This window comes from Meleagris gallopavo, chromosome 5 (genome assembly GCF_905368555.1).
Source record: "Meleagris gallopavo chromosome 5, MGAL_WU_HG_1.1, whole genome shotgun sequence".
In the NCBI taxonomy this organism is placed as follows: domain Eukaryota; kingdom Metazoa; phylum Chordata; class Aves; order Galliformes; family Phasianidae; genus Meleagris; species Meleagris gallopavo.
Genome location: NC_139408.1, coordinates 21,876,995 through 21,949,083, shown reverse-complemented (window position 1 = coordinate 21,949,083; position 72,089 = coordinate 21,876,995). Strand labels below are relative to the sequence as shown.

The 72,089-nt window shown below is 38.9% G+C and overlaps 2 protein-coding genes across 4 annotated transcripts; one reads left to right on the top strand and one right to left on the bottom strand.

Moving 5' to 3' along the window:
- Nucleotides 1-25,864: 25,864 nt before the first annotated feature.
- Nucleotides 25,865-37,725, bottom strand: ASTL (astacin like metalloendopeptidase). Its single transcript, XM_085226109.1, has 13 exons — nt 37,561-37,725; nt 37,302-37,326; nt 34,321-34,340; nt 33,606-33,630; nt 32,594-32,665; nt 31,658-31,792; nt 30,927-31,044; nt 29,977-30,155; nt 29,773-29,857; nt 29,117-29,244; nt 27,987-28,102; nt 27,335-27,560; nt 25,865-26,211 (listed from the first exon to the last, which is right to left on the bottom strand). Exons 1-13 carry the CDS (start codon nt 37,627-37,629, stop codon nt 26,177-26,179), a joined length of 1,233 nt encoding a protein of 410 aa, XP_085082235.1. The 5' UTR covers nt 37,630-37,725; the 3' UTR covers nt 25,865-26,176.
- Nucleotides 37,726-54,235: 16,510 nt separating this feature from the next.
- Nucleotides 54,236-69,757, top strand: SYT13 (synaptotagmin 13). Of its 3 annotated transcripts, none has more exons than XM_085224631.1 (7): nt 54,236-54,435; nt 54,613-54,804; nt 59,621-59,843; nt 62,133-62,267; nt 62,364-62,674; nt 66,124-66,253; nt 66,528-69,757. In XM_085224631.1, the coding sequence occupies exons 1-7, from the start codon at nt 54,313-54,315 to the stop codon at nt 66,830-66,832; spliced, it is 1,419 nt and encodes a 472-aa protein (XP_085080757.1). In that variant the 5' UTR covers nt 54,236-54,312; the 3' UTR covers nt 66,833-69,757. The 3 variants fall into 3 exon arrangements, with proteins under 3 accessions (XP_085080757.1, XP_085080756.1, XP_010709687.1); XM_085224630.1 differs by having other exon boundaries at nt 54,237-54,435; nt 62,127-62,267; XM_010711385.4 differs by having other exon boundaries at nt 54,294-54,804; nt 62,127-62,267.
- Nucleotides 69,758-72,089: the final 2,332 nt, after the last annotated feature.

The following is a 72,089-nucleotide window of genomic DNA, read 5'->3' as shown; positions in this document are numbered from 1 at the left end:
TCTCAGGAACACAGCCTGTTCATTATGTTCAGCTTCTGTGTTTGTCTATGTGTCTGTTCCCTTTTTCAAAAAAACTATACCTCCAGCTTGAGAAGCACTGATCTAAAATCCTTCCGCCATGACACCACAGTGCACCTGAACACAGGAAAGTTGGTCTACTTTAACTTCTGTCACACATACGAGGAAAAAGGTCTGGAGACTAGCAAGGAGTTAAGTCCATAAATGAAGTACATTTGTGCTTGGCCTCTGGCAACTGAGTTCAAATCACACTTTCAGATACATCAGAGAAAACGTCAGCAGGTGGGTCTAAGTCCCATATGTCTATTTCCATTTGCAAGTTAGATCTACTCTAGACCAGTAATGTTTTTATTTCAAAGAACAAAGTTGATTCAGGAGATTACATTTGTCTTTACTGAACTGTTATCCTACTGTGGTCTTCTAGCATGTCTAGAATCCTAGGATTTTACTTCTCTATTTCTAGCAGAGGGACTCTGTCTGCTGTCCGTGCTGTATGTTACTTGTAAACAAAGTTACATCTCTGCAAAACAGAAATGCTTTTCTGTAATTCTACCTGTTTACTATTTACACTACTTTTTTTTTTATTGAGAACTACAATTTAAGGATACCATCCTACCAGTCTTCCCCCATTTAGTACAAATGCAGTTAACTTTAGTCATGGGTAAATGAATAGCTACAGTTTCATGCAGTTCCAAAGTTCTTTGGATTCTTTTACAATGAAAGCTTCTCATGGGGGGTATAAATGCTGCTTGATAACAACCTCAAATTGCGTAGAAACAACAGATGAAGAGAGATACTCCATATTTTGTTGGCTCACACTCCCCCAGTGTTTCACCTAATTACATAATTATTCTCTCACCAATAAAAGCTTTGCACAAAGAGTAACAATGGGATTATATAAAAGAGACAATTGCTAACAACTGCCATTTCATTGCTGCCCATTTGATAAAGTGCCAATTACATATCTATTTGTTAATGCATTAAGACAAAGTGTAATCATATATTTACTACTTTTATCACTTCAAATGTAACCTGCAGCAGCTTGAAGTAGACCTTCTGTGCTCTACACCCATGCTGAGTTACCTGAAGATTCTAGTGAATAGGAAATTAAAGTACTAGAACTAGCCCCCAGAACTGACATAAAATATTCACTTGGAACACTTCAATCTCAACCATCCAGAAATGTTCAGTGAAAGGAGATGCTAGGTGACAGCACAATTTCAGATTATATACCAGTAAGCAACACAATGCAGTATTTTTGCCATGTATCTTCCTTTCATGAAATAGAGGAGGAAGACTGCTTTATACAGGGTACCATTCTTCCTATTTGACAAGTGCGCAAAGGATTCTATGCCATTACTTTGAGTAGTAACGAGTAGATGAGGATGATAGCACTATCAGAGAAGCACAGATTTATAAATTGGCATATTGTGACTTTGTCCAGCAAAATTCCAGGTAGAGGAGTTTGTCCTGAATGCATGGGGACTTTAGATGGAGATACTCACACTATTGCACATGATGACAGCCTAAGTTTCCCTTATGAATGGATTATGCATATCTCTTTATATCTGAGCTCTTAGAAATTATTACTCCTCCTACCATCCAGATAAATAAGTGATCCTAAGTTAAACAAAACAGAATTCTAATACTGCTTTCTTATTTCTGCTGTTCCTCACATGCTTGCACACTGGAATCTGCTATATATCCAAGGGACATTAGCATGTTTAAAATTGTGGTTGCTGTCTGAGTTTACACTTATGTCCCTCAGCAGTTGCCAGGTTGAAGAGAAGTCTTTTTCTAAGAAACTGCAAAGTGTTGCTACAGAAAGGGAAGAGAAAATAAAGACTTCCATTCAGTCTTTATAGATTACAGCAGCCAGGCTGAAACTCTTGATTTCAGTACAACATAACAGAACGTCATTGGCAAAACTCTCCTCAAAAAAATACAAAATAAAAGTTGGTGGTTAGAAAGGGAGTAGAGAGACAGAGAGTCTCTCTATTTCTGTTTTGCAGAGATGTAACTTTGTTTACAAGTAACATACAGCACGTACAGCAGACAGAGTCCCTCTGCTAGAAATAGAGAAATAAAATCCTAGGATTCTAGACGTGCTAGAAAACCACAGTAGGATAACAGTTCAGTAAAGTGGTGGTTAGAAAGGGAATAGAGAGATTTCGCTGTCCATGAAAACTAAATGACATTTTATTGCATGAAAAACAAAGTAATAAAAAAGTAGTGGTGTACTAAGCAATCGTGACATAGCTAAGGTTTCTTTGAGACCTTTATGATAGCACCTTTTTTTTTTTTTAAGCAATTGCTTTTTTTAAGCAATGATCCTTTAAGACAATCTGGAGCTCAGTAGGTTAACATCATCTCGTTTCCACCTTACATTCAGCTCCTCTTATTCTCTTCTTCATTCTACTGATGTAGTGTTCGTTCTACTATTCTTTATACTGTTCTAATTAACAAGTTCTAAAAAAATCTAGACCAAACATGTTTCTATATATTTTACTTTCTCAATATTTTCCTCTTTTTTTTTTTCTTTTTAAAATTTACATTTCCATCCCTCTACTTTTCTTTCTTCCAAGTATTTGACACAGGAAAATTCAAGTAATTAAAGCAACATTTGGGGCTTAACAAAGGTAAGAAAGGAGAACTGGGATTAATGAACAAAGATAGATTTTCAGTTGAACATCAACAAGAATTGCAAAATTTATTGGATTGTGAAATATTTCCCTACTGAAAGGGACAGAGTCTTCACTTTAAATCATTCTTACCATACACTAGGGAACAAAGTAGCACCAACATCTGAAGGCCAAGTTTTCAATAGCCTTGGTCTTCTCTACCCATAGTCCACATAGAAATACCATCAGATTTCATCCACATTGACATTTTGTTACATTCAGTTCTTCCATGTTTTGGAAGCACAGAATTAGCCAGAGAAATAAAACTTACAGTACGTTTAGCAGAATTTGAGTTTGTCCAAGTTTCAGAGGTTTAGATCTGTTATGAATAAGTGAGTTCAAGAAAAGGTGCCACTCTGTTCATTTTCATCACTGCAAATTTTTACTCCCCATGACAAAAGAAATATAGTCAGTTGTTTCCCTGTTAAAATTCTCCTCAACATTTTGCCTAAGATTTCTACTGAGAATAATTTCAACATTATTAATATCTTCTGTGTCTATGAAATCCAGTAATAATCAGAAAGAATAATCACTACCATTTCATTCAGAGGCTGAACAAACCTCTGTGAGCAATGTGCTCTTAATACTTACTGGACATGATTAATCATCTGTTGGTTTCCCTGCAGTCATTATAGCTAAGATCAAAAGCAACAAACATAAGAATAGCAGCATTAACAACACAGTCTCGAGTTAACATTTAAGGGAGAATGTGTTTCTAAAAATCAAGTGACTGACAGATTATTTTTTAAAGTAAAGATCTGCTGTAGATAAAAAGATGTTACAGTTCTACTCATGTGCTGCTTAGGATTTTCAAATCGCAAAGTAATTTGTGGAAGTAGATCATTTATTTACTAAAGCCTATAAAGGAGACATCAAATATAAATATGTAACAATTTCCTTAAGAATAAACCATGCCAAATCCTTGCAAATCTCTGTTCTTCACAGTTATTTCTCAAGGTCTAAATGTGCTTAAGTACAGTGGAGCTGCAGAAGGTAGTCAATAGACTGCATACTTTAATCTACTGAAGTCATTGAATTTACCTCTCAAAATCTGCTAGCAAGTCTTTACTTGTTGCAATAACAGATAATGATGTCTGTCCACTTCAGTAATACTCAAGAATGCAAAATATAAGGAGAGATAAAAACGCAAAGTTAGTTCTTTTTATCGTGTCTTTAACTTGGTAAAAAAAAAAAAGTTGCCTAATAGTTTGTCATGTTTGGTTGTTTCGTAAATGAACAATCTTCCTTCATTCAAGGATGCATGACTTGTTCTGCTATGTTTCTTCAATGTAACAGGAAATTTCTTGGGACGTGTGAGTAGCTGTCACTCAATAACGGACTGTAAGATATTAAAAGGAAAATACCCAAATAAACAGAACAAGAATGTCTTACAGAATACTTACTTGTGGTCACTGCTACTGTAAATTGAAGATACTCTCAACATAACTAAGTTAGCTGGAGCATGCTAACAGTCTAATTCTGATATCATACATCTAAGAGGAGGCTATAAAGAAATAACAGATGCCTGGTAAGTATTTGAGCAATAAAACCAATCTGAACCCTAGGTTTCCATAAGCACTCTAGAAGAAGAGTTGCAGCTATTAAGCCTGTTCACACTTACCAAGTCACTATATTATATGTAGTTTTAGAAGAGTACAGATGTACAAACACGTTCTGTTCTGCTAAGAGTAACATGCGACTTCAGAAAACTTAGATCAACTAAAATCATTGTGAAAAAGGTCCATTTCACCATCACTGAGTGCCAATAAAATATTGTGTAAAATCTTGCCAAGTTTTCAAGCCCATCAGCTGTCTGGTCAAGGTGCAACAGGACTTGTCCAATGCATAGTTTGAATGACAGTACATGCTTAATTGCTTCTTTAACTGCTTGTCACTATGTCTTAAGGCTGAAAGTACCCAACAACTTTAACATTAAATAAAAAAGAAGAAGATAAGGAAAAAATACATGTAACAGTAATTTACTAATCAGACCAGGTATTTATGCGCTGTAAAGAAACTTGTGTGGTGTGTGGGTCTACAAAGCATATGTGACAAAAGTCTGGAAATCAACAGCTGCAAAGAAACTGGAATTCAGCTGTGGGAGAATTCACAAATATTTATATCTCTGCAATAACATCAAATATTTAGTTAAAAGTGAATATATAATATTGTTTTTTGTATTAATCAAAATGCTTTTCTTCAATTTTTTAACAAATTAGTTGTCTTTGTAACATGGTTCTGATTTTAAAATTACATTTTATATATCAGTCACTCTAATCTAATTTTACAAAAAAATGTTTATGTTTTAACTTTATAGTGACCCTTCTCATTAGAATTATAACTATGATATTAATATAACCATAAGTTGGCATTTCACAATTTGTGAACTAATTTTGAGTATCTGATATTTTGCTTTTCCATTTTTAATTACTTTTGTTGCCTTTACCTGTCTAATTTTTCATTCTTCTTTGTTAAAAAATATTCTTCTACAGGCAGATTCTTGGTCATTCAATAATTCCTAACTCAAAAGAAATGAAGTGAATGGTGGAAATTAACATTGACCATCAAGGTAATTCTACTGTATTTTTTTCCCCACTTAAAAAATGAAAGGCAAAGAGATAAGGAAGAAAAATATTCACAGGGTAAAGAAGATGAAATTTGTTAGAATGAATAAAAATCATGAATAGAATTAATGGAAAAAAAATTAATAGTGAGGAATCTCAAAGTGTTTATTCCCTTTTTCTCTTGTCCTGTTCCTTTGCATTTTTTTCCCCCTTCTACAATCGTGCTCTCTTTTGCCTGTTTTTTTTACTGTTACTTTCCATCAGCTAACTGAGGAAAGAGTGCTGTAAAAATAAAATAAATCACGTCATACATTGTCTGTATTATGTAACGCATATGCACTGATAAATCAAATTTTCATATCCAACTTGAACTGTCATGTTTTCTAATATATGAGGACTTGACTTTGAAACTGTAAGGTTATTTTAAAATGACTTCTTAAAAATTAATGCTAAAGAGTCAGAAAGATAGATGTATTTTATATATATAAATGTATATGTATATATATGTAAATATATATGTAAACCACTCATCAAAATAAGTAACAAGAGATTCATAGTTTTTGGAGCCAATTTGCAGGTCCGGAAAGAGAACACTGTGCCACTCTGCAACATGTTTACACCCAAAACGTTACGCTTCTGAAGACCAGGACTGAAAGCCTCCATTCCACTGAATACACATTTGGAATCTGACTTGGGCTACTCAAATACATCAAGAGCAATATCCATCCTATGAACCCTAGCATTTGATATTTCAATTCAGATCAGAAATTTTGGGAACAGACATCAATATTTAGATGGTGTCATTTTGATCTTAAAGTTTGAGAAACTGCTATATAAGCATTTAAAAACAATGAGGAAATTAATGTCTGTGCAAGTTCATAATACATTCCTCCTTTGATTGTTCTTAGCTCTTTAGGAAAATGCAACTGCCTACTAAGGAGCATTTCAGATTCTGTTTGCTCTACATAAACCCCTACAATGGCAGAACAAGGAACTGGTGCTCTGGATTATTTCATTGCTAACGAAGGCACTTCAGGTTTCTCAGCCAACATTCTGAATGGTCACTCAGACACACAAAAGCTGTTGAAAGCCAGTTTGCTATCTAACAGTCAATAGCTGAAATAAGGTCACTGACTTAGAAATAAGACACTTATTACATCCAAGAAACAGAAGTACGCCTTCCTGATCAGTCTTTTATGCCTAGTCCATCATTTTCCTGCAATTTTTGTTACCTCTTTTGGAAGCAAAATACTGGAGAAGACAGTCTTAGATGTTAACATAGTTATGTTGCATGTAATTTTCTCCAGTGATACAGTCATAGCCCTGAATCCCTATACAATTTCATCACAAAAACTTTCTGGTAACACAGTGATGCCATGATAATCTTTACACTAAAACTTTTAGAGTCCATTGTAATATTTCATGATTATCTCAGACCTGCCTCATTTGTGGTAGATCCCCAACTAGTGTGTTAGAAATAATATCTTTCAAATACTCTGTAAGAGAAAATCCAGCTCAAAAACATTTTACTTGGTAAAATAAACCAATTGAAAGTGTAATAAATCCATGAGTTCATAGAAGATATCTGGAGTTTTAAATTATGTGAAACAGACTGCTAATTGCTCAAGTGAGAATTGTTGAAATAGTGTCACATTCTTTTTTAGATACTTGAGAGCATGGCAATCATTGTTCCAATGGCTGAAGTTGTACAAACCTACTGAGTATTAGTTTTTACAGATTCTGCTACCTGATACATTTCACACTCAGTGTACAACTCATATGGAAGGACTACTTATATCAGCAGAATAAGATATGAGATCAATGGTGTGAACAGCATCAATAGGAGCGTTTAAATCTTAACTTCTTCCCTAAAGCATAGCTAAAGGGGAATTAATGAATTTTAAAAAGGAGTTAATTTTTCCTAACTAATCTTTATTCTTTGGCATAACCCATTTAACACTACTACGGAGCAGCTACCTCCGAGAAAACTCATGTTCACACTGCTGCTCCAAAGAGTGAGCAAAGACAGTTTTGGCTAAGAGGTGCAGCAGATTCCACTGAGATTACAAACAAACACACAGCATGTATTAAGTGAGTTTTCAAAGAGCTGCAACATTTTAGCAAAGGAGAAGGTTTGGTTATTAAAACACTGTATTGTACAGTACTCTAAATTTCTTTTCCAACATTCAATTATCTTTGGATGACAAGTTAAGACTACATAGATAAGTTTGGTGGATTACCAAGTATCTCATCAGTAAATAGTTGCTGTACAGACAATGTTGTATATGCCCACACCCACTCTTCTTAGATTAAAGAGATAGCTTTTGAAAAATCAGGAGAACTTGGTGAAATTCAGGCAAATAGCAACCTGTCTCTCATTTCAAAACTGGAGTGCATGCTTCCAGCATTTCTGTGTTAGTCTCTTTTGTGATAGGATGTAACCAGGATTTGAGAGCTTTATGTGAAAACCACAGCCAGCAGTAGAATAAATGCTTAAATATTTTAATCCTTCAAATACTGCATTGATTTCTTGTCTGTGAATTTCAGTAGAGCAACAATATCCAACAGAATTTTTTTTGATAGGAATATATCAAAAACAGTGAGCATACCCAAGATGCTGAAAATACATGAACCATGAGAGACTTCTATCTAATTGTTCTTTGATTATCTTGATTAGGAATTGAGCTAGAACATACTCCTTCAGGGCTTTTATGCCCAAATTCCTATCCACAGAAACCAGGATGCTGACAGAGTCCTGATTACACCAAAGATTCTGATTGTCTTCACCAACCTCATCTGAGGCTTCTGTTCATGCAAACTCTGCCATTGGCCTGGGAGCTGCATTTAAGCTCTGGAGTTAGTCTTGGCCCCTTCCTAAGCAGCTTTGCAGGTGTGCTGTACCTTGTGGTTTAGATTTCTGCCTTGACACTACAGACTTGAGATCAGTGGGCTATTAGCTGACCACATATACCATACTCTTCTTGATTGTGCATGGAGCCTGTGCTCTGCCTTCCTTATAGTCACTGGGAGTTCCTGGCTTGCTTTTCCTTCTGGAGCAGATTGTTCTTACTGCTCTCTGGCAAACTGAATCTCACACCAAAACAGACTTGGGCTGTACCTTTGATAGGAAGAAACTTCATTCTTCCCCCCTTCGGTGCTTGGTCTCTTTGCTGCAATAAGGTCAATTTCATGCTAATAGCCAACTGTAAACTGATGAATTTAACACTGAACACTGCAACAACCTCAGCTGTAAACAGATCTTATGGCTCCTGCCTTTTCTCACTGCAGCTAAGTTTTTTTCAATTTATTCTGCTGGTTTAGATTTGGTCTTATTATTTATATGGACAACTTTATTCCATTATGCCAGGTCAGACCAGGTAGCACAAAATATAAAGGCATCATAAGATACAGAGCTGGTGCAAGCACCCTTGTGTTCTCTAGCCAAACCAAGATCAAATTTATGTTGCTAGATAGCTTGGCAGTCTCATACAGACCAAGCATTAACAAACAACTTCAGATTTTATGCTGCCACAAAAATGTTATATTTCCACCCTTTGTAATTCAATTGCAAAAGATGATGCAGCCACACCTCGTGTCAAAGTGATGTGTCAACATGAAGACTACCTGTAGTTAAATCCATTCTTTATCAAGTAGGAATATCTCTTCCTCAACTGTGAGGTATTCAAACTTCACATTTACAATTTCTATAGAACTAGTTGTATTATTGATGATTGAAAATTTTGCAGCACAATTAAAATACAAGAATTGTTCACAAGATGCATTTATCATCCATATAAATATGAAGTATACTTGTTAATCAAATTCTTTATTTGATTATGGAAATCTGTCCTTAAATTTAGTTTACTTGTGTCCAGAAACATGTGAATGTATATAAATGAACTCTGCAGTTATTGAGTCTTCTGTTCTAAAATTTGTACCTGATATTTTTCAGTATTGAAATAAAAATATTAGCAGGAAAAACGAGATCTTACAGGAATACCTTCAACCTTTAAATTATGAGAATGGAATATTCCCTCAAAAAAAAAAAACAGGAATTTTTTAAATTAAAATGGACAGTGAACAAGAAAAACAGTGGAAATGTAGGATGCTTCATTAATTAAGGAAGAAATGGTTCATTAGCTAAGTCTCACTTTTCCCTGGTTTCTATGATAAAGTTTGTACATCATAGTGAACAAGTTCTGGAGACAGAATATCTTCATAAATAACCATTGGAGGCCATCCCCCAGAAACTGGAGACACTGCATTCTCTTTTGGAGTTTATAGTTTTGTCTTTGTTCTTCTGACTATCCTTGTATCTTCAGTGATTCCTCTCAGCAAGGTTTCCTACTGTACAGAATAGCCTTAAAGCAGGTTATTCTGTGACTTCTTTGAATGTTGAGTAGGGAAGACCAATACCTTTCTCCAGCTTGTTCTTTTCTTTTCACAGTCTGTTCTCTCTTTCTCCTGCTCTCAGCGTTCAGATTTTGAGATCTGAAACATCTTTGTAACAGGACCACAAGTGTTTCACCAAAACATACTGAACTACCTGCTGAGCCAAGAATAACATAGCTGACTTTTTCTTATGTTTCACTAAAAACTGTTACTAAAGCCCACCATGTACCATAGGAAAGCCAGTAGAAACATGACAAAACTATAATAATAACAGAATCCTTTTAAGAAGATAGCTAAACAAAAAATGTCACAGAAAACCTGCATGAGGCTAAATTACTTCCAATCACAAGCCGTTCCTATGAAATCACATTTCTAACTCCTGGGCAATATGCTGGACATTTTTATGTAGGTCACTTCAAATGTGACACCACCTATTTAATTCCACAGAAATAACAAAGAACACAAAAAATGCTATTTGATGGAACAAATTCACAGCTACAATTCCTATTTTTCAACACAATCCCCACCACTAGCTGTGCATTTTCACTGCTGATGAAAATTTTTCTGCATGTACAGTTCCATGCTTCTCTTCATACGGTCTTTCATGTCAGACACCATTTTGTCAGACTGCCCCCTGCTGCCATTTGTCATACAGCACCGAAATGTAACAGCACTGTTGAGAAGGTTTAACCCCTACTCCCGTATCACGAACATCTGCCTCTGACATTGTAAGCCAACATCGTAAAATAGAGGGCACTACTTTCAAAGCAGCCCTCATAAATGGTAGAATATTCAGTCAAGTTGCCAAATAAATGTCCTTCAATGAGCAAGAAGTACAAAACAGCTGTATAAGAATAATCAACAATGATTGTAATGTTTTCAAGAATAACCTTGGCACCATTAAAGAACAACAAAGTCAATAAATATAATTCTTTAAAGAGACTTAAAAACAAATCCTTCCTTTGTACTCCCACCTTCCGTCTATCCCCTTTCAGAACTTGCTGACCAGTTCAGTAGCAGAAGTTCCTCCTCTTGTTCCTATTCCATTAGGACAAATTTATTTTAATCAAACTGTTCAAAGTCTACCTGGAATTGTGATGTTTTGAAATTAAAGACCAAAAAGTAATCCCGATACAACACAGGTCAGGTAGGACAATGGAAGTTCAGATCTCAGGGGTTAGCTAAGAAATATTTATTTGGAAGAGTTTTGGGAATACTAGAAGCTGACAGACAGTGAAAACAAACTGATGCTATTCAAGATTTTAAGATTGAAAAGGTTGTGCGGAATCTTTTTCCCCCCATTTGAAGATGTGAGCAGTGCAGAAATGGGTAACAGAACAATTGAGAAGAATGTATCTTCTAGACATAAAGCCTCCTCATGAACCAGAGGTGTTGTTGAAAGAGTTGATTATTCTGTTTATGCTTGTTTCCATCTTATCTACAAACACTTTTTCCATGCTTCTGAACCTCTGCTGTTTTCTTACGAGGTCAGTAAGGATTATTTTCCACAGAACCACAGAAAAATTGGGGTTGGAAGAGAACTATGGAGATTGTTTAGTCCAATCCTCCTGCACGAGAGAAGTCAGCTGAACCAGACTGTCCAAGACTGTATCTAGTTGAGTTCTGAACATCTCCAAAGATGGAGATGCTACAAAAATTTCAATGTCCAATGCCTTTCAGTTTATGGTCATTGACTCGTTGTCTGGGCACCACTAAGAATCTATCTTCATCCTTTTTATACCCTCCCATCAGGAGCTTATACAAGCTGATAGGATGCTCATTAAGCATTCTCTTTTCCAGCCTGAATAATACCAGAGCAATTTAATATTTAAGTACCTAGGTTGCTGACAGGGGAGGGATAGCAGTATGAACTTGGACAGTAACTCCTCAGTCTGTTTGCTGGAAAGATTTAATGGACCAACAGACAAGAATTATTGTACGAAAAGAAAAAAATAGGAAAATAGCATGAAGGGTTTACCTAGTGTATCTGGACAATGGAAAGTCTCAAAAGTCTCTGCCATCTGGCAAGGAGGAGGACACCAAGGAACTGTGTTAAATGTGAGCAGCTTCGTTTTCATCAAGTTACATGGTCAAACAAGTAGATACAAATATAAAAAAAACGCAAAACTTTGAGGCCAGAAACAGGGATATTTAAGCATGGTTAAAAGAAAAAGAAGGATTTACCACTGTAAGGCTAAAGAACTCAGAATTAAAGGAAAATAATGGTAAAAGTAGGGAGGAAACAAAACTGGAATTTCTGAGCATTTTTCATGGTTCATTTATTTTGAAAGGTTAGTTTTGTTGTGTGCATGTAATTTTGATGGGGGAAAAAAAGAGCAGCTATTGTAATTCAAAATATATTTTGAGAGCAGTACAACTCACCTTAGGCCTGGACCTCTGAAAGCATTTGTGCATTCCACATGAGGAAAAATGTCATCTTTTCTGTGCCAATTTGTTTCTAATACAATTAGTCTTTTATCCCCACATCTGAAATGAACTATAGGTTTTTACATTTTCATATTTTGCTTTGGCAGCATTTACATTTTGTTAGGTATGATTGAGGAAGCAGAAATGGATAGAAATCTTTCCAGATAAGCACATTTAAAAATGATATAAATAAGGTAGGGCAAATCCAGACAATTGATTAGAAAAAATATCTACAGCAGCTGCATGAAACTGTATTGGGTGCTAGTCTGAAGGGACCATATCACATTCTTGAGTAAGATTAATTACTATTGTTCAGTATGAAGATAATACTACATCTTTAGAATCTATCCATACTGAAATATTTCTTAAACTGTTTATGATTTTGAACATTCTGTCCAGACTTATATCACATACATTGCAAAATCAAGAATTCTTCACAATCCTGACTACTGTAATTGCACTAAAACATTATTTAACAAACAAAAAAGAAATGTGCATGTTCCTCCTTGAAAATTAGATTTATTAGAGAGGGATGGAAGTATATAATTAGCTGGCTAAATGTAACAGAGGAGCCAAAGACAGCTCCCACTTAGCAGCGACTACACCACCAGCACGTCCTTGCCTTTAACTAAAAGGCAGCAACACCATGATTTCTCACTGGAACTTTTTTTTTTAATAATGGAAATGATTAATCAAGTTGCTTTATTTTAAGCAAATTCTGTGAGAACTCAGTGGTGAAAATGCTGGATAATCTCTCCGTGGATGGCATCTGCCCAGTGTGCCACACCCTGAGCAAAGGCTGGCTCAGTGCTGTGCAACTCAAGAGTTTCCAGCATCTGAAGCTATGTAAAGTTATCTATACTTTGTTCTCATTCCTTATAGCATTAACATGAATAAATGGCATTTTAAGGGATGCTTTACAGAGTAGGAATGCCTTTCTTACTGGAGTCATTGAAAACCCAGCACCCCCTAAAGCAAAACTGTAAGAATGTATCAGTCAGATCAATGGAAGGAAACAGACAAGTCTTTCTCCGAGGTTCAACCCAGTAGCTTTTATAATGCAATTACATTGAAAACAAAAACATTACCTGCTTTCAAAATAGTCAAACCCTCGTCAGATACGCGACAAGAGACAAGCAACTCTAGGTTGCATATCCATGTTCTCAGCAAGCCTAATTCTCAAGCCTTGTTCTTGGGAAGAAAAATTTTATGTGAACCTCTTCACTAAAGTCTCATTCAGTAAACAATCCACATTAGCTACACTGAGAAAGATATAATATTTATGTATACACACATACACAGAGAGAAAAAGTCTCTAGAAGCGTGGATCTAGAGCTACAATTGTCTTGTTCTCCTGCTTTGGTTTCTTTTGATCATTCAGTGGAGATGGAAAGGGAGAGAACTAACCTGCGTCTCTGCAGACTTGAATGATCAGGCAAAGACCAAGGTGCGTAGATGACTAAAAAGTAATGCCTCCTATTGATTTTCATGAAAACTATAGCAGATACAAAGACACTATTTGATAGAGCAAATTCTCAGCTACAAATACTTATCTTTCAACATAGTCACCACTGTTAGCTATGCATTTTCACCAGCAACAAACTGGAACATTCATGCCAAGTTCGTAAAAATCTACACCAGTGGTGGTGGCCCACTGCTGCTGTCACTCCCTGCTGGAATGCACCCCCTCACTGTTCACATCAACTATTTGGTCTCCAGAAATGTTCAGCAAGCATTGATGAATGTTAATGAGTGTTTTCCTCAGAGGAATTAAATTCACAACTTTGCCTCATACGCACTTCCATTTCAGACTGCCCCCCTATTGTCATTTGTCACATGGCAACTACACATAGCAGATTATTGTCTGGGAAGTTCAACCTCTACTGCCATACCACCAACACCCACCCCAACATTGTGGGTCAGTATAAAACAGAAGGAGATACTTTAGGATCAGTCCTTGTACTATACTTAGCTGGGGACTGTGTTTTAGCAGCCAGCTGTAAAATCCTCTTAAGAGGTCAAATATGGCTCCTTGCTTCCTACCATTTTATTTTCCTTTTGTGCTCCTCAGCATCCTAGAAGGAAATCAAAGTGGCAATCTGGACTATCACACAACTTGAGACTATGACATATACTTCACAGCTTAACATGCCGTATATTTTGATCGTCATCCAAAGCAGATGCTTGGATGGCTAATATCCATTTACTAATCAGTTTAGTTACACAGTCAGATTTCTTTCAGTAGTTCCTCCTTTCCCATCCTCTTATGCTGTACATGCAGTAAATAAAGGAAGTAGGCATGCCCAAGATTTTTTCTAGCTTAATAAAACTGAACATTAACAACATAAATATTCTGTGCTAGTTCAAGTCAGCCAGCTCAAATTCCTGCTGCAAGCTTGAAGGATGCAAAATGTTTTGGGGAAAAAAAAAAAAAAAAGAGCCACACACAACACACCCTTCACACCTACAATATAAGAAACAGAGGGGTAGGAGATTTCTTCTTTGGGGACTAAGATGTATTCCACATCTTAGCACAAAAACATCCTTTTAATAATTGACAAGTATTATAGATTTCCTGTTTAATCTTAAAAAAAGAAAACGACCAACTCGATAGCACCCTGACTAAAAATAAAACATGCTGACTGTACTCTTCTTAGAGAAATCAGTCCCTTCGGTATGATATTCTGGCTCAAACTACACCAAGTACTATGCTGTGGTGTCAAACTATAGAGCACTACTGCCATCTGCAGGGGTTTATCCTAGACATACTTTTGAACTGGGTAAAGTTTGCAGAAAATATTCTCTGGAAACTTCTCCATCCAGCATCACAGTGGGGCTGGTATGCTGCATGTCATCACAATTGCTCTTTCATTTGCACCACCCTCACTTGGGCCAAAAAAGGCTAAATAAGGTGAAACAAACTATTCAAAAGTAAACTGTGTCTAGATATGGCAATTTCACAACTGCCCTTCTTGTTAGCTTATTTCTAGGACTACAAAATTGACTATTAGCCTACTATAAAATTTTAAAAACCTGATAAAATATATTTTTAACTTCTGTTCCATAGAGTTCTGATTGTCTTTTAATCAAGAACAGTCCTGCTGCCAGTTTGATACTAGTTTTATACTTGTAGAAAACAAGTCTATGAGAACAAATATTATCAAATGTGCCTTCTTTAAAATAAGTAGTAATTCTTATCTAGAATCTGGGTTGTAGAAGAGAAAAAGTCCCAGAAAGATGGTTTAGTATTTAGTGCAGATAGAGGTTAAGTGATCCAAGCTCTGCCAGTGATGGAACATGGATTTATATGCACCAAAACAAACAAGGTATGTTGGCTGAAAAAGTTAAGAATGTGATCACGTGAAGGCAGAAGGAAAGAAAAGAAATGGATAAAACTAGAATGACAGACAGGCTGAGCAACAGGGGAGTAAATGAGGTTATTTAGTGCTAATGGTACATGTAAAAATTTTTGTGTTAGATGTAAATCCTTAGGATACTACAGGACAAAGACTTGTTCTACCATCAAACACACAGGTCATTAGGACTAATCAGTTAATAAAAAGAACTCAGGAATATAAATGTAGCTCTGGGAGCTCGATACACTAGATCAAGTGTCATGATTCTTCAGACCTTGTGATTGCCTGGATCTGTATGCTCTGTTGTCAGAGATACTCCAAGGATCTCTTACTTAAAAATATTGAGTTCAAATATGATGAGTACATATTTCTGATGTCATTCCTCTACATTTTAAAATTACGAAGAAAGTAAAATAGCTAGGGCAAGCACACTCCTTTCTTGCCTTTCTTTCATTTAGAAGTCCTTGTTGCTGAAGTCCTGCTTCTCCTAGCCTGAACAATAGCACTGGAGATGCAGATGAATGACTGAAATTCAGAGTTTTGATTTTTCTTTTGTATCTAACAGGTTGTTTTTCTCTTAGATAATTCAGCTTCAGGTTGATTTTTCTTTAAGAACAGGTTCTTACTGTACCCTACATTCAGCATGAGATCACTTTAACAAAAAAAGTATATGATTGCCTATTTAGGGCAGGCATAACGTCTCTCTGCATGAACTGAAAGTTAGAAAGCCATTATCACCTTCCAATTTCATTTATTTGATAATTGCTTCTCAATTTGGTAATTTGCTTCTCAAAAAGTCTAAAAGCCTAATTTCATAAACAGCATTAACAGCAGTTGATGGTTGACAAACCTTTGTAGCTTTAAAGTATATTACCAAAAGCATACCAAAAGCTTTGTTTCCCTGAATGTAACCGTAAGGAACAGCAGCAAATCCAAGCAAGCTTCAGCAACAATATAGTTTTGCAAAATTTTCATCACCTGCTGAGCTGACCATGGCCATTCCACAGCTATGTTTGCACCATAACACATCTAAGCTAGCAAATTCCAAAGCCTACGCAGGCTCCTCAAGGATGCTGCAGTGGTGTCTCTGAATCAAAGGCATAGCTAATCTGCAACTCACTGTACATAATTAATAACTGCACTGCTAGTCCAAGGATGCTCAGATTGTTCCTAAATCCATGTTCCTTCTCCCATAACCCTGATTTTTTCTACGTTTTCTTTTCTGCATTCCATGCTGCTCTTTGCCCGATTCTATACATTCAGTGCTTTCCAAGAAGTTTGAGAGATGCTACAAGGCATCTCACTTCTACTCTATAGAATTTGCTTAAGGCTTTCATTATATTCTTTAAGAATTGTAAAGCAATTAAAGCATCATCCATTTTCCAAGCCAGCAGTCTAGAAAACCAAAATGTTAAGTGGTTTGTTTGGATAAAAACACTTGTTCTCTTTGGCAGTAATTCTTAATAAAAGAATCAATAGAAGAACAGTGCAAGTCAGGTCAGAGAACCCAAACATCTGGAGAATCTGAGCTCTGCATTTTAAGATCTCAGATTACTTACTAATCATTTTCTTCAGTAAAAGCATGGTTGGCTTTTCATATGTGTATATATGCTTTTGATATAGATATATAGATATAAATTCTAGTAACGTACCTGATACAACTTGCACTTTTCCTGCAGAATTCAAGTTAATTCCATCAGCCATATTCATAGCAAAAACCAAATAAACATATGAACAGCTCTTTATTAACTGAGACACTACTACCCAAGTTTTCCAACTGAATGAGCTTCCACTCATGACCCCACTCTACTCCAACATAACTGAACTTGCCATATATGTAGGACAGCATTTTTTTTTTCTCTGCATGCCACTGTTATAACATACAAACTGCAGCAAGTTATTAATATGGAAATTCATTCTGTATTACTTTTTTTGTGTTGCAATCATGGTATCTTAGCAACTGCTGTGCCTGCTATTCTCTCTGCAGAAGATTTGCTGACTCATCTAGTCCCCAGTACAGCAGCTTTACTTGGTTGATTAGCATTACTGTATCTGTGCTGCATCTGTGCATGTCTGATGTCACACCTATATATATAGCTTTTACTTCTCCTTCCATGCAGCACTGAACTCCATAATGTGGGCCAGTTCCAGAGGATGAGACAAAGATGGTTTTGCCTTTGCAGTATATAGGATCCAATGGGCCCAGGGAATAGAATTAAGATGTTAAGATGTTAATGTGTTAATGAATTGCTGTAATCTGTAAAGATAACCCATAAGAAACTTTTTTGTTTCTATTTCAATGCCAGCAGTTGGTGATCTATTTTATTCTGTACATGTTCATGGAACAATTCCTATGAATCCTATACAAATCATAACAAGCATCAGTAACTGTACAAACCATCATCTAAGAAAGAATAACTAGCAGTAAAACATAGTAAGATAACCTATGTGTATTTCGGTTAAAATGAAGGAGTTTAAACTACAGAGAAATATCTTAATCTGTAAGACACTGATTATCTGAGGTCTGTTTTTTTTTTTCTTTGTTTTAATATTGCATCAGTCAGTAAAAGACAAGATGCAACTCTGCCAGATTGATTGTTCTATACACAAAAGCACAAGAAAAGTTATATAATATAAATGAGAAGAGGAAAGTAGCACCTGTACCTTGTTACTGCCACTTTTATTTTAGGTTCCTCCCTGCACCTTTCATTGTTTGCCTTGCTTCTGCTACTTGAATCTCTGCATTGTATATGCTGAGCTCAGCAGTTCCATCAGTATGCCATACTCTGGCAGAGAAGAAAATAACTGAGGTGTGCCTACATGAATGATAAGGATTACTGCTCTTCAGAGTTGTGGAGTGAAATAATCTCAGAGCCTGGGTTTTTGGACCAAGACAGAAGGAAAATATGATTATTTTGGATAACATCACCTCAAGTTTTGCCCAAGTTAAGTTTGAGAAAGTTGATATATTACAACACGCTTTCAGTATGAATAATTCCATCCTTGAAAAAGAAAGAAAGCTATCATATTCCCTAACATACAGGAGAAGAATATATATCTCCTGTACATACAGAATACATTACAGAGAGAAACCACTCCTGCAATCGTGAAAGAGTAAGCCAATTCAAAGCGCAACTGTGCATTTGTGTGGAGAAAATATGTCCTGCTGTCTTGTAGATATGTGAGATCTGCAAATGGTTCTTTCATCAAAATGGCATAAGCCTCTCAAATAATAGTACTACTGAACATGTCTATTGAGAATACCAGAGAAGTGGTTTTGATCAGCGATGAGAAAAAAAGCATTTAACTATTCTAATACAGTGCTGATAATATTTTGATGCTTTGTCTGACAAAGTTTCAGATAAGTAGTAATCAATAATTGCAGACCATATAGACAGACGGAAACCTCAGTTTCAGTTCCAGAACACTGCTTTATATCTAGAGATACATTAGGCCTTTTCTCAACTCCCCAACTCCATTCTCTCCCAGTTACATTTAACAATAACCTTCCGTTTAAAGTACAGCCAACAGATTCTTTCTATAGTTTGCCATATTGCTCCTACCCCTACACCCACACAATCAGAATAGTCGACTCAGAAGGTAACCCTGAAGGTCGTAACAGTCCAATCTCCTGCTCAAGCAGGATCACCTACAACCTATCACCCAGAACTCTACCTAGACAGTTTCTGAACACCTCCAAAGGAGATTCCATAACCTCTTAGAGACCTAATACCAGTGCTCTGCCATCTTCGCAGTAATCGAGTTAGGATTACAAGTCCTTGATAACACCTCATTCCCACACTAAAGACTGAGGTTTCTTCATTGCCCAGAGACAGATTAAACTAGCAATGCTAACCAACAATAAAGAACTCAATTACTCAGGAAGCACACTTTCCCCTCCTGTATGGCAAAAGAAGGTGATGAGAGTGCCTTCAAATGGGATACAGACACCATTGAAAAAAGCAGATGATAAAGAAAAAAAAAATGACTCACCCCCTCTGACAACCAGTGATAGCTTCAGAGAAGTGCAGTCTTGACTCAGAGAAACACTACTCCCTCAACTGCTAACCCTTAAATGAAGGTGAGGGGTGGATCCAGGCTCCACCCCTTCCAGTCATTTGGGAACATTGCTTACACCTGAACTCCCTGGGCTAGCCATGCCTGCTCACCTGGTGCTCAACCATTGGTTCAGGCTATGACCTGGCAATTCCACTTCACTGACATTATCCATTGGTCTGCCATAACTTCAGTGAAAAACCTTCTGTGATATTCTATGCCCCAACTATAACCACCAGGAACGTATGTATTTTCAGACATTAGCAATCTGCAAATTTAACTGAAGCTTATCAAAAAGCTGTGAAAATGTATTGTTTTGTGTAATACAACTTCTCGCCATTTCTACAGAATTTGCTTTGCACTCCTAGTAGTGAAGGATATCCAGAAATTACAATTAGGGAACAAAAAGGCACTAGTCACACTGTCTAAATATCACAATTTGATTTTTCACTTATTTTATTAAGCTTATAGTATATATGCATTTGTAACGGACTTTCACTGACACAGGTGATCTCTAGCTTTGAAAAATAATTTATATTCAAACAAACATATACAAATGCATAATTTTAAGCAATATATTTTATACTTAAGAGACATGAATTTTCTATTGTTTAGTAAGAATTTGGAAAAAAAAAAATCTTGCAACTTGAGATACCTTTCATCAAAGAATCCTCCCAAAAGGCTTACTCCATGAACAAAATTCTCTGCAGTGTACTGTGACAAACACTTCTCAGCATGCAGGAACTCTTCAAAAATAGCCTAGAAGATGAAGGAAAAGACTTCTTTACTCAGTCAAAACTGAAGGGAAAACAGAGCACAATTATCAGAGCTGAGTAAGCAATGAAAAAATGTCTGCTAATATTCATTAGAATTATTTAAAAAAAAAAGGTAGAAAATAAAAAAGTAAAAAAAAAGCAAACAAGCTTTACATTAGCTTGCAGAAATAAATTTAGATGTGAAAGCTTAAATAGCATCAAAATATATGGTTGAATGTGATTATTCACACTTCAAATGGAAAATGTGTGGGAGCTACATGAGTCAGTCAATTACGGTGTAGAAACTGTACCATTTAGGCACATAACCAACACTGAATTCATGCTAAAATGTGAATAATGAATAAACACAATAAATGTTCAGAAAATATTCATGCAGAGACAGTATTCACAAACTCAGGCATTATATTTGGAAGATTTCTGATCACTCTGTGAACAGAGGAAAGGAAGAATGGGCTGAATACATTATCCACCAGAAGAAGCCCCCCCCCCCCCCCCCATTTTGTGATTACTGACTAAATTACCAAGAGCAACAAGAAGTTTAACGGGGCTGAGTAGAACTGATCTGAGGAGAAGCAGGAGTGGGACAACTCCTGCAGGACATGAGGAGCGTGATTGCTATACTGCTGTAACCAGCATTTTTCAGCTAGGATTTCCAAAGCGGCTTAAAAAGTTCACGCTGGAATAATAAATGAACGTTTAAAATAATAGTTAAAACAATGACGTTTTACTTGGAAGCTTTGGCTGGCTCCCCTCGCCTGCGAGAGCCGCGCTCCGTCCTGCCCCCACACGGCGCTGTGAGGGGAGACAATGTAACGGTCGGCGCGTGCCGGCAGGGCATCCTCGGAGCGTCACTAAAGGCGCGGGAGGACGCGCAGTGCGCCGCCTTTATTCCCTGTCCAGGTGGGACGACGGCAGCTAAAACCTGCTTTGATTTGCAGGATGTGGTTTTGTTTCCCGCCCCGTTTCGACCTTGCTGATGGACAGCTGTGGGAAGGAGGGCTGATGTGAAGTTTACAGTGATGCAAAGAGAGCAGAGCATGGAACAGAATGGAAGATTTGGCTTACGGTTGGAAGAATTCGATATAGGATTGATGAGGGAATAGTGGTGTAAAGGTGGTGTGTGAGGGTTCAGCAACACAGAATCAGAGTCAGGAGAGACCTGAGAAACTGTGCTATTCACTGAGAAAAAGATTGACACCTGTCTGAAAGTCATCAGTCAATATGTTCAGATTAGACTGTGTTCCACAGGACTCACTTAGATCCAGCAATAAGCTTGATCACCACGTAGTTTATGTTGTACAAAGTGTGAATTAGAAACTCTGGTCAGAAGTGAAAGAAGTGTTGCTCTGAAGGTGGATGTTACCTTGTAACCACAGTGTGAGAGGGAAAGTGGAGCCCTCAACTGCCTCCAAGCAGAGCTGCAGTTGGAAAAAGTAGTTGGCTACAAAGGAGAACATCATTTCTATGGAGCAGACACCTGCGGGGCAAGCATCGTCCAGTATAGCATCAGTCTGGTGTGATGGGAACAAGAGGATGATGACTGTATTTAGGTCTATCCTAAAACACAGCTGGATGGATCCTGTTTTTACTTCAGTTTTACGTGCAAAAATGGTCATCAGAGTGGATGCCTCATTTGAGTATTGATTTGAATGCCTGTAGCTGGTTAATTTTCATTTGCATCTTTTTCGGAAAATAGATATTTATCTATATATAGTGTTACTCTATATAAATAGCACTTCATACAGTTTTACTGTTCAAAGCAACATCTTCAATATGCGCATTACTCCATATTCCCTTTTATTGTCATCTGCATACCCTCCAAAAAGGACAGAAAAAGGATTTAAAATTGTTTCCATTGTTCTGGTAATAGCCAGAAACCAAGTTTTCAATTTATTAAAAAAGAAATAATGTTCTCCAAAACAATCTTTTCTGTGCAGAATGGTCATTTTATGCTTACAGGAGAGGGATACTCATCATTTTTTATTTCACTGAGATTGGCTGCTTTTTGAAAATTGAGCTGCGGTTCAGTCAAGATAATGTAAAATTGCAGTATGTTGATTAAATAACAAATTTAATATGTACTAAAATACAATAATAGTTAATATAGGGCAGCACATCATTTTTCTCATGCTTGCTCCAGGCAGTTATATATAAATAAGAAATTTATCCTGATACAACACTTTTCAGCTGTAGATTGTTGTGGTTGGAGCCCTTCTTGGTCAAACAGTGTTAGCTGTCATTGTTTCTAGATGCTGAATTTACCAAGTTCCTTACTTCAGAGACAACAGTCAGTGAAAAAATACGACTAAAATGAAATGTGCAATGTATTACATTAAATGAAATGGATTTAATTTATCAAAGATTAAAAGATATAGAAATAAAAAGAAGAAAATCTATGGGGTTATCTATGTAAAAGCAAAGAGAACATGATAATTAACAAGACGGGAAAGAAAGAATAAAGGGGTATTATTTCTGATACTAGTTTTACAGCTTTCAAGAAAGAGGGATAAAACACACAGATACAGGTAACATATCTTTTCCCTCTCTGTTTCTCCCCATTCTAGGAATGACTGTGAGATAAGTGGGAGGGGGATGAGGATATGCAAAGGGATAGGGAAAGAACTCCAGGACAGAAAGAAGTAGAGGATGCAGGTGAAGGAGCCAACACGCTGCATCATCCCTGCCAGCATGGGTGTTGTGACATATTGCTGCATGGCCCAGGCAGCCTGACGAGCCCCAGGACTGTGCACTAAGACCCCAGTATGGGGGTCCTGATCTTCAAGGTGAGAGTACAGTTGTCTCATGTCTGCATAGTGCCTAGTGGAGAAGAGTTCAGACCACTGAAATTAACACAGGAATTACAGACATATACCTCCCTCAGGTGGGAGGTACTGTCCAAATAATGTTGTTTATAACTGCTGGAAGGATTTGCCTTTTTTCCTGCTGGGGTAACAGGAAAAAGAATTCTACATTTAGTAGCTGCAAGTCTGCTGGCATAAGGGTGTGGGATGTTTCTCTGGCAAGTCTGTGCTGTCGTCTGAGGATAGGCCCTGTGGTGATGCCAGAAACAATGCATTCCTCCATGATCCTCCTGGGTGCAATGTCATGGGAATAGCGTCATGGGAATGGTGTCCCTTGTTATCAATACAGGCTGTTCTTGTAACCCTTGTTCTGCTGCTTCTTTCAGGCTTTCTCACACGTGCACATTTCCATCCCCACAGCATTCCTACCAATCTTCATTTTTCTGTTAAGAATCTCTACGCAAAGACTGGCCTGGCTGGATTGCTATGGATGCAGTTTGGGAGAACTCGTGTCCTAAAAGAGATATTCTCCACCCCTGGTGGATATTGTGTATGTGGAGGCTTCTATATGCCCAAATTAGCTTTGATCAGTGGCTAGAACTGGAATAACAATCAACTTCTTCCTCTGAATCAGCACCCTGAAACTAGAAATCAAGAGAGTCATGCAGTACCTCCAGTGGTATGTAGTAATTGATGGAGTTATCCTTCTGAACAACATGGTTTCTAGCTGCGAATTAGGGTTAGGTATGAGACAAATATTCTGAATCTCTTCCAGCAGTCTACAAGTTGCAAAAAGTTTTAATTCCTCAAATAAATGAGGGGCTCTGGGAAGTATATTTTTGCATCCATAAACCTTAGGAACACACCTTTGCTTCCTTATGGTGAATACCTCCACAAACAAGCCAGACCACTTTGAAAGCCTTTGAAATTCCACCACCATTAAATCTGGAGGGGTAAATAGCACAGCACAAGTTATAAATGTCCATGCTCAGTGAAGGCGGAGGTCACTCCTGACAGGAGAAAGAGATTTTGCTCCATGAAGCTTGCATAAAAGCTGATAAACCAGTAAGTGGGTACTTTTACTTGGAAGCTCTCCAAACTCCTTCATGTACTAGGATTTCTTTAAGCAGATGTTCTCTTTTCTGGCATTCTGTTCTCAGAAGTTTGTTGCCGGATCCTATTCAAGCCACGAAAAAAATTCTATAAAGCTATATATAAATACGTCACTGTAAAAAAAATAAATAAATAAAAACACAACAACAACATCAACAAAAAAACCATTATAGAGGCTCATACAGAAAAATCAGAATAAATATATTGTATATATAAAATATATTGATATAAATATACAAATATTTTGATAGAGACTTCTAGTTTTAGAAGACTACACTCCCATACATAACAACTTAATATCTTAGAAGATTCAAACAGATAGCCCTCATTATCTACATAAAAATTAATACCATTTGTCCTCACTCACTCAGTTGTAGGTTTTGCAGCGTTTCCTCCATTTTGTTTCACAGGGATTCAGAATCATCACTGTTAAATATTTTTCTCTACCAAATTTTTTACAATATTTCACAAGAACTACTCTTTATTTGATGTGTTGATAGCAACACTTGAATGCTAATAACTAGAACAACTAGAAGCTGAACGGGTGTTACAATCTCTGCAAAACTGAAGAAGCACCTGCTCTAAAGCAAACTCAAAATTACTGTCTTAGAAGCCTTTTACACAGCCGTTTGTTGCTGTGGATGAGGAAGCAATGTTCAATGCAATGAGTGTTTCTCTGGTTTTAAAGAAGTGATTGATTACTCATCAAATATTATACTGACCAAGCTTTGAGCAAACTCTTGCAAATTCGGGCTTTTTGGTGCCTCCTATAACAAAATTAAAAAAAAAAAAAGTCAGTAATTTGCAGTATAAGCTTTAATCTGTGGTTCAAATTGATTTCCCACTGCTCTCTTCTAGAAATGTATTTCTGCAGAAAAAAATTCCAAGATTCCCAATGTGACAAAGGAAGAACAGGGAAAAGAAAAGTAATTCTTTTTCTTTCCCTCTCCCCTTTTTTTTTTTTTTTTGTCAGACTTAAACTTACAAGTATTAAATAAGGTTGGCCATATTTTAAGTCTGTCTATCATACAAAAATGAAATATTCGTATATTTTGCTCTCAGATCTGCTAGGAAAAGACAGGCATTTCTCAGTAAAGTGAATGCCATTTTGAAAGTGTGATTACAAGCAAATTCTAAGAAATGAGCTTTCCAGGAGCTCAGCCAATCTTACAGTTCTCTGTCTTCCTTGAATAATCAGAAAAGGGAAGTTTAGTTTCTTGCCTCACAAATTTATTTGCTGAAGAACTGATGTTGTGCATGAACTCTGGCAGCACTGTCTTGTCTACCTCTCGTCCTGTGAGCTTAAATGTGTCTGTGGACTAAAAACTGGGTTATGAATAAAAAGCTCCCTTTAGCTGGCCCCTGTCTAGCAGAACTGTACAAGAGGATGTACCAGTCCTTTATGGCAACAACTTTGTCATGTCCATGTTTCTTGCAATTTAAGGATATAACAGGATCATTTAAGAGAGGTGTCATTTTTGGAAGCTTGAATATCAGGCTGGGAAAAAAAGGCAGTAACTAAAACCTTTAATGCTGAAGATTGTGGAGAACAGAATGTGTGTTTGTAAAGTTGGAAATGTTCTCTCCAGCCAAATGCCTAAACTCATGATGAAGTCAGTGATGCATTTAAAAGTGTGCAACAGTGTGGCTGAATGAAGGTGTCTGATAAATAAGATAACATTGATATTGTGCACAGTTTGAGGGACAATCAGAAAATAGAAATGGAAACAGCTTTTTTTTTTTTTTAAATGAAGCTTTTAATTAAATTGTTAAATAGAAAGAGGTAATAAATTAATTGTGCAGACAAAAGGGATAATACACTAGGATGTATAGAATTCATACATTTATATGTCTTGGGGAAAAAACTTTCCCAAGAAGATGAAGAATTTGATTCTTAATAGAATTAAATTGCATACTGATCCAAGCCAAGATAGGAGCAGAATTGGAAATCCATAATTTCAATATTCACAGAATAGATTCTTCTCCATTAAATCAGTTGTGGATGTTAAATCTTCTTTGGATCCTCGCTGTAAGTGAAATGAAAGAATATTTAGCTTTCAGAGCACTCTGAACAAACAATAGAACCTCTGAATTATGTAAAAGTTAAATCACATTTTATCCAAAAACAGATCATTTTGTAGCTGATGGTACCTGCACACAGCAGGGGGGTTGAAACTAGATCATCATTATGGTCCTTTTCAACCCAGGCCGTTCTATGATTCTATTGTACTCTGTGATACATAAAAGTGGTGTGAAGATTTTTCTTGTTTTTCTTTCCTTCTATATCTACAATTGACAGAAATAGATAATACACAGGCAATATTGCTGTTCAGGTTTGGATATACACCTAAATTACTGCATTTTTCTGTATGGATGTTCTTAGCCCACAACAAATGCAAGGTCATGAGCTTGCTGAGCTTTCCTTCAACTAATGAAGCCAAGCTGCATTACTGAACATATAGTTTGCTGTTGGCTATAGAAATGCACAGTGACATTTCTTTATTCCAGCTGACACATACTAATGTGACAGCCTGTGGCAACTGAATTGTATAGCTGTGACTCTAGTTATTAATTAGACGGGACTGAAAAGAATGTATTTCAGGTGGATAAATTCCATGGATCCTGGTTGTGGAAATACTTCTCTTCTTGCTTCAGGGCTGAGTGACTTGGTTCACCATGAATCTTTCCTGCTCTTAGAACTGTTTGATTAAAAACTCCATCTTTTTCAAAAGAGCAATGTAATTAAATTCTACGTTATGATTTATTCTCATTCTACTGTGCTAGTAACCCTATAAGTAATTTTAAAGTGATCATATCCTTAATGTTGCATACTTTGTAATAGTGTGTATCTGAAAGACAAGGCAAACTGTGAAATCTGGAAATCACCTGGCTGACAATTTGCTCTAAGCATGGCCCTATCTTCCTGAATGAATAAATGGTATCAGTGTAGTACTGATCCATAAGGTCAAAAGCAAGGCAGGAAATAATGGTTTCTGTAGACATTTCCTCACTGTTTTCCCAAAAGACAAGCAAAGAGGAAGATAGATAGAACCCCTATTGACTTGACAGTGATTTTTTTGTTTGTTTGCTTTTTTGTCTGTTTTTTTTTTTTTTTTTTTCCTCTGTGATTTTCCATGTTCTCAGACCTACCAGAAGTAAAGGTGGCTTGGAAACCAGAAGCTGTATCAGCACTATCTGTGACAAACTCTATGAGCATAAGATTGCCAGAAGAAACTATGTCAGTGGGTATCCGTGATCCACAGGTTTTGTCCATTAAGACTGCAGAATACTTGCTGGATCCATCATAAACTTTAACATAATCACCCTGACAGCCTCTGGTTGTCCTCAGCTGAAAGGCACGAAAGTGCAGAGAAATCTGGAAGGCAATAAAAAACAAGCCTTTCAAACAAAGAAGTCACCTATGTGTGTATGAATGTCCTCTAAATGAGACAGAATCCAAACTGTGTCCAAAACCAAACTGAAACTGATTGCCCCTACTTGCCTCTCATCCCCTGAAGATGCAGGATTCAGATCTAATGAGCCTGTGACTGAATGCTCCCATGCTCAGACTGCTTTGTCTTGATTTTGCAAACCTGAAGCCCAATGCATGGAGGTTTTCCAAAATCACAACTCTGCAGTTGTTTTTCCCATACCTGGCTTAAGGATATGAAAAGTAGAGACTAGTTTGAAATCTCTCTTATGAAAAAAAATGTTATATGGCAACTGGCATGCAGAAAAAAAGCCTTACAAAGAAAGATGTAAGTTCAGCCATATACCAAGACCGTTACTAACTTATGATTACCTTTCTGGATCGGGTTCGGATAAGCCAGACACAGTTGATGTTATCTGAATAGTTTCTTGGGTAGTTGGCAGATTTCAGTGACCCAAACGCTGCATCAATAATAGTGCTGCAGCGACCTGGGGGAGAAGCATTTATCTCAGTACCACACTTGCAGAAACTTCCACCCATTTAAAAATCACAGTATCTTTAAAATGTAAAGGTCATGATTTTCCAATACGGCAGCATTCATTTCAAGGTATCAGTACAACTTGATTAAAATGAAAAATCATGTCCTAATTTTCGTATAATACATAAGCATCTCTATCAAAACGAGAAGTGAAGTCATATGCAGAAAAAAAAATATTTTTTATTGATGAACATAGTGTAGCAAGGGATCTCAGGATGAAGTATCTCTTCTGCACCTCTTTAAAGAATGTCAGAGGCTTCATTTTGCTATCTCTGCTCATGTGGTCTTCCACTGGAATGAGGAAGTAATGTGGTGTAAGAAGAATCAAGAAAACTTTGGTGCCTCCACAATACTTGAGTTCTAAGCTTAGGAGGACTTGTGCTTTCCTCTGTGCAAGGAATAATATTCATTCATTGTGTTCACATTTCTCTGATTGTATAGGAGAATTTCTTCAAGCAGAAGTTAAAATTAAGGAGTGAAAAATACATAGATGTCTAGAATGACAGCTTAAATATTTGAAAACTATTAGGCTAAAAGCTGCACAAGATATGAAACTGTTTCAGTTCAGAGGACCTACGGCTCTTTAATTTTGACTCAGGTCTTAAATACAAACTGCAATAAAGGAAAGTGATGTCTGACTTTTTGTGAAGCTGTCCCCTGAGCCCTAACAAACCCAACCATTCATGAAGCTTACAGCGTTATATGCAGTTAAGTCATTGCTGCAGCATTGCAACAGTGAATGTGTTTGATTTATTTTTGAGATAGAAAAATAGTATCTCACTAATCACAGTATTTCTCCAGCTTGATCTTTGCATTCTCTCGCATAATGATCATATGGGTACCATGAATTTAGAGAGTAATCTCATAGTATTTGATGATAAACTGCTGCCACTGCATATTGCTCATACACCTCCACCAAGGAACTGAGTAACCTCAGGTGAAAGGACAGCTTTGAGGAACTTACTGCAATTATAAAGCCTGTTGATTTTGGCCACATCCAAGTTGCTCAGCCCCAGCCTCTGTCCAATATGTACTGATTCATCAGGAACCGGTACAATTGTTGCTTTTCCAGTGGTATTAGTGAATGTGTGGCTGGAAAAATAAATAAATAAACAGATAAATAAATAAATAAATAAATCTTCTTAAGTAAAACAGCATTTAATAGCACTATCTATATCCTTTAGAGAGAAAATAGCAGTTGTATGAATAAGAGGAAAAAGACAGTTCCTTACACACCTATCTGTGACTGATGGCTAACAGGCAGTCTTCTTAGCTATCTAACCCTTTTCTTTTTTCTTTTTCTATTTTTTTTTTTTTTTTTTTTTTTTTTTTTTTCAAATGGCAACGGGAGCTTCTGATGCTTCTACCTTGGTTATTACTGTGGCTCTAACTGCTATCCAATTAGGTTTGATTAAGATGTCCATCAATAAGCTAATGCCTTTCTTTACCCCCAAGCTCAGCTGTGAATGTCTCCATAAAGAAAATCAAAGGATAATGATTTAACCTTGAGGAATGGAAGAACTGAATTGACTCACAATGTTCTACTAGTTGGAAGAGTGCTATAAAAGTTCTAATGCAAGATTTGAGTTTCAACAAAAACAACATCATATTGCTACTTACGGGCCATAGTGCATTACTGAAGAATAGTCATAAGGAAGACCTAGATTGTTGGAGTTTTCAAATTTCTTGAAGTCTGGTCTGTCAGCTGTAATATAAGGTATTGTATTAGTGTATGCTTCTTATTTACTCACTTTAGAGAACAAGGAAGAGCTGGAAACAGAATGATATATCTACTCCTATATAGAGGAAGTCAAAAGCACTTACCTGGGCTGATGTACTCCCACATGATCCTTACATATCTGTCCCTATCACTTCGAGAATGTTCATGCAAAAACCCCAGAGCGTGATCCAGTTCGTGCTGAATAATTCCTTTCCACATGCAGCCTCCTTTCATCACAGATACTGTCTGTCCACCTCCTACTTTTCCATAGTTGGACCAGCATCTGAGATTGAACACCAACAGAAGACTTACAGGATTTTTATTGTCAGACAGGCAAAGGAACAGTATGGAGAACTTTGCTTCACATGAACCTTGCCTCATGTGATGTGGGAGCGGAAGGATTGCATTCTGTCCCCTGGGATAGTGTCTACAAAAAGGCAAAACTGGCCATGATGTAGAAAATGTCAACTATTCATGGTCATCGTTAAGGCCTCCTGAAAGACTTTCATTAGCAAAGAGGCTCCTGCATGCTAGCTTTCTGTACATAGTAATTTTAACTGCCTAGGTAAATATATTTTTATCCAAATTGTTGAATCCTGTATTAGAACTGGAGTTATGAAAAGCACTCTAAACCTGGCATATGTTGAGCAGTTCTCTCACAGGATCAAATTCTGACCCTAAGAATCAACTCTGATTTAGAGAACTCTTTATTTTGTAAGTCACAATTCATCTTGTCTGTGCAAGTAAGGACTACTGTTATAACCTGTTACATATTGTGCTCAAATGGATGTTTTCTGTGTGGTGTAATATGTATATACAACATAAGATACACTCTCCACCTCAAGGCTTTTTTTTTTTTTTAATATCATCAGTCACTTCTGAGTCACTGATGTAACAGTTGCAGCCTTTAACTTGCAGGATACCTTGCACTGTTAAAAAACAAAGATTCTTGTCTAAATCCACACCTTTTTCCTCTTCAAGGTCACACAAGATGTGAATAGTAGGAATCAAAAAGTTTTGTAGAAATAACTTGCTCATTTATCTTTCAACTCACCCATCAGCAGATCTAATGATGAGGTAGTCACGTTCTGTCTTGCGCTTCACAAAATTAATACAAGTCAGTGTTTCAAATTCTGCCATGGCTTCATGAATCCCTTTCACGTGGTTCTCCTCTGGAGAAGAAAAGGTTAAGTGCTATTAAAATATTGTGGGTGCACAAAAACAGGGTAGACGAGGGACATAAGCATTAGACTAGGCTCTTTCTTGCTTCTTGCTTGGTAATTTATTTCATTTCAGGTAGTTAGCCTGGCAAGAGATTCTCCTTTCACAGATTAGTGTCAAAAAAGATTCAAGTGGGAACATTTTATTCTTAACTTCTTGGCTTAAATTGTAGTGATAATTGTTACGACTTCTGATTGTTCATTTGGAGGCAGATGTAGGATGATATTTTGCTAATAAAAAAAATCAGGCCATTCAAACCACATTGCAAATATCATGAATCTTATAAAGGCAGGTGTTCTGGAGATACTATTAGAAAATGTGATTAATGTTGTCTCTAAGAGATTGTATTCAAAACATTAAGGATGCCAAGTGCTCAAGGAAATTTGGTCTGTTGATTTTTTGTAATTTACAATTGATCTGTACTTGCATAGCAGAAATAAATCCTTAGAATAGATTTCATCAACTGTGTAGCCACTGGAAGTAGGTTTCTATCTGAAGCTTATTAGATAAAATCCATTAAAAAAAAAAAAAGAAAAGAAAGAATGTAATGAAATTTATACCCACCATAAGTAGGATCCAAGACATAGGGAATACGAACAATCCCATCCCTGGACTGAGGCCAGTAACAATTGCGACAGTTGATGGCACTGCGGCTCCTTCGAGGGACTATGTCACCTTCTTGCAAGTACCGAGAGCTGTCTGTGGTGAAAAAGAAGGGATGGAAATACCTGAGCCATAGATTGCTGGGAGCTGTCTAGGGCATATTTGGAAAAGTATCATTCTACTTGTGCTCCTTCATATTTTTCCTTCATATCTGCTTCTGTTCAGCATAGGAAGTGAGTGGACTATTTATCCAGATGGACATTCTCCACTTCCCTACACTGTTCTTAGCTAAGAGGCCTGGTGGGGAGGGACAAACTGAAAAGAGTGACATTCATAGAAAACTGTAGGAAAGGTCTGTTTCTACAGGTAGGAATAAAGTTTCAACAATGACATTATCCCCTCCCTGTAAGTGTGAAAAAGCAAAGCTGATAGAAAGTGGTGAATAAAAAGAATGAAGGTGCAGAATATCTAGGGCAGGAGGCTTGAAATTGACTGTTGCTTATATAGAGTCTGTAGTGCAAAGTGATATGATGACTGAAGCAAGTAATGCTTGCACTCAGGCAGTTAAATAACAAGCATCCAATTATCCAGTTTCTAATTTTGTGTCCATAGAAAGACAAAGATGTTGAGGACTAAAGCTGAAGAAGCTGCTTGTGTAGCTCAGTTGCCTTCACACCTGCTATCATCTTCAATATTGACAAGACATTTGAGGTACCGTAGGCCTTCAGCAGATCACCCAGACAAGATGTTCCCTGTGGCCAGTCTCTGAGGGTTTCTTACATATGTATAAGACAGAAAAAATGTTTGCACTTACTGCGCTAAGACATCATACCTTCCCTGTTGCCTCCCCCAAATCAGCAGAAACACTACGTGTAAGCAGAACTCTGATGGCATTACCTTTGTTAACTTCCAAAATTCTGTTAAAAATAACTTCATCTTCAGAGTCTATCTCTGTTGGCGATGGAGAATCTGTGTAGAAAATACAGAGTATCACTCTCTAATTCTCAAGGAAAACCTGAATCCTCATTTGTAACCTGATGAGTTTCCAGGAACTCCTCTTGCTCTGGTCCTGATTACAATGGTGTGTTGAAACTCACTGAGCCTATTTACGTGTTGGCATGGTGTTCAGTCATGTATATCTGCTCAGTGACACAACCTTGCAAACCTCCCAACAGCTGTGGCTATTTCTGCATTCATCTAGTACCAAGAACAATTTCCTTTTAATCCTTCTTCTACCTTTGTTATTTAGTCATTGTATTTTAAATACTTGTTTTTTGGTTCTTCTTAAACCTGTTTTATCCTGTATAGGAGGCCAGAGGGCAATTCTTCTTGTCTACACATTTCTTCCTGGCACTCAGTAAGTGCAGCTTTCCTGCATGCATGCTCCACACACAACCCACTAACACAACAGGATAAATATGGATGGAGAGTAGTCCTGCTCCTTACTGCTGGGTATGCTCTTCTTGAAAAACCCTTGAAATCAATGAAATCAGAACTGAATTCCTATTTCATGAATGAGACTGTTGTCCCCACATAAGCTCAACATCAGGGACTTCTGCGCTCTGTAGTGAGTAAAATCAGCTGAGTCTGAGTGCCTTTCTTTGAGCCTTGACATCAAGAAACAGCACAGGCAGATGGCTCTGTGATTGCTGTTGCTTTCAGAAGTTACTTAAGTTATTAAAATGGCAGAGCCATTTTTAGAAAAATTAACAGATTTTCAGCTAAGCCAAAAAACCGGACATAATCAGAAGACTCTGCTTTGCATGAAATACTCTAGTAAGCGCATTCATTTAAAATTCTTTCCCAGAGATTGACTTGTGTTAAGCATGTATCACTTTCTATAGTAACCGGGTAGTTAACAACTGGTATACTCTAGCAAGTACTTACGTAGAGATGTAATAATACATACCATATATATCCTCTTCTGTAGTAACCTACAGGGACAATACATTAGTTTTATCTCACAACGGATATTATAACATAAATTAAAAAAAAAAATGCAAAGGAACAGAAGGGCTACTATTCTAAGTATCTCCACAGTTTTGAGTTATTTACTGTATCATGGGTAAGATAAGTACTACCATGTTGTGGTAGATATTTTTCTTTGCTGTCTTTTGGCGTACATAGATATCATGAAGAAAACTGGAGACTCATGAAATGCATTTTAAAGCATGTAGCATGTTTCAGAGCTTCTAGCTTCATTCATCTCCCAGCTAGTAAGAGAGAAAATTGGTGAATTCTCTGATGAAATCCCCATAATATTATCCCACATTTGTGGTGATAGGCCATAGCATCTACTGCTTGTAGGGACTGTAGGCTGACCCCTAGCTTGGGGAGGTAATGTTGGTAGCAAAACAAATTGCCATGCTTCCATTGCTTGGCAGAAATTAAAAGCAGATTTGAGTTTTCTCTATGACACCAGAAGAGACAAAATCTTCCTGGGATTGTGTCTGTATTTGGGTATTGTGAAGCAATGAATAGGATAGGGAAGGAAACCGAGCACTCTGGTACTTTTTGTCTGAGAAGACTGTCCTGCTCAGATGGCAATATGGATGGAGTAGATGAGTCTTGAAGTCAATACTGGACACCAAGGTGAACAAAGGAGCTGATTTAGCTGTCCTTACCTGAGTAGATTCTGTTGTTGCTAAAAGAAAGGAAGAAAAAGAAAAGGGACAAGTTAGATTCTGAATGCAACTTCAATAGTATAGGCTCCTCAGCCGATAGAATGCTTTGGCAGGTGCCATTGCTTGAAGGGCTTGAAGTTAGTTGCACTAACTGATAAATTTATGCACAGAAATTAAATTGAGATTTAGACAAACAGCTGTGAAAATTCCTAGCAGTACAGAATCATGATTTATCATCTAAGAAATCAGCAAAGCATTTTGTGAGCTTCAGAGTGAAAAATGTCAGAGGAAATTTGGAACAAATATGCTTTGTCCCCAGATTTCACTGGAAAAGGAGCGGGATAACAGCCCAGCAGTCTTCTCTGGTTTCAGAGAGCCAAAGGATAAAATTATGAAATGGAATGAAGGCTATCATTTAGTGTGAGGCAAATAATCCTGACTTCAGGATATATATGACAGCACCTGGGAACCATCCTTATTTATGAGATATTTTTCTAGTGTGGCATCTTTTGAATTCTGCTAAAAATCTGTTTCTAGATACCAACATGGAAAGGAAAATCTGATATACGGATTTCTGAGCAGAAACTTCTTTGTTACAGCATCGTAAAAGTACAGAAATGGAAAGATTCTCTGAAGGTCATCCAGTTTGTCTAGTTTCCCTAAGGCAGAAGTGGTTTTATCTATGTTACTCTTGACCACTGTTTGCTTGACCTGTTCTTAAGTATGATGGATATGCCACAAATCTTTCTAGTACCTCTTCCATGTTGCTAATAATTGTAGTCTTCTTTGTCCAAATCTAAAACCATTATTTTTATCCCTCCCCAACACCATCGTTATGCAAACAATTTGCATATTACTAAGCCCATCCGTGTTGCTTGACTTTTTGACCATGTGTTTTCAACAGAAGATACAGCCATCACATCTTGCAGCACCTTTCCCTTTTCACAGCTTCCATTGATCTAGGTGGTTATTGTCCAAATGTACTAAGGGGGTTTCTACTATTCAGAACAGATATAGAACCAGTAGAATTGCTTCACTTGAGCCAGAAAATCTTCAATCTGCCTTTCCAGACTGTTACTTCAGAGACATGCTAAAGAAACTCCACTCTGATTACTTCCGTTTATTATATTACTGTTCAGTCAATTCTCATCAAAGAGGTCAATGGTGTCTAAAAAATTCTTCAGGAAAGCACATTTTGAATTGAGCTGACCAGTTTCAGAATTGTGCACAAGAGGCGTTAGTTGACTAGTTGAAGTCAGTGGAAATTATGCTTCAGATTCCTAGGCTTATAAAGTTCACAACACCTTTCTAAAGCTCAGGTAAAACAACATAGAAGGCCTCTACCATGTGTCTGATCAAATTAATTATCTGACATGACACAGATTTTGAAATGATACAGTTCAAGTTTATCTGCAGTGTAAATACTGAAAGATGTCTCAAAAGGCAAAAAAGTAGTAACAACGTTCAAGTAAAACTTGGCCCAGTAACCCTGCGACTTCAAGTTACAGCAAGCATGTCTCTCCATTGCACCTGACAGTTTCTTGCTGCTATTAAGGTCTACCTACGGGTTTATTTCCACTGATCTTCTCTGGAAATCTGTGATGATCCCATTCTATTTTGCAAATTGACAGAAGCTGTTCTGTTAAGCCTTTACTATTTCTTTTCTGTCACAGTACAACGCAAAGCTTTCTCTGACACCTGATGTCCCTTTCTTTTACTGTTGCACCAAGACAGGCAAGGAGGCAAATGAATAGCTAAGTCTTTTCCAAGTGCTCAGTTTAAAGGAAAGATATCAAAATTCAACATAAAAATTGAATTTTCAAGTGTTTAAAATCACATCTAAATTAACCTAACAAACCACATCCAGAAAGTAATGTTAAGCACATCTGTTGGAAGTCATCTGCATTCAGCCCAAAAGTAAATTAGGAACAAGAAAGTTGGTGCTATTATGTGCTCTACAGCTGTCACTCACCAGCAAATTGGTCTTCTGTGTTCACCTGTATTTACCACACATTTAAACTTATATATCTTTTATACCCTTCTGATTCTTTTTCCATTTTTATGTGTTTTGACATAGTGAAGTCAAAGTTTCTGTTCAATCCTTTGCAGCTGAGGAACACAGTAGGAGGCACTCAGACACACAGCTCTGAGTCTTCACTGACTCAGAACTTTCATCTCTCTCTGCTATCAGTAAAATCAATTTGTCAACAGTTTTGTCTACCACAACATGCACATCACTGATGACAGATATTTTCACCATTGCGTCTTTTTTCCCCTCTTTCCTGTGGTCTCTTTCCCAGCCCCAGGTTTCAGCCAAGCAGCTTACAGTAGCACGGTTATGTGTAACCACAAAACTAGCAGCACCACAACACAGCCTGTCATTCATTTCAGAACCTACTACACTGCACAGAATGGCACCTGCAGGACACGTGGTTCTCTCCACAGCACAGATCTCACCTTCTTTTCTCTGTTCCTCACTAAGTAAGAGCAGCATAGATTTTCCTTCGTATCTTTTGTTCTGCTGCACCCAGACAGATCCTTCTGTCTAGCACTACTGCTAGAAACACTGAGATGTGACAGCCTAAACTTTTCCTACCTTGTGGAAGCTCTGCTTTAAACATACCTTAATTTCTCCTTATTTCAGCTGTTATTTGTTTGTTCATTCCATGAAGACACTGGGAAGCCATACACTTGGTAACAATAACTCTCTTTAAAATATATATCTTAGTAAGTAGGCAAAAAGAAAACCATACTCTCACGAAATCCCTTATACATGCAGATTAGTGGGCTGGTTATTCCTGCCAGTATAAAGACTATAATTACACTTCAAGCTTGTAAAAATTGTATACCTGAAGTTATCACCAAAACTACCTTACTTGCATCAGACAACGACCAAAATCCCAAATTGCTGTTATGTAATTTATTTGATACAAAGTCAAGAATTAACATTTGTCTTTAAAATCAGTAGAAATTCTACTTACTTGCTGTGCTGTTTTCATAGGTGTCCTGCAAAATCAATAAGTAAAAGATGTTAATTTTCCTTAGCTCATCAGGACAGCAACAATAGCATCAAAATCAGATCAGAAATAGCAGGACAAAAGAAATAGATTAATTTCATATCTTATTATATTTCTGGTATTTTAGTTGTCAGAAATTTATCAAAATGTGTTTCCACAGCTTAACTCCAGGAAAAGCAAGTCAAGTAGAGAAAAGAGCAGGGCTGCCTGGAACTTCTCTCACCTGAATAGGGAAGCCCAGTACAGAGGGAAGCAGAACTGCAATGAAGATTAGGAGCATTTTCAGATCCATTCTCCAGCCCTGACAGACCTTCAGTGCTTGTCCTAATCTCTATCAGTTCAGGAGTGCTGCTGCTAGATATACCAGCAGGGCCTGCCCTGACAGGGCTCAAAATATCATCCCTAGCCAATGGGGATCCAAGCAGGAAGCAAATTTCTTTTGTAGCCTCAACAGCCTATTAGCCCTAGGGCATCTCCCAGTGCTGCACTGCTGCTGTCACTGTGATCTATGGCATCCCCTGTCTCCACAATGTCATTCACACTGCTCTCTGAACCTGAATCAACCTCATGTTTTGCTACCATGCACCTTCTATGTTTCTTAGAGTTATTTCCTTAAGTACTCAATTTGACTGATACCACATGAGAAGACCTTGCACCTGGAGAGCTTTTCAGAGTACTGTATTGGTTGGATTTTAGATGGTGGGTGACTTGTTCTATATCTCATGCAAAGCACAGAAGGCTGTGACAGTATTCTGCTACTTTGGAACATGTGAAAAATCACTATTCAATGAGGTCATGTCTGCATCTTCCCTGAGCAGATATCCTGAGCAACATAAGCAGTGTTTTCCATTCCCCCATCTATAGAATGATTAACAGATCACTGCTTACTGAGTTTACTTCTCCAGAACTGCATGCAAGAATCAAAAAGCAGACCTGGCAAGACATGCTTGGAGGAGGTCTCTTGTCACAGCAGTATCTTGCCATGGCCTCTTTATTGCAGCAAAACTTGGTGAAATATTTGCTGAATGTTCTATGCCTGGAGAATTACCTGCTCTCTGATACATCCTTGTCTTGTGTCAGTGTACATTTTCCATGCATGGAGAAAGAGTTACCCAAGAAAGAACCAAGAAGTAGCACAGTGGGAGAGAGAGCTTTCCACTTGTTTTTCAGAAGATGAAACCCAGTCGAGGGTAGGAGTCACATGGAAACATCAACTGAAACACATTGTCAGGGATTACTATTAGGTGCTCGGTGAATGTTCACAGTCACACACCATCATCTATTTTAGGAGAGTCTGAGCTTACAAAACCCAGGGATAAACTATCATTACCCAACAGGGAGGCAGCAAAGCAGAATACTGCTCGTTGCCTCTCTTGCTGCAGTACAGTATGCCCTGGATGCCAGAAGCAGGGCAGTGCACGTCCCTTGTTTCCATGAAAGAACAAAGATTAAGTAGGTACAGTCAGCATGATAATCGTGCCGACATGGGCAGTCTTTGTGTTTCTCTATGTGCATAAATATTTGCACTAAACAATGCTAAATGCCTTTCTTTGTATTTGGGCAGGACAGTGATGAAAATCTTCTTTGCGCTGAGGCAAAGTGGTGCAGATCTGCTCTGTGATCCTGGTGCAGTTCTCCAGGCTTCTCCCTCAATCCAAGGACAAATTAGATATCCTTGATTCCAGATGCCTTAATATTCCAAAAAGTATTAAAATAACCAAACCACCACAGAATGGGACTTGTGTATAATCTGCTAACATGCATTAGAATTTAGGGAAAAAAGAGTAAAAGTCAGACTACCCTCAGGGAAAACCAGTCCAGGAACAAAAGGAGAGATCAGAGATACTGAAGGAATAAAACAAGGGGTTAAACTTGGGAAGATCAGTAAACTTAGCCTCTTTGTAGCTTGTTGTTGGGAAAATGCTACAGCCTCCCAAGTGACTGATTAATTAACTACCTGTGCTCAGGAGGGAGTGAGGGAATGGGACTGGCAAGAGGGATGCTGCACGTTCTGTGCTGGATATGCTAACACTGAGATATTAAGCACTTTGTAAGATAGATTGCTGCATGCCACCTTTTCCATATGCTAACACCAGTGATGACGAGGGAGATTGCTGTTACGATAAAGAATGTGGATGTAAATGCTACAACTGGCAAAGCACGCACAACAGAACAAGGGGGAATGCTGACTGACACATTGTGCCTGCTGCCCATCCTGGAGATCCTATCAGCTTCCATTTGTCCACGTGTTTTGGATTCACTATTTCAGTGTTTTCATAAATGTAGTATTCATGGGGAAGGAATTATCAATATCTGTGTTTTCACTAGACAAAAAAAAAAAAAAAATCTGTCAAGATATTGCAAAAAATAATACATAGTTTTACTGTGTCTGGAAAAGCTAGTACCTCTGGCAGAAAAGATGCCAAATAATCTTTGAACATTTAGGAGCCAAAGTAGGACTTAACAAAGAGGAGCCTGTCCTTGCATATAGGAAATTTTATCTGAACTTGAGTTCTCCTGTTCATATATCCCAATTTCTGGTGGACAGTAGGGACAGGACAAGGGGGGAATGGCTTTAAACTAAAAGAGGGGATAATTAGATCAGATGTCAGGAGGAAATGTTTTATTCAGAGGGCGCTGAGGCACTGGTACAGGCTGTCCAGGGAGCTGAGGACGCCCCATCCCTGGAGGCGTTCAAAGCCAGGATGGATGGGGCCCTGGGCCCCATCCATCCTGAGCAGGTGGGTGGCAGCCCTGCCCAAAGCGGGGTTTTGGGACTAGATGATCTTTAAGGTTTGCTCCAATCTAAGCCATTCTATGTTTCTATGATACTTTGTACCCGAGAAAAATGATCGGCAGGTGTCCAAAACCGACAGTAAAATACCAAGGGTTACTTGAGCAGTATCATTATCTGCAAGACATTCATCAGTAAAAAAAATAGCGCTACTCCTGAGAGAACACTACAACTCTTGGAGTTATTTATTCCTGAGGACAAATACAGGCCTGCAGAAATCTGTATGCATAAGCAATAAAAGACTTTACAGATATAGAAATGAAAAAAATGCGAGTGTTCACTCTAAACTAGCGAAAATCAAAACAGCAGGTGTATAGAAGTTACAGCTCTTCTGTAGACGTCCTTCAGATTTTGCTCAGTCGTATATCCTTTAGACCTATACAACTGTTATTTTCTGTGATATGCCTCATCAGAAACAGCCCACAGAAAATAATGTAAACCACCAAGAACTAATTACAAAAAAGAAATAAGACATCTATGACTGTTAATTACTAAGCAGTATAACTGCTAGCTACTAAATGCTATGTAGTAAAATGCAGGAAAATATGAAATAATGAAGTTGTTGCGTTGATATAGGTTGGATATATGTAGATTTAAAAATATATGGTTTCAAAGCTTATGGAAGTCACACAGCTATCTTACTCAATTCATGGTAAAATACTGAAAGGTCTTAAAGGTTTTAAACCACATGACTTGAACAAAACCAACCACTGGAGCAACGTTATGGTTCACGGCACATAATTGTTTAGGGTTAATGACAAGTCTTAACCAAAAATATATTATTTTAGACAAAACAGCTCAATATCATTTTTCAGGAATGTCTGCTGTGGGATATTTCAGTATTTTTACTCATTTTTTGGAACAGGAATTCCAGTTTCAGCTCAGCTGTGGGTTCATTTGTTCTGAACCCAAATCCTCTGGTCAGGAAGACTGCTCCAGTGCAGTTCTTCTATTCATGCCTTTTAATTTCTTTCTCGCTACTTCCAGCTATCGTAACACTCTATCACAGAGAATTAGCTTCCTTTTCTTTGGTATCTTTATTATCTTTCAGTTGTGATTCTTTTCAGTCATAAATCAGTTCTCACACAAGATTTTTCTAGGTTCATTTAAAGGACTTTCTGACCTTTTTTCAAATCTTCTTGTTCTGCAGTCACATTTGATAGTCCTTGAATTCCTTCCAAATTGCTTAGACCCTTTTGGTAATGAAATTTTGGCTCAGTTAACATCTGCCAGTACAGAACTTTGCTGGTATTGAAGTTTCTGAAGGTTTCATAGGTAGCCAGCATAGACATCAAGTCCTTGTCCAGAAGAAGACTGACAAGTGTCATAAAAGTCAATTCCAGATAAGGCAAAGTGCACTTAGGACCTGTTTTCCCACACCCAAGAACATACTAGTTGAATCAAAATATATAGCTGTCCTTAATGTCCCTCTCCATATTCCTTCCTCAGATCCTAACTATCAGAGAGAACTTGCAGTTCTTCAACTCATTTCCTACTCCACTTTCTGTCACACTTCCAGTTTCTGAGGGAGTTCCATGTTCTTGCTAGCACCATGTGCAGAAGCTCTTAATTGTGCATTGTCTGCAGGTTCTTTAGCAACATACTTACACATCCTCCATAATATTAATGACTAGCTCTGTTCATAATCCTGGCCTTAGCAGTGCTCCTCTGACAAGGCTTGAACCTAAGTGATGAACTTTTGCTTGCTATTGATTAGCCAGTTCTCTATTCAGTGAGCCAGAAAACAAGAGATAATGAAGAAAAACACTATTTTGATTGTGGATTGCTCTTTACAAAAGAAAAATGTGCAGTTAGGAAAAAAAATCTGTAAGAAACAAATTGAAAAAGTCAAAGCATCATAACTTTTAAAATAAATGCACGAATAAAATTGATTTTCATTTCAACATAACATTTCAAGGTCAAATCTAGCATAACATAATTCAGCAATTAAATTAGCACTTAATGTATGATCCAAAGATTATTGAAGGTGGGGGAGGGGAATGGAAGTGATGAAACTGGAACTTTAATTTAGACCACTCTAGTAATGAACTTCTGGTTGTCTTGGGGGGAAAAAAAAAATTCCTTTCTTTTATCAAGAGAAGAGATCTGATTTGTCTGCTGCCCTTAGGTGAGGAATGGACAGATCAAAGGTTTTGCAGAACAATGTTTCCAGCCTGCAGAACAATGTCAGGCTGATTGCAAAGGAATCCTTGTGATGGGGTAAGGTGAGAGCTGTTGGAGCGTTGCCTGGGGTTATCTTTGGTCTCTGCCCTCTGCAGGGACACATTGCCATCACATATGCTGCCCAAGCTCCTCACTGGGAAAGTCTTCAGCCTGGGTCTCCTTATGATGGGTTGTGCAATGCCAGCCAGCTTCCTTGCTTGGGTTCGTCTCCTCTAAAAAAAGAAATTCTCTTACAAGCTGATAGCTTTCAATCTCACTAACAGCTGCAAAAGTTGCCATTGTAAACATTTCTTTGATGTTTTAAATACAGGAATTGAGACACTGTCTCATGCCTGCTTCTCAGATGAGTGCATGGGAGCAGACAAAGTGTGCCATCAGTGTTAAGCAAAAATCTCTACCTTACAGTGCATAGATATGTCTGACTGAGTTCACGAGTAACCCTACTCATTATCTCTCACTCAGGGACAAATATACTCCTACACATGATCATCTGTACCAGCTAGCTGCACTTCCCTCATTTGTTTTGTTTTGCTTTTTACCTCAGCAGGAAGACTGCTTGTACCATCTGTCTCATTACTTTTGCTCAATTTTTATTTGCTGGCTTCCTGACTATCTTCTCTCCAGGATTTTTGAATATTTCAGTGGTAATCTTCAGATGTCATTTTTAGTCTTACTGTGTTTTTTTGAATGCAGATTCTTTTTGCAAGGTGAGCCTCCCCAGGAATCACGCCCATTTACCAGGTAAGCTTATGGCTTTGCTTCCTCTCCTGGAAGGGCAATTTGTCATTTCTCTCATGCCTTCTGGGCAGGTAAGTTTGGACACTTCCTCTGCGTCTGACTTTATCTGGATCCCCAGAAAAGTACTCTGGGGAAAGTTAAAGTTCAACCTTCACAATCCCTGTCTTGTTTTTAAAAGAGTAAGTAATTAAATATTAACGTTGGAACCATCACTTGACAATAAACTTTAAACCTGTGTTCATTTCTCCAAGAATTTATGAGGGCCTTAGCGGCAGCTTCTGTTGCCTGCTTTTAAGTGAACTTTTACTACCCTTGAACCATTGCAAATCTGATAACTTGAGGTTTGAGGAAGAAACATCATGCTGCTATGGTACTTGGTTTTGTGATGAAGTAACTAAATAACTAATTAAATAAATAAAATGCAAATAAGAAAAAAAGGTGTATCACATGATCAAGTCAATCTTTTTACCCAGTTAACTGAACTATCCAGCAAAACTAGGTATTTTACCATACTTAACAAGATTTTGGGGGTATTTGACTATCTACACTGTTGTTTCAAATAAAGAAGTAACCTCTGAATCTTATCATAGTGTGGTTTATATGTTCTGTCATTTCTGTGCCTTGATCTGTGCAGAGCTAGCCAAACTGAGAGAAGCTGTAGGGAGAAGTCTCTCCAATCCACCTTGCCATGCAACTGTTTAAGATTACACAACTGTTCCTGTTCTACAGACAAGTGCTGACCTTTTCCTCTTACTGTCTGGTACCAACTGTGTCTCAACTTTGAGCAGAAATTTTGACACAGAATTCACATATTTTGCCACAATTTAGGTGAAAGGCAAAAGTTTAACTTTGTTGTAACAATCAGTTTTGCACTCCTAAGTCATAGCTTCGATCCCAAATTTAAATCTGATAATCTCATGAAATGTTCATAGCAGAATTAGAACTTTGCAGATGTTAGTCTTATGTGGACAGTAAGAAGAGGCTGGCATTGTCCAAAAAGATGTAAATTGTTGCTGATATGACATGTATATGGCATGTTGGGAGAGATCTTTCAGTGATGAGAGATTTTGGAATGTAACTGATGATGTGACAGAAGCTGGATGATGAAGGTAACTTGGATGGGAAAACCAGGAGTTTTGGTATGACTGTATTAAACCTAAACTCATATGAGCTCCATGAGAAGAAGACATCAATGTCAGTGTGAGATTGTACATTGCAAGAATTAAAAACAGTCGGTCTGAACTCAGAATATATGAAAAATATCTGCAGTGAAAATACAGATTGTCTTAAATACTTAATAAAGAGTATAAGAAAATTTCTTATGGCTGCCCAGATTAGATGACAGAGAGTAGTCCCTCTGCATATGATTGCACCAACTCAGAAGACTAGCAACAGATGATGGAAAAAACATTCCTGGAGGTGTTCAAGACCATGTGGGATGGGGCTTTGAGTAACCTGGTCTAGTGGAAGGTGTCCCTGCCCACAGCAGGGGAATTGGAACTGTAATCTGTAAACTATAAATAGAACAGAGGGAATGGATCAAGTGCGAATAAGGTATAGATGAAACAGACTTCTGTCTTAATGAATAACAGATTCTCAAGTGTAAGAGAAGAAGACATAAAAAATGAACAAATAGAAAATGGAAGAAGAAAAAGGTGAAAGAATATTTGTGAGGGTAGAGGAGGGGTATAACTGAGTTTCAGAGGTCACAAATGTGTCCAGTAGAAAGGATAGAGTGAGATGGCAAAGCAAGCAAAGCAATGGAGTAGAGAATGTAGATTCCAGAGTGGAAATAACCGAGGAAAGGTATTTGCAGTAGGGGTTTTACTCTTTGCCATATCTCCAGCAGATTTCCTCCTGCTTTATCTATCAAGAAAGCTCTGACCAATTTTGCAGTTTTGGAGCTGAAAAACTGAGTTTTCAGAGAGGGTAGGCGGCAGTCAGGAACACAGGACCGCAAGTCAGGGAATCCACTGCTGAAAGAACAATCTTCTATGAAGGATAATCTGCACAGCTGGGAAAATGAAGGAAACAATTGCCCAGAGCTAACTGAAAGGAGTACTTACGGGAGACATACTCTCAAATTTGAATGTTATGTTTTCAGCCTCATTTTAAAAGAAGGTTCTGCCATTTCTAATCTGAAGATTGAAAACTCTGTGCAGAGCAAGTACAGCTTTCCGGGGCAACTACAGGCAGGCTCTTATGCTTTTCACCACAGTGGAAGTGGCCAAATCCTGAAGCTGGTGGCTATCTCAAGATCATTTAGATTAGAACTGTATGCAAGGCTGTCAATAATGATGCTGGTTGGAGTGTGAAGCATGAAAGACTTATTGCTCTATTTCACACAGGACAACATTGATTCTGACTAACAATTACCTGTCAAACTTGACTGGGACAATGACAGATCTGCACTGTGATCTCAATTTGAAAACTTCAAAACAGCATATATTTCTGCAAACAATACAAACAATTCCCACTTGCAACTATTTCAAAGGAAGACATGGAGATCGGGTGGGTCCCAGTGGTGGAACAGGAAAGATATCATAAAAAAATAGACTCATTTCACTTTTTTCACTTAACTCATTGTCAATCATCTTGATAGAAGATAGCTATCCTGACAGCTGGAGGTTGTTTTCTGAAAAAGCTATTTTTGTAGAAAGCATTGGCAAGGTCTGTTTGTTTCTTGACTGGAATGTCTCGGTACATGATCATGTGTACCAACTATTTTTATTGAAGTGCTGACTGAAATTAATGTAACAGAAATGTTATAGAAAATGTTCCAAAAACAGAAGAAAACTTGTGGGTCATACACAGTCTCTAGAGGTGAACATGAAAAGAAACATCATTTTTGAACTCCAAACCTAGAAACTGAGAGTCGCTCTTATCTGCAATATTTTCCTGGTTTTCTTTCTGTCTCTATGTCAACAAGCAGGATCAAGCAACCTTGTCATAGGGAAAACAGTTCCTGTAGTGTTCTTGATATTAAGAGTACTGCAAAAATTACTGCAAACTGATTTACCATTTGGAAATAAGTACTACCACATCTGAGCAGTTTCTGCTGATGGGAATACTCAGCAAAAGACCCCTGTATGCGGAATGACCAGGCAGAGACTGGGTCACAGACTGTCCAGTGTGATTTCTTACCAGTGCCTTTCTGACAGGCAGGGGAAACGAGATGAAATTTTGACCAAAATGGGAATATGGAAAGATAGAATGAGAGGTCAATAGTTGCTGCCAAACTGTCAGTTTGCATGAGTCACTGATTCAAATAAACATTCATAGAATAGAATCTGCTTTTTTCAGAGTTGTACCTAAAAAATATAAGAAAAAATAGATTTGTGTAGTGGGTAGTTCCTCCTATAACAAGCACCCAGGATTAGACCACAGATTCATTGTCCTCTCCCTGACGGGGACCCAAAGCAACTGCCTAGAAAAATGCAGAAGAACAGGGAAGCACATACAATATTTAATCTTCGTTTTGAATCTGAATTCTACCTGAATCTTCCCTGTAATTCTTACAAGGAAATTTGGAACTTAATCTCTAGAATAGGCATGTCCAATCTGAGGCCAATGGGCAGCACATGGCCTGGCCCAGCCCATCCTGCAGCCACTCCCTACCCTGCACCATCATGGCAGCAGCTCTGCCCTGCTGAGCGGCATGGCTTGGCCCTGGGCAAGCATCCATTGCTCACAACAACCAAACAACAATGTGTGATTGGCACTGTCTGGATTGAAACCAGGGCACGGGGAGGGGGCAATGCACTGCTGACTCAAGTGATGGCAAATAACTGAGCATTTTGAAACACTGGCTAAACATAGTCCTGTGAACAGCAAAACGCATACAGCCTTGCCTTCTGTTTTGGTAAAGGGATTTGAGAATAGGTGTAAAGATTGCCCCAGAAAATCAGCAACCTCAGGCATGGCTCCCATGGAGTTTTGCTGCAGATGTGAATGCTCAGCTCTTCGGTAAATCAGACCACAAGGTATCAAGTTGGGTGTACTGGAAATAAGAATGAGGTACATAACGACTGTGTATATTTTTAGCTGCATAAACTGTAAGATCAGTTTGTATTTGGAGTCTTATTTTTCTTTATCAATTTTTTCATTGGGAGGGAAGGGAACATGGAAGACAAACTTCTTTCAGTACATAACACTGATTCATTTACAAAATTCAATCAGCAAATTATCCAGAGATCACTTGAAAATAAAATAGCATATTATCCTGTACATTAAGATTTAAAGACAAGCCTGAAACAGAATTAGGTAGAACTGACAGTTTAAAGCCAACATCTCTTCTTGAATTTCACGGCTTTGTGACCTTAACATGGCTAAAGATCTCATTTTAGCTAACAGTATGAAAATCCAATGCTTCTCTCTTCAAAATATCCTTTACAGGAACGGCACTGTAAAAATTGTACTGTAAAAACCAACTCTTAGAAGAAAGTGTAAGAAAAATATTGTTGCCTCTAGGAGGCAGCATTTTATTGCAAATACACTTAAAATATAATTTAGTGTTTTGACACCTCAGGATTTTCAAATTTCCCTTGATTATTTAAAATTATATAGCAGAAAAGAAATAAACATTTACGCTTGCAATGGAGACGTATATGTAAAAATGAGCTCTGCTTCTCAAACCAGATAGATCCAATTCTTAGATGAAATAGAGACTTTCGGGCGCAAAAGTGTTCCTTGCATTCCTGTTCTCCTAGGTTTTCAATAGCGAGTAAAAAGAATTTGATAGAGAAGCTGAATATTTGGCTCGTTTATCTACTCTCAGCAGGATACCCTCCCCTGTGTAGGAAAACATTTGCTCATTTGCTTAAACCTCAGCTGCTAGGGCACAACATAAGCTTGCATGTGCCAGTTTCTTGAACTGCGCCCTTCAACTGCACTGGCAGTGATTTGGTTTTCTTTTATTCTCACAGCTTTAATGTGAGCTGGAGATAGCATTTTCTTTCAGGACCACCATTACTAAGATGCTAAGATCTCATGCTAAAGCAGTACACCTGGTGAAGTACAGACCTTGTTTTAGTGCTGAGCTTTGTGCTGCGACATGACTTTCTGAAGTACAGCTGCCTTTCTCTCTGCATATGGCCCCTTGGTGCCCTCAGAAGAAAAGCATTGTTTTTTTTATTAAATCTGCCTCACATGTTAATAATCTTATAAAATCCCAAGTGGCCCTATTTGACCATGAGACAACAGAGAAGGCCACATTGGTTTGTGGCTTGTGCCTTTTGGACACATCAGAAACTAAGAAGCTTTCATGACAGTGAGTTGGCTACATGATTGACTTCAGGGGTCTCTATGCTTGATGTAAAACATTTTTATTTTCTAATTTATTCACTGATCAGCTCAGTAATGTGAATTGCTGCCATAATACAGATTGATACCTAATTAAGATACAGAGTTCCTCACAATTACTTCAGTTAGTTTTTCAGGGAGCTGGTACAACAGCCGGCTTGACTATTTTAATGTGGGAATAAGATGGCTGTAAACAGGAAGGTTCTTATTGGGGATATATAAACCAGATGAACAGATTTTTAAGTTTAAAGTCCATGAGGACTCACTGTGGTCCTCTGATCTGACCCTCTATACCACTCATGTACCGTTCATCTTCTTCAGTTTTATCATAGAATACCCTGTGTTAAAAAGGACCTCAAAGACCATCTTGTTCCAACCCCCTGCTGTGGGCAGGGTTGCCAACCACTAAATTGGGCACTAGATCAGGTTGCCCCAGGCCCCGTCCAAGCTGGCCATTAACTTCTGATTGAATGAAAATAGATCCTTTAATTGCAAGCTGCGCACCATCAGCCTTGATTTCAAAACTGCCCAGCATGGAGAGCCCTCCACAATCTCTTGGAAATATTTCGCACAGAATTTATGTCCACTTTTAAAAATTTGCAGCATGCTTCTAGCCTGAGTTTGTCTGCTATCAGCTTCTGGCCATTAGATCCCATTAACACTTTGCTTGACAGATGAGGACCACTATTATAAACCTAAAACTATTATAAATGGATTTTGACTGAGCAAACCCTTAGCCTTTTCACTGACCTTGAATCACACTCTAATTCACTGCTCTCCAGGCCTCTATCATCCACATACCTCTTTCACGATCTCCTTCCAAACTGCCCAGTGAGTTTGTGCTGTCCTGCAGAGTGGGGTGCAGTGTTGCTTCACAGCAGTCCCACCACTGTCAAGCTCAGGTATTTCACACCCTTCCAAATTCTGCTCAGAGTTTTTCCTTTTTATCTCCTACGGATCATGCTACTTGGTGGTGTTTGCTCCTACAGTTTTGTTTTTGAACTTTCTCATTTCATTAGCTTTGAATACAGAGAGCCTGTGCCAGGCTATATGGTATCATTTAGTTCTGTAATTGAGACAGTATTGCAGGGTTTGAAACTCTGCTTCCCGAGTATGGAACTTATGGTGCCACAAGGGATACAAGTGCTGTACCACAGCCAGGTTTACAGTGGTTACTGATGATGGAAGCCATTTGGAGCCTTGTATCCATTTACATCAGCTGAAGCACCACAGCTCGAAGCTCACTTTTCTTGAGGCTAAGTACTGTGTATCTCCTGTTCAGAAAATAATTCTCTGTTCTTGTCTTAATACTTTCATTTACTTGATTTGTATGCATAGGTTTGCTTCAGTGACAGTGATGGATAGGCAATGCCCACATTCTTCTCACAAATCTCTTTTTTTTTTTGCTTATAATAATGTTGAGACAACTGCTTTGTCTTAATGGGACTGCAGAAGATTCTTTCAGTTGTCTGTAATATTTCACCATCTGGTGACGTATTTACATTCATAGGAAGACAAAATCCCTTCCTTAAAGTTCTTATAACCTGATGCCACAGCATACAAAAGCTTGAGGAGGGGATATAGACATCTTAAGCATAAGTCTTTTACCTTCCCTTTTGTTTTTGCTGTGCTTCATTTTCTGAAGAAAGGCATAATAGTCATATATGGTCCTCTGCCATCAAATGGAATTACAGTGCCTAAGGTTGGATGGCACAAACAACTTGCTATTATCTAGGAAGCTATTTTAGACCGTCATCCTATTCAAACCGTCCCATTTCTGTAGCACAGGATCTCAGATTCTCATAACGAGTCAATACAAGAGAAAACATGATCTTACACCTTCAGGCTAATCTGACTGGCTCGAGCATTTCTCTTTCCCATTTTTTTCTGTTAACTCACACTTCTGCCAGGTGAAATGCCTCAGTAAGAATCAGTCAGAGTATTTCTGCCAAATACCAGCTCTGACAGAATGGGTTGACTCAGGGAAAAACGTCTGTAACAATCATCTTTCATTCAGATGCAGGCTTCCCCTTGTGATAGGGAAGGATACTGGGAGTTTATTTTGTGTCTTCTATTGATAGAATAAAAGCTGCAAACTGTTGACCTCCTTGTTTTAATTGTTGGCAATTGCATTAAGAAGCTTTTTTGTGGTAAGGCATGAACTACCTCCAGGCAGTACAAAAGCTCTCCTAATTCTCCATGTGATTTGTACTAATAATTCTTCATTCACAGAAGGCCTCTTTCACACAGCTGATGGACAGAAAACCCCAAAACATCAGTGGAAAATCTCAAAGAAGAAATGGAGAAACTATATGCACCACAGATTGGCCAGTACCTTACATTTTGTCATCACAGAATATTCATCTTAAGTATCAGAAGCTGAAAAATCATGCTAAGGAGGCATTTAACAACTGAAGTGGACGAGGTACACTCAGCTTCATTTTTTCTCTGATGTTAGCATTATTTTCAGCCCGAGGAAATCAGTTGTGTTTTCTTCTAATGTAATTTCAGCACAGAAACTCTTGAGCAGACCTGCAGCACTGATGTTGTCCTTAGGCAATTTATCTCTCACTTGGTTCTGGAAATTATACGAGGTTGTAAAAATCAACAACAAAACTATCAATCCCACAGCATGATCCTGGAGCTGACAAGACTCCAACAACTGCCAGGAAAGAGAACAGTGGAAATTCTGTAGTGCTCAGGGTAGAAGGTGGGACCCACCACTCTTACTGCATTCCTTCAGTGCCCAAAGGAGGTTAAATGGAATGATGTCTCTATTAATAAAAGCCACGTTTTTCTTTGCTTTGTCTATATAGATAGACAACTGGCCATTGTTCAAGGCTTGCACTTCTTTTTCCTTGTCTGACATCTCTTTGGCAGTATTAATAAATCTAGTCAAAGTAAATCTTAGTAGTTGAAATGTGTCATATGCTGGAGTTCATCTTATAATCATGTATATGCTTTTGTCATTCTTACATGTATTCCTGTACCAGAAAATACATGGTTAGACTGTAAAATGTGTTTTCAGGCCTGAACCTGCTCATAATGTTTAGCTTGCAAATACAGGCTTTCATCTTTCCACATTAGTAAGTCTATTACCAAAGGCAGATATGACAGACAAAAAAAAAAAAAAAAAAAAAAAAAAATCCATGTGATTCTGCTCAACTGAAACGTGACTGTCCAGTAAGGAAGGTTTTATATTGGTCTCTCTTTAGCTCATGAATGCCTTAAAGAAAAAGTAGAGTCTGTATTATTTGGTATTGAAACAAGTAGCAAGTGCAAACCTGACTTTAAAATATGTTGATGGCCCACTTTTTTTTTAGAACAGGATGTGCTGAAAATAAGCAACCTTTATAGATAGATGCAGTGACTGGGTGTGCCAAAGCTAACTGAATTATGTATCTGTACCAGTTATATGCATCAGTACACCCAGAAAATTCTGCAGTCTTTGGCCTGCTGCTTGTAGAAGCTCACATACTGCTAATATTCCCTGTTTAGCAGGAACTGTTTCGTTTTCCTAGCAATAGCAGCAAAAGGCTGCTGCATTGCTGTTATTATTAAAATAGGTATCTTCTGTACATTTTACATTTTACAATGCATGACATTTCTGGCAATGAAAACTTAATCCTCATGCATGAGCCACTAGAAAACGCCTTGGAGATATATATTATTAAACTACTTTTTACAGGCAGATTTTTATCTGCCCTTCTTTCCACAGCCTGTTGTAAGCAATTTTTATGTAATTCTCAGAACAGCTTGTAGCAAACACATGAAAATTGCATCTCATGGATGGGCTGGATGCCTTCTCCACTCCAGATCTCTGTCAGCATGTTCCACCTTTAACAATGTCTTCTTCCTTTCTTTATGATTTCCAAATGTCAGGGACCTCTGGTTTAGCTATCTCTGATTCCATTAGCACCCTTAAAAAGCACCCATTCTGTGGAGGAAATCAAGGGCATTATAAACACGGCATCCTGTCTTTTTTGTTCTCTTTCAGATTGTCCCTTCTCCTATCTCTTTTCAGCAGTGATGAAAGAATGAAAGACCCTGACAACATGGCAAATTCACAGAACCATAGAAACATAGAATCATTAAGGCTGGAAAGTAAGATTATCCAGATCAATGATCAGCCCATGACTGTTACTGCTTTAGACCATGCCACTCAGTGCCACATCTACACATTTCTTGAACACCTCCAGGGACAATTCCACCACCTCCTGGGCAGCCTGTTCCTCACCTCTCTTTCTGAGAAGAAAATTTTCCTAATATCCATAAATTACCTTCAACTTCAAGGTAAGGCCTCGTGGCACTCTGATTATGATGCTATCACTTCAACTATGGGATGAATGAAGTACCTGCATGTATTTGCTAAGAAAATGTTGCAAAATTCTGCCTGCGTCACATAAAGATCAGATCAGCAAAGTAAAGCACGAGGATGTGTTCAAGGCATTAAATGTTCCTGAGCCACAAAGATTAAGAAGTGAAGAAAGTGTTTATCAAACTATTTGAATGTGGTGTTCTTCCCACTACTGAGATATGTCAGTGACCCAGCCTGGTTTGGCCACTTTTATGTTCTTGTATATGCAGAAGACAACACTCCAGATTTTCTTTCTGTGGGTAGAGCTGGAAAAGTCTGTTTCCATGGGCTCAGCAATATATCAGGGAATCGTCTCTGGATAAGTAGTACATCACAATCCTCTTCTTGAAAGGAACCAAGGGAGTTGGAAAGCAGGGATCAAGGCTTGTATCTGGACAACCTTGTTGAGTGAGCAGGCAGCATGATGATAGAATGTGCAGTGTTAAAGAGAAGTCTTTACCAATTAAAATGTGAGTTGGATGTGTGAGGGAAGCTTTTGGAGAGGGAGGTAAGCATGTCATGTGCAACTGAACAAAGGTCATGATATATGAGTAAAAGAACCCAAAAAACTTTAAAAAAAAAAAAGCATGTCAAAATTTGAGCTACAGAAAGATAAAATACACATATTTTTTTCCTAAACAGTTCTATGTATAGAGTTTACTCTTTTTCCTGATCCACAGACTGAAGCTGTATTCCAAAATAGAAGGACAAAGGAAATAGATCTGGCTACTTTTTCCAGACCCATAAAAGGAACATTTGGCACCTTGATTACTAGTTTCACTCTGGCCCACTTACATACTGACCCAGAATCACAGCCATCTTCAGGCCACTGGGTACTCCTTGTGAAGCGCCCCAGGAAACAGTTATTTGTGCCACAAGAAACACATTGAGAAATGGAATTGATTTTCCTCTCCTCCAACTTGAGCAGTCTGAGAAAGAAGGCGAAAATAAATGAGTCAAAGGAAGTCTGAGAGAACTGTGTGGCCCTTCAGGTCTATTCAAGTGGATTCTTTCACTGCACTCATTGGCTCACTGCCTGACACTGGTGTAGTAAGCAGTGTGACTAATACTCAGCATATGCTGTTTGCTCTCTCATTCTCTCCAGAGGAAAAAGCATATGCATCAGTGTGCCTTGTTTGATGGGATTTTCTGCTGTCTTTTCGAACAAAAATGCTGGTCTGCACTAATGCTGGAGAAAGCAGCTCCGAAAGGTGCAGACCTGCACTCTGAGGGGAAAGAGGTGAGGTGTGGGAATGTGTTTAACCCTTGCAGGTGTCCATTCCCCACCCTTTGAAGAAAGGGGAAGTTTTGCCTGATGCAGTCTTTGTTCTGACCGTAGTGCTCTCATGCGTATCATAACCAGGGGACTCAGGCCAGCATTTCTGACTTTCTGACAATCACTATCTTTATGTTAAAATAGAAAAATCTCAACCTCTTGAGAAAATGAGCATGCTAGCTCTCAGAAAGACAGCTGGAGAGCTGATCAAATATTTGGATTCTCTTTCTGTGAGCTAGCTAGCAAGGCCCAGCCCCTTCTGCTGACGTCTTTCCTCTCTATCACACATCAGACTTTTCCCAGTGGAGCTGGAGAACAGGCTTCAATGAAAACTGCCTGTTTGCAGCTATATGGATATTACAGCCTCCACAAGCACTACTTCCTCTACCTGACCTGGAGCAGAAACATCATTATCAGGATAGAAAGGGAATCTTGTTGCCTAGCAAAGGTGGGATGATTTATCTCTGTCTCTAGATTGGTCCCTTTTCTTTGCTGCACAAAATAATTGTTTTCAGACTTCCAAGGAGAATGAAGCCAGGCTAGAAAACGGAGTGAATGTAAAACAGCTGCTCTCCCAGGGAGGAGAAGGAATCACAGGTTTTCATTGCTTTTTGTTCCTGTGCAGCTCAGGACAATGGTTTTGTCTGCCCCAATTATTGCCCTTGGGGCTACCTTAGGGACTGCAACTAGCATCCTTGCCCTCTGTGGTCTCACCTGCTTCTGCAAATGCAAGCAACCAGGGAAAGGACTCTCAGAAAAGGACCAAGATGAGGACACGGAAAATACTAAACCCAGTGTGCTTCAACCAGCCCAGCAAGTAAGACACCATCTCTCACTCTCTGATTTTTCCTTAAATGCTGAGGGGGGGGGGGAAATGCAACTTCTCTATTAAGCTGTTCAGCATGTGGTTTATGCTGCCTATTTATCTGCTTACTATATTCAGGATATAACATCACATTACTGGGAGGAAGACTGAGGGGAAAAGAGGTGGGAGCTGGGTGACCCACAGAATTACCAGAGCAGCAGACAGCTGCCACACTGCCAAAGAGAAAGCTGCTAATGGTAAAAAAAAAAAAAAAAAAAAAAAAAAAAAATAGGGGAGGAGGTCTGAAAGGCTGCTCAGCTGTCAGTCTAGTCATGAGGGAAATCATTTCCTGAGGACAGAAGACTGGACTTTACCAGGTGGCACATAACATTATAAAGACAAGACTCCTGCTGGGATCTCCTGTACCAGCTATTTATCTAGCTCTGTTCACAGCATCTTATGGTTCCTGCAGGATAGTTCCCTCTCAACAGCTGGTTTCTTGAGGGGAAAAAAAAAAAAAAAAAAAAAAAAATCATTCCTCTTCCTCTCTCTGCCCCTCTAAAGGGGGGGAGGGGAAGAGGGGGAAGGATTAATTATTGGTGAAGTTAAAACCAGGCATTGAAGTGATAATAAAAACGCTAGCGAGAATCTGTGTTGTGAGGACTGAACAATCTCAGCATGCTGTGGATTCCTCTGTTACTCACTGTAAGAACAGTGTGACATACTGGTAACGTCAGGCATCCTTGCATGAGCCTTCTTTCTTATTAGAATCCAGAATATCCCTTGATTTATTCCTGAGACCAGTGCAAGAGAGAGCAATGGGAATTATAGGACACTTATTAATGAGAAGCTCTCCTCCAAAGGGAAGTGTTTGACTAATTTCATTGTTGATTACAGTCTTCAGCATGAGCTATAGCAACCCATCAGTCTCTGGAAGTATTACCTGTTGGCTGTTGCTCTTGAGGCTTATATGTGCTTAAGCCCACATCACTTCCACCTGGCTGTTCAGCCAGATGTTCTGCCACAGCAACCAAGTCCAAAGACTGGTGATCCACTGTATAAGAGTCTTCATTTAATTATCTGAACTACCTATCATTCTTGTACTAAAGAGCGTAGCAGGAATCCTAGCTGAACTTCTCTGTAATGTGTATGTATTCAGTCTTTCTCTGGGTACTGCTCTTCGACTCTCAGTAAAGAGCTTCCCCCATTCTCCTGTTACAGATTATTCTGAGGAAAGATGACCGTATCCGAGTTATATTGTAACATATGATGCAGAACAGCATCACAGTAGCTTCTGATTGCAGGAGGATGGGAGGAGGCTCCACTGACCATGACTGAATGAACACCTGCACCACGTTTAGGACTTCTCCAGAGATTCCTGCTAATTCTGACCATTCTTCCACAAGTGTGGTCAATACCTTCTAGTATTGGCTTGCATTTTCCTAAGATGAATTTCAGCTGCTATCTGCCCTCTTTGATAGTCTGTCAAGTCTTCACCAATCTCCTTTCTTGTCTAACCCATACAACTTCTGTATAAAAGGATGTGCAATAATGTTGAGATTTTTGAAATTTGCTGTTAAAGTGAATGAGAAGTGTGGATCTTTGACAGTCATCATCACTTTGCATAGCATTTTTTTCCTAATCTCTTTGCACAAAAGATTTGTTGTTGTTGCTTTTTTTTTTTTAATCTCAAAAAACCTCTTAAATCATTACTTGAACTTCATTTTTTGAATGGATATTTTATTTTACATAGCCTTTTCTGAAATATTGTGAGAAAGCATTAATAAACTCTGGAGCTTGTCCTTCAAGATGTCATCCTTTTTGCACGAGTGAAATACCAATAAGTCACCAAGAAGTCCAACCAACTACAATTAAGACCCCAGTACCCAGCATTTCATGGGTTATAGTCCTCACAAGATTTCTACATCAGGTCTTGCCACAACATAGTCTAATGTTTGATCAATACATCAAATTATTCAACCTATCCTCAGTGTATCACTCTTATCCAATGTCTATAATGCTAAAAACATTAAGTCCTTTTCCACCTTTTCTTTTTTTCTTTAAGAAATCTGGACAAATTATTGCAGCCAAATGAACATTCTGTAACAGAAAGAGCAAAATGTTCATAGTTTGCATATCCTCTATCTTTAACAATTCTTTCCAGCTTAAACAGTTTTGTTGCCAGGCACATGCATTCTCCTGTGCTTTCACTGAATCGGAATTAGCCTTCTTTCCTTGAAGGAATAAATCTCAAATTGAGTTCTGAGCTTGTGCCTTAGTTACATCCTCTGCATCTATGTTTGTGAATTGCCCTGTTGGGACTTTTTTCCAACTGCATTAAAGCACTGTATATCCTAGTCAGTGTTTGGCATACTTAATTACTGAAGCTTGTCAGGGCCACTGATTCTGATAAACAGAGAGATGACAGTAGGAAGATGAAGCAAGTCTGTATTTTATTTACTTGGCATGTCTCCCATGACACTGATGCTTGTATTTGCTATAGACAGAGGCTCCCCATGGACATGCCCTGCATACTTGAGAAGGAAGAGTTCAAACACAAAGATACATCCACGGAACAATTAATAACTGCTGTAGACATGCAAAATGTCAGCAAAAGGTGCAGGTCAAAATGCCTAAACACATCCAGCAGTGGCAACAATCTGGTGTGTTGTCTGAATGTCAATACTGCCAGACAAAGAAGGGTCAGCTGAAGCCTCCCAGCTAATTTTGGTTTCTTTGCTTTCACACATTTTATGCAGAACTATCTGAATTCTTCTGTATTTAAGATACTGCTGCTGCAAAGGGAACTTCCATAGGGCACAGCTCTGCAAGTAGCTTACAGACAGCACTTGGAAACAGAGCTGGCAGCAAAAATAATAAACAGAGGCAGATGCAGTTGGAAGAGGGGGTGAGCTAGTCCCACTGTGCTCACATATGTCTCTCATCTCTAATTCTACTGAGCAGACAGACTAGAAGAATATTTAGACCCAGTGGAGCTCTTAGTTGCAGTGTGCTGATGAATTTCCTGACTAAGTATCTTCCTTTTAGCAAGCGGAGGAGAAGATTGTACTAACAATACCTCAAGTTTGTACAGTATTTTTCATCTGAAAGGATACCCCAGAGTGCTTCATATGTGAGATGCACATAGCACCCAGGTTTGCTGCTGTGGTGTGATGGTCAATGGCTAAAACAGCAGCCTCATACAGCAGGGTCAAGAGAGAAAGAACAGGCAGTAGCTGCCATAGCACACGCTGCATGAGTGTTTAGAGTCCTTGCAGAACAAAAATATCCTGTTTCTTCAAGCTATTGTCTAGTAGTTCCTAACATATTTTGGTTGATTGGTCTTGATCTGAAGAATGGAAAACTTCGATAAGTTACATCAAACTTCCTATGCATTTTAGGACTGATGAGACACATCTCTAAGAGAGGGATTTCACTATATCACTATTATAAACCAACACTATATGACTTACATAATACCTGAACTCAGCTGAATGCTAGGTGGGTATCTGCACACAGAGATGTGGTTCTTTTTCAACTGACTCCTGTTTCAGTGTCCTTAAAATTAGATAAGAGAAAATGCTGTTACATAGTGGACTCCCTAAACATCAGTGCACCAGTTGCCTTGAAGATGGAGTGAGTGACCTAATTAGCTCTTTATCACTGACAAATCCATGCAACTGCAGTGCTATGATACCCAAAAGCAGAACATTGGCTAGAGATCTAGAGACCAAGACTACTCTTTTTCTTCAGCTCTGCTTCTTGAAGAATAACTAATCTCCCTCAGGACATACAAACTGGGACCACACAGGCCCAACACAGACAAATGCTTCAGGGCATCATCTACATTCTTTATTAATAGGAAACAATGACACTAATGAAAAACTTTAATTACAGTTATGAATATTTTTTGGCTCACCTCCGTTCTATACTGTACATAGAATAGGTTGGCAGGCAGTGGGATTGGAGAGAATCCCAGTGCACAATAATCAAACAAAATTGTAGTCTTACTTCCGCTTTTTCTTTTACATACTTTGGAAATATTAATCAAATCTGATGAGAGGGTCAGACTCATTTGCCAGTCATCTTTTGAGCTTTCCTGTTGATGAATCCAAATACAAATAAGAAATTATTTCAGTTGTGAGCATATGGGATTCTTTCACGAGATACGAAGAAAAGATGACTGCTACATTCCACTAAAATACTTTTCATTGTTGGGAGAGAATATAATTCTGTGTCAACATTTGCCCATTCTGCCAGGGCATTACACCATTTTTCAAGTTCTTCTGTTGATACCACGTTCAGCAGTCACCAGAGAAATGAATTTGTGAAAACAAACTCAAAGAAGATGATATATATTTCCCATATAATAAAGGAGTAATGCGTTTCTAAGGATCAGGTGGAACTCTGCTCCTCAGAGAAAACAGATAATCCCCGAGACTGATAGACCACTGACTTATTATTCTTGACGTGCTGTTGTAAGGCTGGTCTGCTCAATCATTTCTCCTTTGTCTTTTTACATGACTGCTACACACAATGTGCGACCCATGCCTTTGCCTTCCTAATGCTTCCTTTACTCGAAGTGTTGCATAAATAAGAGGTAGTGGTAAACTCTTAATCAGAAAGACATACACCAAATAGACTGGTAACAAATTTCACAAGAAAATCTTTTGACACATGGGAAGGCAGTGGTTTCTCTAACCTGAGAAACAATGGCAGCAAGAATAACCAGGGATACCATCTTATCTCCCTTTGTATCAGCTCTTTTGACATAGAGAGATGCAAAAGAGTTAATGAAAAAATAATAAATGCTGTCTTAAATTTTCAGTTCAATGTTAAGAAAACTGCAGAGCCAGTCCAGCCTCGAGCTCTCCTGAAGTTTCCCAACATGTATGGCCCCAAACCTGTTGTAACTTCACCTGAAGTTGTTAACTACACACAATACTCCTTGAAGACAACAGAAGAACCAGCCACTGTAAAACATGCCGTTTTGGATGAGAACAGGATGAAAATACAAGTAAATGAAGAATTGTTCATTCTCCCTCAAAACGGTAGGAACATTTGGCCTTCAGACTATCAGACTAAAGATTTCTTTTCAGGGTGTAGATCTCCAATACTTTTGAACATTATGTGACGTTAGTTAGAGTGATAAACATGGAAATGAAGACACTGAATGCTTTTCACTCTCCTATCATGACTATTGTGAGCTCTTTTTTAAACGCATGTGTTTAATATTAAGTAATCAAGGAGCACATCAGGAAATTTAAATAACAAATCCATAATTACAATTGGTTGTTTTTTTTTTATCTGAAGACTTTGTTGATGAAGAATCTAGCTCTTGGGAAGCAGGTTTTATGTTGAAAAGCATATATTCAGTGTGAAGTTTCACCAAGAGCTGTTGCCACAATATGGATGGAATACCTGGTAAAAACTAGGCAGTACTGCTCCTCCAAAAAGACTGCTAGCTGTCCACAATAGCCTATATCAGGGACATCAGTGGTATGAGTTCAAGTTTCTACTTTATTTTCCCTGCTTCTTTATTCCACCAGTTCCATGAGATGGTCTTGGTACGTTGTAACATTTGTAATGTGAAGTGAAACTAAAGGCTGACACCTCAAGACTTTCTTCTGCCAAACAGCATTCTTGTTTTTCAGCCAGTCCAAGAGGTAGCAAGCTAAAGCCTAGAACATAAGATTCCTAGAACTCTAGAGAAAAATGTAACACTAATTATATACATCTGGTAGCATGCCTGGGTTGCTTCCATAATGATTTTTACCTCTATAGCTCTCGTTTTAACACCATGATTAACTCTTATGGTACTATGTTGCAATACTAACGAAGCCTTCATGATGATTTGCCAGAGACACAGTGCCATCTGTCATGACTTTTTTTTTTTTTAAGCTCTTTCTATTTATATTACCTGTGACTGTATTTTTGTCCTTATGGGAGAAAGGGGGTCATGTCAATCACTTAAAGCCCATCCACCTGAAACCTGCAAGCACAGAAAACTAAAGAGTACCATGGTGTAATGCTATACTGCACTGAAAATACAGTAATAATAGAGGGATAGCAAAATCTTAGACTGCAGCAAATGGGGACAAACCAAAACACAACATCTATAGATACAGAAATAAAAGAAGAAAGCCTGCTTACCTTTAGAAGACCTCAGGTAGGCAGGGATGTCCAGTGAAACACCCATGCTTCCACTGCCAGCCCTTAAATGAGTCTGGGAAGGGGTGGATCCTGGCACCAGACCTTCCAGTCACTCAGGTGCATTGCGTGCACCTGAGCTCCCCTGGGTTGGCCCTGCCTTCCCACCAGGTGCTCAATCGCTGGTTCAGGCCCTGATTTAGCATTTCCACTACACATGGGAAGCAGTTGCATTAGAGGAAAAGACTGTCTGAGACACATCCCTGGATGTTAGGAAGACAGTCACAGGGTGTAGAGCCTGAAAGATGATGGCAGTATGTAGACTAAATCTCTACATAAGTGTGTCGGTGTAAGAGCCCCTCTGCACTGCTAATGGCACAAGTCTGCTTCCTGCTGTGCCTGATTTCATATTACTGAAATAAAGCAAGACCTGTTGCATTCTCCTTTTGGTGCCACACTGAACTGACTGGGACTGTGGCTGAGATTTTTTGGAGAAAATGTGCAGTCCCTCTATTATTTTCTATGTGAATAAGAACTGACCTTGCAGTTCTTTTGATGATAGAAAGATGTGCCTTCCCTTTTAGTCTTGCCTCTTACTTTATTTCAGTACACAATGTGTACTCAGCTTCAAAATCATACGTGGAGAAGCTGCCTCACACCTTCCTAAGCTCACTATCCTCAATGTGATCAAGTGCCATGGGAATAGATGTCACATTAGCTTTCTGCATGACTAAGACTGTAATGTTAAAATAAATTTTAAAAAAGGTTATAGAGGCCTGAATTAATGCAGAGTTGCATGATAGCTCTAAAGCAGACTCAAACTCTCACTTAAAAAAAATCACAAGGGTTTTTTACACAAACATGTGTAAAAAATGTATATGAAACAATACAGTAACAAGCAAATAGTTTAGGCACCTTGGCTTTGGCACAAGGTGAAAGAGCAAATGTGTGAGCCATCTTAGAACACATGGTGGTGGAGGGAACAGGAAGCTTGTCCAAGTGCCATAGAAGGAATTGAATGTGTAAGAAGGCAGCAAGAAGGAGATACGATGAGGGAAGATGGTACAGAAGTGATATTCCTACGTACAAATTACAAGAATAGTAAGCCATTTAGAAGAGTTAAGACAAGGTGGATTTGTCTATCCTGGAAGGAAAAGACTTCCTTGCTAATGGGGTTACTTCAGTTCCAGGTGTGGTAAAGGATGTGTGTGTCACGGAGCACTTGAAGCCCGAGCGGGCAGCCAGCTGTAACCAGGTCCCTGAACTGCGCTATTCCCTCACGTATGATCAACAAAAAGCTGAGCTGTGCGTGGCCCTTTTGGAAGGTAAGAGGCAGAAATCTGCTACTGATGATTCTCTACTTGGACTTCTTCAGGACTATCCTACGTGAAAGGTATTTAAGATCAATCTTTCCTTTCCAGCTATGCATGGCAAAATGAGTAGTGACCAAGATGCTGGCTGCCATTGCTACATATTGGGCACACTGGTGAGCAAATCTGGCATGACTGAAGCCCAGACAGAGCTGAAGAAGAAGGTGCTTCACACCCTCTGGGAGGAGGCCCTGCGGTTTCCATTAACTGAGGAGGAGATGCAAGAGGGGACACTGACTCTCACCTTGAGAAACTGCGACAAGTTCTCCAGACACAGCATTGTGGGGGAACTCAAACTGAGCCTTGCTAACATGGAGGACTTCGGGATGGCCCAGTGGGAAAGGCTAAAGACCCCAGAGAAGGTATGGACTCAGTCTGTGTCTCTAGTACAGAGCCTCTAGTTATTGTCTGGACAAGAAAAGCCCTCTTCCAATACAGCTGCACATCCATGGGTGGCTGGCTCCATGCATCTGGACTCCAGTTTGGAAGGGCAATGTGTGATTGTAAAGGTGATATAGTAGAACTCTGTATTGACCTAACCATTTCAGAAAGCAGTCAAAAGCCCATCAGCCCAGCCCCTTCATCTACAGCTCCTGGAATTTAAGATGTGTTAAAACTCCCTTTCCTCCTCCCTCAATTACATGATAATCTGATACTGATATCTGCAATTGAAAGCCTATGTTTGGAAGTTACGTGTGTTTCTGTGTGTAAACAATGCAGGGACTGTGGTAGCAAAAGTTCAGCTGCTAGGTTGTGCCTCCTCTGCAGGGCTGGATGTGGGTAGGGCACCTGATAGCAACCTACTCTACACTAAAGAAAAACCTCTGGCTGAGAGAAGGGCAGAAGATCTGGCAATTTTTGCTGCTGAAAAAAAATGGAGGTCCAAAAGAAATTATTCTCATGTAAGTCGTAATTACATAAATCCCTTAACGATGATAAATAGAGCCCTCTATTCTCCCCAGTCTACTGTAATATCCACTTTGTAAACAATACTCAATTAGCAACCAGTTCACAGCGATGGTTGGTTTTCACTCATGTATACCTGGTAGAGTCCTGGCATACTGGGTACTCTGGGTACACACAGAAACTGGACAGCACTCATTTCTACTACAGGCTGACAGTGCAAGGTTAACACTAACTGTACTGCTGAACTGTACTGCCCCAGTTTGAGCTGAGGATGTGCAGTGAAAGCTGAATTTGCGTCATCTGGAACCTAAGAGAGCCAACCCTTGCACAAATAGCTTATATACAGATCCTGAATCATTCATTCAGAACCAGAGCGGGAGGCAGTGAGGAAGAGCTGATCAAAAAAGAGCAGCTATTTTTGACAGCATCCATCCAGGAACAAAGTTAGTGGGCTTTGTTTAAAGTCTGACATTTCCTTGAAAAGCTGTGAGCCGCAGAAATTTCATTCCTATCCTCTTGGTAATTCTCCCACACAAGGGAAAGAGCTCAGAGGGGAGCTTGCAGCTAACCAGGTAATGCAATTAGTATTCAGGAATTCACAGAGTGCTGTGAGCAATGCAAATCACAGATATTGCAGACTGATGTCCTTATCTTGTCTTCCTTCCCTCCCACTGCTTTGCTAATGACAGTGATGATAGTGGTTGCTTGCATAGCACCTTTCCTTTTGTGATTTCATGGTGCCCTGCATAGTAACTCACCACTGACCCTCTGATGTCTCTTATCCTCAGTGCAGAGAAAAAGGGAGAAGGAAAAGAACCTTTGGCTCAGATCCTTCATGCAAATCTTCAGCAGAAACCAACCATTACAGTTTTGGTTTCATGTGGATACAGGGTGGTCAAGAACTCCATCAGAATATTAGAGGCCAAAAAGCCATGAGCACAACATGTGTCGTGTGTGCACAGTGGTTACATATGCACATGAGTGTATGTGCATTTACAGCCCACTGCAGCACCCAGCCTCTCTCAGCCTTTACATTTGCCTATGCATGGGGCTAGAGCAACCAGCTTCTAGCCAAGAGCTACAGAGTGAGACTTTGTGAGAAACAGGGTGGATATGTAAACAAAAGCAGTTCATAGCTTGCCAAAATTATGGTTTTGCATTAAAGTGATATTTGTATTTTTCAGGGACAAACAGCCATTTAAATCTGCCTCTTTTTGTGTTTCTTTCTTAAGATGTACTTGCATTTAGGGCAGGATTTATTTAAATGAAACATATACAAGCCCTTTGTTGCTACCTGAGTGCATGAAGAAAGATTTACCCGGACTGATCTGGGATTGAATTTCAGGCTTCCTTGCTAATGGCCTCCCACCTGAGTTGTGCACGACAAATAAGTCATTCAAACCAGACAGTGATGACAGCCATGCTTTCTGGAGAGTCAGTCACCTCACGGGAAGCATACAGAGGGCTTGTCCTTGCCTGTTGGAAGTAACCCGGTGAAAACTTAATTTGAAATATTTATGGCTCACTTAGAACTGCAAGTAGAGAGCACAGAAACGGCCTAGAGGAAGGCTGTCTGTCCTAAAGCTTGTAGATCACACTAAGGAGTCCAAAGGGAGTCTGTTGAATTGACATTGGCTTCTGTGTCTCTTCTGGGTCATTAACCTCACACTAAAACAGATTTCTGTCACAATCTTGCACTTATGGAGAGTAACTACATCCCTCTCGTCTTCGCCATAGGCTTGCAGCTCTGCAAGCACGGCGGGCAATTCCTTTCCTTCTTTGCATGGCAGAAGTGCTGCTTTCCAAGGCAAGCTCAGCTGATGAGAAGTCATTTTCCTCTTTTTCTGCCTTCAGAGATATTTGTACAGAGCAAGCGAGAGAGCGGAATAAAGGTCAGGAGGATAAGAGGACAATTGCTAATGGGAAGAAAGGAATCAAAGAACCCCAAACCAAAATACATATGGCCCCATGAAGTGAATGCTTGATTTTTCAGAGCATTTGCCCTGAGGTTAATCCCACTGGGGCAACAGGGATAGCTGTACACAGACTGCAGGGAAGCCAGAACAGAGGAAGAGTAGAGCACTGTGCTGAGCTGATGAGGGTTTTAGATTGGCTGTTGTTTTTTCTACCATCAGATATGGTTGACAAAGAAGGTTCAACTCCAGCTCCAGGGTAGCTGGGTGGCACAAGCCAAGGCTTCACCTACTCTTTCCCAGACAGCCTGACAGTTAAGCAGTGGAGACTTGGGACCACGTCTGCCCAAAGACCCCTCACAGAAGTGATGAGTGAATTAAAAAGAGCAGTAATGGAAGTAGGGGATATAAATCAAGGACAGCTAGATAGTCTCTCACAAAATGATGGAATACTTACACAGAGTTCAGCCCCAAATTCTCTTCTGATTAAATATTCCACTGGAAGTAGGTGTTAGGATGCAGTTCATGGAATTGTAGAAAGGCTTGAGTTGGAAGGGACCTCAAAGCCCACTCAGTTCCAACCCCTTGCCATGGACAGTGCTGTCACCCACCAGCTCAGGCTGCCCAGGTACCCATCCACCTCCAGGAAAGGGGCATCCACAGCTTCACTGGACAGTCTGTACCAGTGCCTCACCACACCTTGAATAAAGAATTTCATCCTAATGTTTAACCTAAGTTTCCCTCAGTTGCTTTCCAGTAGCAAAAGAAAGGAGTAATCATTGTGTTCTGGTCCCTGTGAGTGAACGAGGTCACTTGAATATGCTGCCTGGTTTGATCTGATCCAGTTTAACTGGAAAAGTCTCCTGTACTGAGACGGGGAGAGAGTTTGATCAGTCTATGACCTTAAATTCATCTCCTTGTGTTATTTAGTTTTCCTAATGTTAGACCTAGATTGCATACAAAATTAACTCTTTATACATCTCAATTTCCAGGAGCCATCTACAGGCCACGGGGAAGTTCTGCTCTCTATCAGCTATCTGCCAGCTGCAAACCGCCTGCTTGTGGTGATTATTAAGGCTAAAAATCTCCATTCCAAGCAGCTGAAAGATCTACTTGGAAACGGTGAGTGGAATAGCAAGAAAAACTGAAATTATTGTTTCTGCTATGAAGTAATACAGAAAGAAAGTGGGAAATATGGTGTTTGCTAGAAAAAAAACCCAAACAGTTGACTTAGAAAGCTAAACAGCTTTGAACAAATTTTAAAAAGAGAAAGCTAAAAAAAAACAAGATCAATGTTTCTCATATTCTCTTATTCAGCCTGTTGTCAATAGTTAAAGTTCTCTGGCATTCATTTTATTAAATGTTCATTAATACAGTCTCTCTGATTTCTTTGTAGACGTTTCTGTCAAGGTGACCCTGAGGCATCAGTCCTTGAAGCTGAAGAAGAAGCAGACCAAACGTGCAAAGCACAAGATCAACCCCGTCTGGAATGAGATGATCATGTTTGAGGTGCCTCACGAGCTGCTACGTGCCTCTAGTGTAGAGCTGGAAATTCTGAGCCAGGATGGTGCTGGGCAAAGCCAAGTGCTCGGCAAGTGCAGCCTGGGTTTGCATGTCACAGGCACAGAGAGGAACCACTGGGAAGAAATGCTGAGGAACCCCAGAAGACAGATTGCCATGTGGCATCAACTCCACAAGTAGGCATGCTATGACTACTGCCAACCAGATTTCCACCAAGCCTCTGAGCCTGGGGACATAAGCTGCATTTCACCTTCCACTTTCCCATCCCACCAAGTGGCCCAGTACAGCATTCTTCTCTGGCCACCCGCTCTGATTGCCAAAGGAAACTGTCTGGAAAATGTATTTAGAGGACAATCGCTCACCCAACCAAGTGGTTCTCCCAAATAAATGGTTTGGCTGTCAGGTGATTTGAATTACTTTTGTTAGCCTGCCCACTGTCATTTCTTAGAGTTCCCAGTTTCTGCAGAGAAGCTGAGGGGATCAGAGGGATCACAGAAATCTGAGTTGCTCCTTGGCATCTGGCACTTTCACCCAAGTTCCCTGGTGGGAACTGGCTCCATAACATGCAGCAGTAATTTTGCCAGTCGCCGTTTTTCATAATGCTTTATAAGACTGTGAGAAATGAAGATCAAAAAATAAATGCTGTCTTCTGACCCAAAGCAGTAATATGGAAGAGAAAGAGAAGCAAGGTGGAAACATAGATGAAAATGCATTAGGTGGATATCTAGAAGTAGAGAAGGAATAGAGGAAGAAGAGAGACAGTCATACCACCACCCAGTGTAGTCTTCGAAGCAAACACTGCCAAACAAGAAGTCAAATATTTTTCTTCACTTTTTTTTATTAGAGTGTTTGATACCTTAGCTTCAGGGTTCATGAAAACTGTTGAAAGCATGGAAGTTTCAGAACCCTTTAAAAAATTACCTATCTCTTCTATCTTTCTACATCACCCATGAAAACCCTAAACATGGACAACAGGTTATTACTGACATTATCTTCAAAACCTTGGACCAAATCCTTCTGCTTATTGACATTCTTTTCTGTTTGGGAATTTCTGATCTGAAAAAGGTGCAAATACAGTAATTGATTTCCAGGCAGCATCTATAAAAAAGAAGTGGGATCATTTCATACCTTAGCATTTGATTGATGGTTTTGGTTTGAAGTTAACTTTCACTCCCAATTCTCATACCTGCATTACCTGAAAACCCTTCCGAATAGCCATGTATTTCATCACTTCCAGACAGAAGGAATTCACTGACCAGACATACTTTCTACAGCTTGCTTTTTTGTGTGCACTTTCAAGATCTGACGTGGCTTAAATGTTACTGTTTACTGTTCTTTTAGTGTCTGGATGGACTGAAAAGCTGGCATTGCCAGCAATGATGTTATGATCTCATAAGCACACTGCTTGTTATACTGCTTTATTTCAAGTAGTAGACACAGCTCTGAGGGACTTGCACGGGGACAAGGCATCCAGAAGTCTGAAAACAGAACCATATGTTTTGTAGCACTGAAAACCTCTGAGAACTTCATTTTTTGTGGGATCAGTTTGATCCTCTGTTTAATTCAAAATATTAAACATATGACACTGGGCTTTATCTAGAATACATCCCATTTTGCTGATTTAGCCAAACAAGTCTTGTTAATTGTCAGGTGAAGGCTACCACACTGCAGTGAAAGGGGAAACAACCAGAACGAGTCTCTGAAAATTGGCTGAAGTGTCAGGCACAGAAGTTTGTGAACAGAGGAGAGGAGTTCAGCTAGAAGCCACTAACTAGTAATGACTGTGGCTGGTATTTGGGCCATCTTTTTTCTTCTTCATTAATGACCTGGATGACAGGACAAAGTATACCTCAAGTAAGTTTGCAGAGGATACAAAACTGAGTGTAGTGGTTGATACACAAAGTGCTTGTGCTTCCTTTCAAACGAATGTGAACAGGCTGGAGAAATGGACTGACAAGAATATTCAATAAAATGAAATGTAAAGTCTTGCAACTGAAGGGGAACAACCACAGGGCTGGGGCCAACCATCTGGAAAGCAGCTTTGCAAGGAACCTGGCGTCCTGATAGAAACCAAGTCAAACATAAACCAGCAGTGGGCTTTTGCATCAAAGAAGTACAACAGTGCCCTGGGTTGCATTATGAAAACCATTGCCAGCAGGTCAGTGGGGGTGATGCTACTCAGCACTGGTGAGGGCAGATGTGTCCTGCTCTTGGCTTCCAAGGCAAGAAAGATTTGGATTTACTGGAGCAAGGTCAGCAAAGGGCCATGAAGATGATCACAGGAGATAAGTATCTTTTGTATGAGGAGAAGCTGAGACCTGACACCGTCTATCCTGGAGAAGAGAAAGATTGAGGGGAGTCTTACTTGATCTGGAAAAGGAGAAAAGAAGATGGAAACAGACTCTTCTCAGTAGTGTCCAGTGACAGCATAAGAGGCAATGGACACAAATCACAATACATATAAATCTCTCTCTCCCTCTTTTTTTTTTTTTTTTTTTTTTTCCCACTTGAAGATGATTAAGATCAAGTTTCCAAGAGAGGTTGTTGGTCCTTGGAGATGCTTGAAACCTCATTGGACATGGTGTTGGACAATCTGCTGGAGTTTATACTGTTTTGAACAGAGCTGAGACTTGACAAGATGATCTCCAGAGATCCTTTCCACTCTCAGGATGCTGTGACTCTGAACAGATCAACAAGGTCAATGAACAGTGAAGAATGTTATCTTTACATTGCTACTCTCATTATAGGTGGTGTAGCAGCAAGTAACATGGTTACTTTGAAGAAAGAGATGAAAACAGCTTTGACCAACCAACCAACCAAACAAACAAACAGACAAAACAACAAAAAAAGCCACTGAATCTTATACCTAATGGTTTAATCTCTGATATTGCTCCACTGGCTAGGGGAGATTTAATTAGAAAAAAAAAATTGACTTCTTGTTTTGTTCTATGGATTTTTGTTTTACTAAGAAAGAGCTGTAGGATGCTTGATTAAACTAAATGTAGCAAAACATGGTTGATAGAGAATTCTTAGTAGTTTCTGTGTTCTGTTGTCTGTTCTATATGCCAATAGGTTTGGAATAATCATTTCCATTTAACTGCAAAATTCATTGTCGTGTTCTTCCTGTAGTTCCTGGCATCAATGCAATTCTTCCTTCCTCTTAGTATAATGATAAGAAGAACAACTTCAAGGTATGATGCTATTTGGCTGGCAATGAAAAGCCTGAAGGGCCAAATATTTGTCTAGCTGCCAAGAGATTTCTCTAGTTCTGCCTCCTGCTTATTTTAATGAACCTTTTATAGCATCTTGGTGACTGATTGTAAACAGCATTATCTGCCTCTGCCCCTGGTGATTTTGGCACACCCTGTAATTAGACAGCAATCCTACAGCATCTAAGAAATAGCCCCTTGAAATCTGATTTTCCTGTGAAAAAAATAATGTCCTCTTTTATAACAGAGAAAGATATGCGTAGACACTTAACCACAAAAGAGTCTTAAGGCAAAAAGTGGTGTCATCAGACTTAAAGATTGGTGTTCTTCCTTCCTTTGCAGTATGCGATTGAAACGGGAAACAAATGTATGCATCTCTCCTGACTGGATCTTTTTTATTGTCTGGCAGTTTAGCCTGGGAAGAATGCTTTTTGCATTCAGCCCAGTCTTAAGAGGCTGCCAGGTGTTGATTTAACGAGGCAGGAGCTGTTCTGGGGACTGAAAGGCAATGCAGTTAAGGGTGCTGGCTCCCATGAACAGAAGGAATGTTGCGTACGTGTGGTACTGGAGGGGCAGGGACGCCCAACCCTGGCCCTTTTGAACTTTGTTAATAGGAGCTGTTTGTCATCAAATTCCTGTGCCTGTGCAGCGCCCTGCCTTTATGCCATGAAACTGCCTGTATCAGGCAGTGCTTGCATGCCCTGAGCCCCAGCACCCCATGGGTTGTAGGAACTAAATTGGTCTGAGCAAATGAACTATAGAGTGATTGTGGGAAAGGGTAGCATTATATGTATAAGCAAAAAGTATCTGGAAATTCCCACTGTCATCACTTATGGTTGGACTAAATTATCTCAGTGGTCTTTCCCAACCTTAATGATTTTATGATTCCATATCATAGGTGACAATAGTTATGACAGGTGACAATAAATTATGACAATTAATGTTCTTAAGCAATGTCTTTGTCCAAGAAGCCAGGTCAGTAGATTTCCCAAGGGCAAATCAGTGGTTGCACTGATCCTTCTACTACTATTAATCCACTGACATGAAGAAACATTAAGGCTGGAAGCAAACAAGCTGTGGAGATAAAACAACAGCAACGAAAAACAACAAAAAATACCCTAGGGAATTTGTGCTAGTGTAGGAAAGATTAAAAAAAAACACAGATAATTGATAGTCCCTGAAACAGAGAATCACGAAATCACTAAGGTTGGAAAAGACCACTAAGGTCATCTAGTCCAACTGTCAACCCATTGTTATTACTATCCTTGGACCTTTCTCCAGTTATAAGAGGCAGTGGTTGCAGTTAGTGTCCTGTAAATGGACAAAATATTTCCCTCAGTTCTTGTCCCAAGTATTCTTGAATGATGATGGGAACCATGTTCACTTTGCAAAGAGGAAACACATCAGAAGTTAATGGAAAATTCACTTCAACAAGTCTGGGATAAGGCTGGGAATACTTTCAGGCTCAATTCCCAGGCATTATTGTGCTTTCAAAATTCTGAACAAAAGCACTTGGAATTTTGAAAGGATTTGTCATCAGTGCTGTGTCCCAAGACACATTTTTTATCAGAATGGAAGAGTTTGTAATTTGAGCTTTACAAATGAAGCCTAAGGTTTGTCCACGTTTTCCTGATGCCTGTGAATCTGAGATTCTGCACACAATCCCTGCCAAACGGCGTGCAGGAAACTGCAAGTCATGTTATTTACTTGATTCCTGTGATGGCCACCTGAGAAGGCAAATTGTGCAGTGATTTCCCACCTCTGCAGCACGAAGACATAATGGGTGCAAGTTGCATACTATGCATTACAGTCCAACTGTTCAACCCTGGCAAGCACATGATGCACAGACAGCAGTGTGGTGGGAAATAGTCTAAAAATGATATCAATATCAGGGCTTGAGTCAAGCACAATGACATTTAGTTAAATCTGGGAGCCAAGGTGTCTTGAACCATGCATCTTACATTCTTTAGGAGGTCAATTTGAAGTTTGATGGGATTGAAAGGCAGAACTTTGGCAGCATCTTTTATGTATTTTGAAGTGTAACTAAGTCTCAAATTTGGTTCATTTGCTGAATGATAAGCATGATGAGCAAAAACTAATATTTGACACTTTATATTGTTTCTTCTGTCAGTAATATCAAACTGCACAATAGTAGCAAAGTGAAATAGTGTTTCATGGCCTTCCAGCATGAGAAGGTTTTTCTGCTTACTCAGTCCTTCGGTGTCCAA

Coding starts and splice junctions, on each gene's coding strand:
- ASTL (XM_085226109.1), bottom strand. CDS start 37,629: ATGGATCTGAAAATGCTCCTAATCTTCATTGCAGTTCTGCTTCCCTCT. Junction 34,341..37,301: donor CTATGAAAACAGCACAGCAA/GTAAGTAGAATT, acceptor CCTTTCTTTTAG/CAACAACAGAATCTACTCAG. Junction 27,561..27,986: donor TCCGAACCCGATCCAGAAAG/GTAATCATAAGT, acceptor ATTGCCTTCCAG/ATTTCTCTGCACTTTCGTGC.
- SYT13 (XM_085224630.1), top strand. CDS start 54,313: ATGAAAACTGCCTGTTTGCAGCTATATGGATATTACAGCCTCCACAAG. Junction 59,844..62,126: donor GTTCATTCTCCCTCAAAACG/GTAGGAACATTT, acceptor GGGTTACTTCAG/TTCCAGGTGTGGTAAAGGAT. Junction 62,675..66,123: donor GGCTAAAGACCCCAGAGAAG/GTATGGACTCAG, acceptor CTCAATTTCCAG/GAGCCATCTACAGGCCACGG.